General features: G+C 38.3%; 3 protein-coding genes and 2 long non-coding RNA genes across 6 annotated transcripts; 2 read left to right on the top strand and 3 right to left on the bottom strand.

The window, feature by feature from the left end:
* Nucleotides 1-35,232: 35,232 nt before the first annotated feature.
* Nucleotides 35,233-41,245, bottom strand: LOC149667665 (glutamate receptor U1-like). The gene is made up of 4 exons (XM_089840945.1): nucleotides 40,565-41,245; nucleotides 39,978-40,133; nucleotides 38,514-38,775; nucleotides 35,233-35,372 (listed from the first exon to the last, which is right to left on the bottom strand). Exons 1-4 carry the CDS (start codon nucleotides 40,763-40,765, stop codon nucleotides 35,365-35,367), a joined length of 627 nt encoding a protein of 208 aa, XP_089697071.1. The 5' UTR covers nucleotides 40,766-41,245; the 3' UTR covers nucleotides 35,233-35,364.
* Nucleotides 41,246-42,196: 951 nt separating this feature from the next.
* On the top strand, nucleotides 42,197-43,342 carry LOC149667664 (uncharacterized). The gene is made up of 2 exons (XR_016367920.1): nucleotides 42,197-42,545; nucleotides 42,618-43,342. It is a non-coding gene; the product is annotated as an uncharacterized LOC149667664 (long non-coding RNA).
* Nucleotides 42,564-44,196, bottom strand: LOC149667663 (uncharacterized). 2 transcript variants are annotated; one of them, XR_016367918.1, is made up of 3 exons: nucleotides 44,076-44,196; nucleotides 43,730-43,951; nucleotides 42,564-43,380 (listed from the first exon to the last, which is right to left on the bottom strand). It is a non-coding gene; the product is annotated as an uncharacterized LOC149667663 (long non-coding RNA). The 2 variants fall into 2 exon arrangements; XR_016367919.1 differs by lacking the exon at nucleotides 44,076-44,196 and having other exon boundaries at nucleotides 43,730-44,042.
* Nucleotides 44,197-44,723: 527 nt separating this feature from the next.
* On the bottom strand, nucleotides 44,724-46,799 carry LOC149667662 (steroid 17-alpha-hydroxylase/17,20 lyase-like). The gene is made up of 2 exons (XM_089840922.1): nucleotides 46,314-46,799; nucleotides 44,724-46,244 (listed from the first exon to the last, which is right to left on the bottom strand). Exon 1 carries the CDS (start codon nucleotides 46,797-46,799, stop codon nucleotides 46,389-46,391), a length of 411 nt encoding a protein of 136 aa, XP_089697048.1. The 3' UTR covers nucleotides 44,724-46,244; nucleotides 46,314-46,388.
* Nucleotides 46,800-63,601: 16,802 nt separating this feature from the next.
* LOC149667661 (uncharacterized) lies at nucleotides 63,602-65,295 on the top strand. The gene is made up of 2 exons (XM_089840921.1): nucleotides 63,602-64,093; nucleotides 65,141-65,295. The coding sequence occupies exons 1-2, from the start codon at nucleotides 63,823-63,825 to the stop codon at nucleotides 65,293-65,295; spliced, it is 426 nt and encodes a 141-aa protein (XP_089697047.1). The 5' UTR covers nucleotides 63,602-63,822.
* Nucleotides 65,296-72,089: the final 6,794 nt, after the last annotated feature.

Genomic DNA, 72,089 nt, shown 5'->3' with positions numbered 1-72,089 from the left:
TGTAACCGTCCACACCAAACTTCTCCTTCCCGCGTCGTCTGCTTTGCTCGTGTTCTATTTTTTATACTAATTTTTTGTATAATGCCAAATAGTATATAAAAACATTTTTCCGTTTGAGTAGAAAATAACTTAAGTTGATAGTGCAAACAAAGAAATTAGAAACATTACTTACCTTTGTAAAAATTCCAAAGTGCAAATACAGCCCTCGGGATATTTTGTATTTTTGATGTAATACGTTGCAAATGAAGAACTCATTGCCTGTATCATAAGAAAAAGATATCTCATGGACCTTTGAAGATGAGTCTATAGAGCTATTTATGAGTGTATGCTTAAAATATTTAGTTAAGTTACCTTTAATCCAGAAAAATTGCAGTTTAATTGAGTGGCTTTCTTGAGGATAGCAACTTTTATTCTCTTATGTGGCACTGTAATTCCGTTTCAGGACAATAAACCTACAATTCCAGGACACGACTGTGATACAATTAAAAATGAATTTAGTTGTGTAATATAATACAACACATATTAAAATATATAATATTATATTTATAAAGTAACGCAAATTGAAACTCGCCAACTATTTAGCTTGAAGGCATAATTATCTCTTCTCATCCAAATTTCAAATAATTTTACAAAGGCCGTTGCTAGCTGACGAATAACGGTAATGTGGTTTAGGGGAATACGAAGAAAACACGTCCGAAATGGTCTCAAGGTCAATATGTGAAAGGATACTGTCCCGTAAGACCGAATTCCATTCGTCCAAACGATAAAACAGCCTAAGTGCCGTTTCCCACAATACATTGCCTTCCCTCCATTCCCGTTGGGGTTTTGAGAGGGAACCTTGTTGGTTTACCTTAGGTTGATTTATACCTTAGCTAGGGCTCTCGAAGTTGGAGACGCAAGCTGGATGGCGCGCTTAATTTCCCCTTGCCTTGCTGCTCTGCCTTTCCTTTCGCTTGCGCGACCACCAGCTTGGGTCCTCAACAGTGCGTTGTATCACACCTCCTCGGTGGTGAGAGCTGGTCTACCACTGCGTTTTGTGGGCTGAGTTGATACGCGCTCTTCCCAAGCCAAGGTGTGCAGGTATCGTGCTGAGGGCTGTGTGGTACCGGGGAAGTTAATCTACGGTATCTCGAACGATCCCCTCGGGGCACCAGGCGAAACCCCGTTGTAATTAGCCTTCCACCCGGGTTGAGGACTACCGGGTGTTCACCTTTTACTTGCCTCATTACTCGTGGGATCTTTATGGATTCTTTAAAAACAAAAACTAAAAAGAAACCTGGGCATGGAGCCGGTTCTACCGGTACCCAGCCTTCTCTCAGGGAAGGAGGCAACTCCCAACCTGCTTCTGGGCGTGATGCTGCCTCCGGCAGCACCCACCCGCAATCGGCGGAAGGCCAAAGTCACCTCCTTCTCCTCAATCGGGTTCCACCAGGTTGAGTGAAGCTAATAGGAGGCGCAAGGCCAACCGCCGAAGAAAACAATACCAAAAAGGTGGCCTGAACTGCACTGGGTGCAAGAGATACGGGCCAAGATGGGACTCCTTTATCTTCGGGTGCTGGGAGTAACGTCCCGGGTACGGACTCTACGCCTGGTGCAAGAGAAGCTACCACCCTTTCTGGAAAGAGAGCTAGGGCGGAGGACCCTGATCCCTCGCCTAGCTTACAAGCTGCGTCGTCAAAGAAGACCAAGTCTTACTGCGACGTCGCCAGTATTGTCAAGATGGCCATCGTTAAAGATGGCTATCCAACTAATGCAGGCCGCTATACTTGACTCACTGGACGCTGAGCTTTCTTCGGGAAGCTCGCTGCCGCGTCCTTTCAATTTCCACATCATGGCTGGGGCCATGATCTATTCATGTGGGGATTTTGCGACCAGCGAATGGCTCGTGAAGGTGCTACACCATAATGAGCGTGCCATAGGGGGAACACGGCTTTCAGTGATGAAGGCCAGTGAACTCCCGAAGCCGTTCAAGGTGTCCTTCCGGACCAAGGACCGTCGCACCACTGATCCGGCGGCTCTTCTCCGGCGATTGAAGGCCTACAACGGTAGGTTTCTGACCGACTGTTGGCGGTGCCTGAAGTCGTTCGATGAGAAGAGCACCAGACGCTGGATCTTCCTAATTGATGGCTCCTCCATGGAGGCCATCAAGGAGGCCGGCTTCAAGGGTCTTACTGGTGTAGGTGTCGGGACATTTAAAGTCCTGACTGCGCCAAAGGACCCTCTCCAGAATGCCTCTGAGGCTTCTGAAGAAGAAGGCAATACTGCAGCCAGCGTGAGTGGGGAGCTGGCAGCAAATATTGCTGGCATTAATTTAGAGCCATCCTTTCCAGATAGCTCAGACATAGACCTCGGGACAGAGTCCGACTTTTTGAAGGACTCTGATACCGAGAGGACCTACGCTCCTGTTACTGGGAAGGAGTTGGGGGCCGAGGGTGCTGCTGGTGGAGGCGAAGGAGATACCGGTCCTAGATCGGGACTCCGCGCTACCGCCAAGCAGTAGCCAGGGCCGCCTCTCTTCCTAAGATATGAGCATGAAGGTGATCCAGATCAACCTGCATCACTCCAAAGTAGAGAGCTGCATGGAAACGGTTAATTTCCTTTTACCGTGGTAACCATGGAAAACCGTGGAAATGGATGGTTTTTCTACTAATATCACATATTCGGATCGGGAATGGATGGAAAACAACCAATATGGAATGGAAGTAGTTAATTTGATATACATTTCAGTTGGGAAATGGTTGGTAAATGGATAGAACCTATTTTCTATGGAAAACCCTAAAATTCCAAAGACAAACTTAAAAAGGGTTTGGCCACAGAGTAATGGCAGCTCTCTGCCTTTGACTGTATTGGACTATATATGACAATATAGCACAGGTGCCACTACTACTCATCTCACCTAGTTTCTTGTAGCCACTAGCCTCGCTAACAGTACCTTCTTCTAGCTCATCCTATTAGAACACGAAATTCACGGCTATTATAGCTGTCAATCTTTCCATTGTAAGTTTCCGCGTCGAATTCTCGGAATTTTGGGAAGTGTACTTGGCGTCGGGCGAGCAAGAGAGGTCACATTTTTCTACAGTTGTTCAGCCCCTTAGTTTTACTAAAATTCCCGATGAAGCCCCGGTATTGCAGTGGTAATTTTGGGCAGAGCCAAGACGCTCAAGGGTTATATTCTTTCGAACAATACTCCTCGATTTTACTGCCCTCCAGTTTCCAGAAACTGACAGATTCCCGATCCCTTTCAAGATTTTTCTTTATTTCACGGTCTCGAGTCCGGCTACTGGCGTTTAAGGCGTGTGCGCTTAGTGCGGTGCTTTGGAATTTGGATACCAAAATTACTATGAGCCCAAACGAAGAAAGTTCTCCAATTATTACAAAAGAAAAATTGAAACATTTACTTCAAAACAGGGATGAAACGTTTAGTTTTTTATGTCCGCCAAATGCGCGTTCAGATGTTTGGAAGCGGTTTAAACAAATTAAGGTTAATAATGTGCTGACCCAGTATGTTGTGTGTTTGGACACAAAATGCAACGCGATTCTCAATTTCAAATCCAAAGATGGGACGAGTGGCCTGAAAAACCATAAGTGCAACTCACAAAATATAGAAGCACAATCTAAGGTAAGAAAGAAATTCTTTCTAATTATGTGTAAGTGATAAAATAATGACTACTTCATAATAATAACCATGTGAAATGCTTTAAGATTACAAATTTTCTGAGTCATGGACAATCGTCAATAAGCTCAAGAACCAAAAAACGAGTACTATCTGACTGCTCCTAAATGGTTAAAATGGACATTCGAAACTTCAGATCAATCCAATTTGAAGGTTTTCGCATATTAGCAAATTCACTTATATCTGTTGGTGCTCAGCATGGAAATATCGACGCGTCGTTAGTACTTCCAAACCCAATTACCGTTAGCAGAAACGGCAAGGATCTCTACCGTGAAGTGAAGAAGAAACTAATTATGGATTTGGATTCAGTTAAATCTATAGCAGTCACAACAGACGGCTGGACTGACAGCTTCAGAATGGTGTCGTACATTTCTGTAACGGCTCATTTTTACCAGGAAGACTTTAGACTTCAGTTCAAAGTTATAAGTTAAAGGTACAAGAGAAATTGATAAAAAAGTCAGGCGATAATATCCGTGAGCTTGTTTTAGAGGTATTGAAAGAATTTGAATTAGAGAACAAGGATATTTATTTTGTTACCGACGGTGCTGCCAATATGGTGTCAGGTTTCAGAAAGTATCCATGGTTCTGGTGCGTCGCACACCAATTAAACCTGATTTTGGACCACGTTTTTACCGAAAAAAAAACAAGAGATAAGCCCGATTATGAAAACGAGCTTCCAGATTTAACTGAAATGTTTCATCAGTGTAAAACGCTAGTAACCTACTTCAAAAAGTCTGGATTGCAAAGAAAGTTGATGAAAACTCTGAAACAAGAAGTGTGTACTCGATGGAATTCGCGGTTGGAAATGATTGAGTCCGTGTACGGGGCGAAAGACCAAATTAGAAAATTATTGTCTGAACGAGGAGAGGAGAGACTTTTTTCCAAAAACACATGGAAATGTTAAAATCCACCATCAAGATACTGAAATGTTACAGATCTTGCAGTAATGATCTTTGTCAGGAAAAAAACTACTTTGCACCTTGTTATTCCATGGCTGGACAGACTCAAAAAACAATGATATTTCTGTGAAGATGATCATCCAGAAATTAAAAAGGTATCGTTCTTTTCCAAAAATTCGTGTTTTAAGAACTTCACGTACAGTAAAACGAAACACTCGTTATAATTGTATTTCGTAGTGCAAAGAGCTACTCCTTGCAGAGCTTCAAAAGTTCACGATAAACAAGTACCATAAAATGGCAGTTTAAACCCTAAAATGAAACTAATGAAAGCAATTCCTGGAGAGCAGCGACCTAGTGTGATCAGTTATATTCGTGATGAACAGGAGCAGGGTACTACACTTAATGAAGATGATGATGATGATTGCTCTAACTCGCAGCCACTTTCAAAAATTGCCAAAACTAACGTGGTTAGCTGATTTTTTAATGTATAAATTAATTTAAAAAATTATGTATTGCAAAAGCAACTCTAAATTCATTTAGGAAAAGGATGACATATTTTCAGACCTACTGGACGAGCCTAGTTGTAACGTAAATGAGGATGAAGTGTCGACTTGTCAGTCACTTGTGTCATTACCTACAACGTCAACTTCACTTGAAGATTGGTGGAAAGACCCAAATTTGCCAAAACTCAAGTCCTTGTTTAAGCGAATTATGTCAATTCCCGCTTCAAGTTCAACCAGAGAACGTTGTTTCAGCAAACAGGGTAGGATTTTAGAGGAAAGAAGAACGCAATTGAAGCCAAATAAAGTGGATATCATTCTTTTTTTTGCACGAAAACCTTAAAGATAACCACTAGTGTTTTTGTTAAAATTAAAACATTCGACAGGGTTCATACAACTTTTGGAAAACAAATTTCCCTGAGATTTACAGGTTTTTCCTCACATACTTCCCTGCATTTTCCAGAGTTACGAGCCTTTAAAGTTTAGGGTAACGCTATTCCTATGAAGGGGGTTGTTTGTTTATGTTTTACTAAATTACTCCGCCCCTGTTTACTCGAACCCCACGTTTTTAGTATGGTTTGATGGGGGACAAATTGGACTATAACATACTCAAAGGACATCCCCGTGTCTCTAGTAGAACTAGAGTTACGAGCCTCCAAATTTATCGTTAAAAAAGAAAAGTAACCTAATAACAATAAGTGAGACACTAACATAAGTTGACGAAGATATTGACGTAGCCTCAAGTTTAAAGTACCCTTGTATGGGGAGCGAAAAGGGCTATAACATATTCAAAGTAGATCCCCGTATCTCTAATAGAGCAGGAGTTATGAGCCTTCAAAGTGCAGTGTAAAAAATCATAAGTAACATAATAAAAATAAGTGAGACGATACCATAAGTTGAACGTTTTCCTTAATTACTTGGCTCCTGTTTGTCGTCGCCCTAAGTTTTTAGTATCATTGGGTGGGGAACAAATTGGACTATAACACACTCAACGGACATCCCTGTATCTCTAGAAGAACCTGAGTTATGGCATGTTTTTGAACATTTTGCTTAATTACTCGTCCCATGCTTGTCGTAGCCCTAAGTTTATAGTATGGTTGGATGGGCGGACAAATTGGACTATAACACACTCAAAGGACATCCCTGTATCTCTAGTAGAACCAGAGGGTAAACGAGTGAGAGGGTGGGTTAGCTAAACGAGTGCGACAGGGTGGGTTAGCTAAACGAGTGCGACAGGGTGGGTTAGCTAAACGAGTGCGACAGGGTGGGTTAGCTAATCGAGTGCGACAGGATGGGTTTGCTAAACGAGTGCGACAGGGTGGGTTAGCTAAACGATTGCGACAGGGTGGGTTAGCTAAACAAGTGCGGCAGGGTGGGTTAGCTAAACAAGTGCGGCAGGGTGGGTTAGCTAAACGAGTGCGGCAGGGTGGGTTAGCTAAACGAGTGCGGCAGGGTGGGTTAGCTAAACGAGTGCGGCAGGGTGGGGTTTTTTTTTATTTTTATAATAAATAGTCGTAACTGAGTGCCACAAAAGCAATACTGCTTGAGCGTGGCTGGGAGTTTACATTGATTGTCAAAAGGTGGTTACATATATACATTTGTCTATACTCGTTGTCATATTAGTTAATTTTGGTAGTTTCATTAGTTTTATTAATTACATTAATTGATAAATTTTATTGCATATTTAGTTGTCTATGTAATTATTAATTTCATTAAAACCTTTAGCTATTATTAGCCAAAATAAATAAATTGATAGTTTTACTTTCCTTAGTTGCTTTGTCGAGTTTATTATACAGTTTAGGACCTAAATAAGATGAATGTTTTTGGCCGATAGTTTTCAATACTGCGGTACTCTCTAAATTTCTATTTGCTATAAATCGTGTATTAAATGTTACATTCTGTGGGAGTAAGGTGTTTTTCACTTTAAAAGTATTAATTAATATGGTTTTTGCATATAATTGCCGTACAGAGAAGACTTTAAATTCGTTATAGAGTACAAATCTAGATTCTAAACGAGGTTTTTTTAAACAAATTCTGATTAAGTGCCTTTGTATTTTTTCCAATGGATCAATATATTTATAAAACGTTCCTCCCCAACCTATGATACCGTGTACAATTAACGGCTGTACTAAGGAAAGATAGGCAGTTTTTAACCACCTTATTGTCAGAAAATTTCGTAGCTCGTAGAATTTTGGTAAACAAAGACGCAGTTTCTGAACTATATTATTTGTATGATGTTTCCATTGTAGATGTTGATCGATAGTAACTCCTAAAAACTTGATTTTTTCCATTCTTTGTAATTTTTTGCAAGTGCGTCCGCAATTTGTACAGTGATCATTATCGTGTATAAATAACTCTAAATTATTTATATCTAGTGCTCTAGACGAAAAACATAACTAGTTGGTTTTCAGTATATTTAACGTTAAATGACTGTCATTTAGTTTGCTATATATCTGATTTAGACCGTTCTGCGCCTTTGTAAAAGTTTCATCCCACGAGCTACCCTCAAATATTAAAGTTGTATCATCAGCAAAAACAGTGACTTCTCCATTTATATCAAGATTACAAATATCATTAATGTAGATTAAAAATAATAATGGTCCCAAGACCGTTCCTTGGGGTACTCCGAACAATACTAGTTCAGGGTCACTCAATGTGTTGTGTATTTTCGTTAAGGTTTTACGATCTTTAAGGTAACTCTTAAACCAATTAAGGGGAACACCCCTGACACCCGCCTTTTCTAATTTAGTTATTAGTATCTTATGTGAGACCGTATCAAATGTTTTTTTTTAGGTCTAGAAATATTGCAATTGCTTTTTTACCTTTATCTAAAGAATTATATAATAGTTCAGTTACTCTTAGAATCGCATCATTTGTACTGTAGCCAGGTCGAAAACCAAATTGATTAGGAGAGAAGTAATTTTCCTTTTCCAAAAATTTGACCATTTGTTTTTTAACAATTTTTTCGATTATTTTAGAAATATTACTTAGTAATGATATTGGTCTATAGTTTTCAACATAATTTATTTTGGCGTTTAAGGAGTTCAGTCAGCAAGTTCTGGGGTTTAAGCGCTGTAAACTGGATTTATACTAGGATCATCAGGCCAGTGGTCTCCTATGGAGCTCTTGTCTGGTGGCCCAGGGTTCGCCTTAAGACAGCCCAAGATGAACTACGCAAGCTTCAAAGGCTGGCGTGCATCGGTATCACGGGGTCCATGAGGACAGCCTCCACAGCTTCTCTGGAAATCCTTCTCAATATGCTTCCCCTTCACCTCTTTATTCTATGAGAGCGGTAGCTCTCTTAGATAAGACTTCATACTGCTCTTAATGTATAAGGAGGGTTTTTTGTTTGGATGTAGTTTTTTTGTATTGTACTAATTGGTTCGAAAAAAATCCACTGAACTACAATTCGGACCCTTAATATGTGGTTAAAATTTCAAAGAGATCCATTAATTAGTTTATTTTATAAAAAAAATAAAGTTGCTAAGGGTGGTTTTCATTTCCATAAAATTAATCACAGATTTTGACGAAAAACTGGAAATTTCCCATAGAAATAACATGGGAAATTTTCCAAAGTTACAAATTTTGTCCATACCCTTACAAAAATAACTATACGTCAGATAGATTTGAAAACGGTCTTAAATGTAAGCCCCATATCCATAGTGGGCGCCTATTTTTTTTCATCAAGAAACATTAAGTTCAAGTACTGTTTTTCATAGTTTTAATTACATGCTCCGACTTACGTGGTTTACCCTGAAACTATGGAACCTGCGACTTTTAGCATGAGTTATGGAGTGTATGAAGCGAGTTTGGTCGTTTTACCGCGGTTATAGTCAAATTCTTAGAACAAATAGCTAGCTTAATGGACATTTTATCTTTTCTCTGCTTAGGTTAAAGCTATTTAAACTTGATTACCTTGTAGGTACTTGTGGGTACATGTGGGTGCTTGTGGGTGCTTGTCGGTACTTGTGGGTGCTTGTCAGTACTTGTGGGTGCTTGTCGGTACTTGTAGGTGCTTGTTGGTGCTTGTGGGTACTTGTAGGTGCTTGTGGGTACTTGTGGGTGCTTGTAGGTACTTGTGGGTACTTGTGGGTGCTTGTAGGTGCTTGCCCCGAGTACTTGTAGGTACTTGTGGGTGTTTGTAGGTGCTTGTGCGTGTTTGTAGGTACTTGTGGGTGTTTGTCGGTACTTGTGGGTGCTTGTAGGTACTTGTAGGTACTTGTGGGTTCATGTAGGTACTTGTGAGTGCTTGTAGGTACTTGTGAGTGCTTGTAGGTACTTGTGGGTGCTTGCCCCGGGTACTTGTGGGTGCTTGCTCCGGGTACTTGTGGGTGCTTGCTCCGGGTACTTGTGGGGGCTTGCTCCGGGTACTTGTGGGGGCTTGCTCCGGGTACTTGTGGGTGCTTGCTCCGGGTACTTCAGGGGGCTTGCCCCGGGTACTTGTGAGGGCTTGCCCCAGGTACTTGTGGGTGCTTGTAGGTACTTGTGGGTACTTGTGGGTGCTTGTAGGTATTGTGGGTACTTGTGGGTACTTATGGGTACTTGTGGGTGCTTGTAGGTATTGTGGGTATTTGTAGGTACTTGTAGGTATTTGTGGGTGCTTGTAGGGACTTGTGGGTCTTGTAGGTACTTGTGGGTGCTTGTAGGTACTTGTGGGTGCTTGTAGGTACTTGGGTACTAGTAGATACTTGTGGGTGCTTGTAGGTACTAGTAGGTACTTGTGGGTCTTGTAGGTACTTGTGGGTACTTGTGGGTGCTAGTAGGTACTTGTGGGTTCTTTAGGGTTCTTGTGGGTACTTGTGGGTGCTTGTAGGTACTTGTGGGTTCTTGTGGGTGCTTGTGGGTGTTTTTAGGTACTTGTGGGTGCTTGTAGGTACTTGTGGATGCTTGTAGGTAATTGTGGGTGCTTGTAGGTACTTGTGGGTACTTGTGGGTGCTTGTAGGTACTTGTGGGTACTTTTGGGTAGGTGCTTTGCCCTGGTGCTTGTAGGTGCTTGTGGGTAGGTGCTTTGCCCGGGTGCGTTTAGGTGCTTGTGGGTACTTGTGGGTTCTTGTGGGTACTTGTGGGTGCTTGTAGGTACTTGTGGGTTCTTGTGGGTGCTTGTGGGTGTGTTTAGGTACTTGTTGGTGCTTGTAGGTACTTGTGGATGCTTGTAGGTAATTGTGGGTGCTTGTAGGTACTTGTGGGTGCTTGCCCCGGGTACTTGTGGGTGCTTGCCCCGGGTACTTGTGGGCGCTTGACCCGGGTACTTGTGGGTGCTTGCCCCGGGTGCATCTGGGTCTTTGCCCCGGGTGCTTGTAGGTACTTGCCCCGGGTGCTCGTGGGTACTTGCCCCGGGTGCTTGTGGGTACTTGCCCCGGGTAATTGTGGGTGCTTGTAGGTACTTGTGGGTGCTTGTAGGTACTTGTGGGTGCTTGTAGGTACTTGTGGGTGCTTGTAGGTACTTGTGGGTGCTTGTAGGTACTTGTGGGTGCTTGTAGGTACTTGTGGGTGCTTGTAGGTACTTGTGGGTGCTTGTAGGTACTTGTGGGTGCTTGTAGGTACTTGTGGGTGCTTGTAGGTACTTGTGGGTGCTTGTAGGTACTTGTGGGTGCTTGTAGGTACTTGTGGGTGCTTGTAGGTACTTGTGGGTGCTTGTAGGTACTTGTGGGTGCTTGTAGGTACTTGTGGGTGCTTGTAGGTACTTGTGGGTGCTTGTAGGTACTTGTGGGTGCATGTAGGTACTTGTGGGTGCTTGTAGGTACTTGTGGGTTCATGTTGATACTTGTGGGTACTTGTTGGTACTTGTGGGTTCATGTTGGTACTTGTAGGTACTTGTGGGTTCATGTTGGTACTTGTGGGTACTTGTGAGTGCTTGTAGGTACTTGTGAGTGCTTGTAGGTACTTGTGAGTGCTTGTAGGTACTTGTAGGTACTTGTGAGTGCTTGTAGGTACTTATGGGTACTTGTGGGTGCTTGTAGGTATTAGGGTGCTTGTAGGTATTGTGGGTATTTGTAGGTATTTGTAGGTACTTGTGGGTGCTTGTAGGTACTTGTGGGTCTTGTGGGTACTAGTAGGTACTTGTGGGTACTAGTAAGTGCTTGTGGGTACTTGTGGGTGCTTGTAGGTACTTGTGGGTGCTTGTAGGTGCGTGTGGGTGCTTGTAGGTACTTGTGGGTACTAGTAGGTACTTGTGGGTACTAGTAGGTACTTGTGGGTACTAGTAAGTGCTTGTGGGTACTTGTGGGTGCTTGTAGGTACTTGTGGGTACTTGTGGGTGCTTGTAGGTACTTGTGGGTACTTTTGGGTAGATGCTTTGCCCGGGTGCTTGTAGGTTCTTGTAGGTGGAATTTTTAGGGGGGCGCCTCGCGTTTCAATAAATGATTGTAAAAAATGTATTATTCTAATTCCAATAAGAATGCACACTTTTAATGATTTACGTTTTATTTTTGAAGTATAATTATAAATAAATGTCTGATTGAGCTAAAGTTATGGTCCCCTTTATATATGTTTCTGCTTAGTGCAGATTTTGAAAATGTAAAACAGTTTCTTAACATTCTTAATTAAAATGAAGACTGAAGGAACAGATATTAATCAAAAATGTCTTGATTAGAATCAAGACCTAAAAAGTATCGATAAGACTGAGGTTATCACTTGTCTGAATGATCAGATATTAATTTTTCTTTTTAATTGAAACTTAAATGCATGCTTAAGAAAAAACAACGTTCCATTACCGTTTTCCGTTGAAATAAATTATTTTACTGGTAATCAATTTCAAAAATTTACTTATCTCGGCTTTTCGACCACAATTCCATTCCCCGAAAACATTTTATCATTACATTTATTACTTTTCGGAGATAACGTGTCAAAATAGCCTATAAAAGAAGAAAAAACTGTAATAGCGGTCTGTTTAGCCATGATAACAACCTTTTAAAAGTTGCAAGCACTATATAACCCTTTCGAGACTAACTGGACCTGAGCAAACTATAGCTTAACCTGCTACTAGTACGACCAGAGAGAAATGATGTAATCTGTAGTTGAAATTTCATCATGTGCGACCTGCGGCCCTGAAACTCTCCCATAGTCCCAGTGTGTGTAGAACATAATTTTTCCGCTGTTATCTGCCAAAATCAATCTTTCTAGATAGTGCCGCCTGCTCACTTGAATTTTTCATGATATAATAAGGTTTGAATGAACAAAATTCTAGATTACTATTTTCACTACTATGTCCTTCTGCTAACTTGAAGCAAACTTTCCTCTCTTTCTGCTGCTCATTACCGGTGCCATTCCCTTGACTTTCTGTTCGTTATAACTACTATCATGAATTTATTTATTTCAAACCAAAATATAAAAAAATGGATTCTTTTTCCTTTTGTGCTACTTAGAATTTTCAAATGTATATAATGTTGTGCCGTGCCATATCAAATAGTCTCTAACCATTGTTAGAAACTAGAGAGAGAAATTGGGCAGTAACACTGATCATGCCCTGAACTATGAGAAAGAACAATACGACGGTTCACTAAAGTACACTCGATATTACATCATTTTGCAAAACGGCGAGTAAAAATCTTACTGTCCCTATTGAATTCGGCGCCATTGGTTTTAGAATAATTAAAATGTTCCACTGCGAAGCGTGCCGGTCACAAATGGGGATGTAACGTCTTTAGGAGCCTTTTAAAACGCAAAACCATACACGTACTCTCCCAAAAGTAATTAATGTAATGATAAAATGTTTTCGGGGAATGGAATTGTGGTCGAAAAGCCGAGATAAGTAAATTTTTGAAATTGATTACCAGTAAAATAATTTATTTCAACGGAAAACGGTAATGGAACGTTGTTTTTTCTTAAGCATGCATTTAAGTTTCAATTAAAAAGAAAAATAAATATCTGATCATTCAGACAAGTGATAACCTCAGTCTTATCGATACTTTTTAGGTCTTGATTCTAATCAAGACATTTTTGATTAATTGTTGATAGGGATAATTCTAAAGAATATTATTGAGTTATAAACAAGCAAAGAAAGAAGTCATCTCTTCATCTGAACAATTATCTTTTTAATACAAATTTTTCGCGCAATTTTGCAATTTCGTAATCCCAAGAACTGTTGTTTTCCACTAAAATCATATTGCCTTCCCTGGTTAAACTTATATGCAATTTCAAGGTAATTTTTGGAGGTCAACTTCATAACTCGATGTATATTCCAGGATTTCAATGACCCGCGGCCATCTCTAATACGCGCACCATGAAACAACGGAGTCTTCGGCCTCTCTAACCTCCGACAAAGACATTTTCCAGGTAATTTCACGACGGAGACAATCTCAGTTCGGGCAAACCACGTCGAATCGAGTAATTGCGGATGTTGAAGGTTCCAACTCATTCAGTCATCTGTCTTACAGCGGACCATCTTTCCTCGATTTGAGAAAACAAGAATTAGAGGTCAATGGCGACATTTTCCCCTTAAAAACACCGACACGCAGGTCAAAGTTCCCACCTTGATGGCCCATTTCAATCCAAGTGAGTGCAGTTTAGAGCGCCATAGCTATCAATTGATCAATTTTAGACGAAATATTCTAGAGATCTTCAATGTTTGGTTTTGACGGAGTTTCTTTCCTTAATGTTTTCAGACTCGAAATGCGAACGCGCTGAAATGAAATGAGCGTCAACCGACAACAAGCAACAAAATGAAGCTCCCGAACACCAAACGAATCCGCGTTACTTCCCTGTCCCTGACGTCATTACCCATTAGTGTACATCCCCGTGTAAATACACGAATGTTTTGCGAGGAACAATGTCCCAAATTACACAGTCACCAATCAGACGCCCTTACAACTAAGGTCCACAATCGCCCTCTCGAAATAAAACAAGAACTTTCTTAGGAATTAAGATCTTGGAATCTGATGGAGTGGTTCAGGAACATATACGAAGCTTCGCGGAAAGGTGACGTAAAAAGAGTAAAGACATTATTGGCGAGAGGGGAAGACCCAGACAAGAAGGAGGGGTAAATGGTTTCACGGCGTTACACGTCGCTGCCCAAAATGGACATGTAGAAATCGTCACACTACTTCTTGGAAAAGGAGCTCGAATTGGGGCGATCGACAATGACGGCAGAACACCCTTATACTGGGCATCCAGGGAAGGCAAATTGGACGTCATCACTCACCTGATCCAAAACGGGGCCGAAGTCAACAAGGCCAATATTAATGCCGTCACACCCTTGTTCGCCGCTTCCCAGAATGGTCACTTGGACGTCGTCACTCATTTGATCAAAAATAGGGCGCAAGTCAATCAGGCCAGTAAAAGTGGCGTCACAGCCTTGTTTATCGCTTCTCAGAATGGCCACTTGGACGTCGTCACCCACTTGATCCAAAAGGAGGCGCAAGTCAATCAGACCAATAATAATTGCGTCACACCCTTGTACATCGCTTCCCAGAATAGTCACTTGAACGTCGTCCGTCTCTTGATCCAAAAGGAGGCGCAAGTCAATCAGGCCAATAATATTCGCTGGACACCCTTGTCCGCCGCTTCCCAGAATGGTCACTTGGACGTCGTCACTCATTTGATCCAAAAGGGAGCGTCACACCCTTGTACATCGCTTCCAAGAATGATCGATTGGAGGTCGTCACTCACTTGATCCAAAAAGGGTCGCAAGTCAATCAGGCCAAAAACAATGGCGTCACACCCTTAATCATCGCTTCCGCGAAGGGTCACTTGGACGTCATCAGATTTTTGCTGGAAAATGGTGCCAACATTCACTTGATTGACATTTTCGGCCGAACCGCTTTGTTTTGCGCGAAAGATTCCGTTAAAAATAAAATGTAAAAATTGTTTGATGAACACGAAAAAAGGAAGGCGGAAGAAAGAGAAATTTCGAGTGGAGTTAAGAGCGAGGCGGCGGAATCGAGATCCGGTCAGACAGAAAAGCCAACTGAGAGCGAACGGGAGCAACAGATTTGGAAACTTCGAGCGAGTGTATCGAACTTGAACGAACAAGTGACCAAACTGGAAGGCCAACTGTCAAGGATCCAGAGTGCGAAACAGGAGTTGGACAGAGTGAAGGCGACAGAGATTGACGAATTGAAGCGAGAAAGAGCGGAACTATCGAGCCGACTGAACAGAGCTCTGACGTCGGAAACCAATACCGCCGGCTCATCGAGCAACGACATCAACCTCCAAGAACAAGTTACGGTCGAACTGACAGAGTCCTTAAGTAAGAGGAATCAACGCATTGCGTCTCTCTTGGCCGAAAAAGACTGCTACGATCGGAAAAAGGAAGCCGAAATAAAGGAACTGAGAAATCGGCTGGAAACGAAACTCTCCGAGAGGGACGCCGAAATAGTTTGTCTGAAGGCCATCATTCGACAACTTGAGGACAAGGTCCAAGAACTGGTCGGATTAGTGGGCGATCGGGACAGGGAGATCGAAAGACTGAATCAGTTGATCGGGAAACTGCACCTGGAGACAAACTTTACCTACGTCTACTCGCCAGTGCAAGTGAACAACCACAACTACGCTGCCGACGCCGGACAAGCCACCATCAACATCGCTTCAAACAAGCGTTGAATTTCATCTAAATGGTGAGTTGAGGCGCGTTCAAACTATTCAATATTTCCTTTGGTTCAGTTCACACAACTAAAGTTTTAATCAAAATTAACAAATACTGAATGGTGTTTGCAATGCAACCAAATAATAAAATATATTTTAAGAATCGCCATAATAACGCGTTCATTCCTTTCTTTTTAGGAACAATGTCGCTGACGATATCAGTTGCGGAGAAGAAGGAACGTGTACGCGTACGCGGGGCACCATTCCAGACGTCAAACGCCACCAGTTTAAGGACTTCAAGTCATCGTCGCGTCAGACGTCCAGACGGATGAGGTCGAGATACCAATTACAAATGAAGGGAAATGAACCGTAAGAATTTGAGCGAGTGGAGGACCGAGGGAAAGAACTACGTTTTAAATTTTGATCCCCTATCCTAAGAGAAGCAAAGTGACCACCAACTCAGGAAGCCTGACCTCGGGGAAGGGGAAACTTCATTCAACCTTAATCCTAAACCAAACCAACTTTACCCCGCATCTAACCCAACCTCACAATAAACGTAAAACTAATATTTACCTTGACCTAAACCTATACCCCCTACTTCTATTGAGGAGACAGGCTCTGTTTGAGATTAAGGACATTGTGGTCAAGCACAACCTGTAAAGGTTGTTAAAGGGAAAATGAACAGACGACCATTATAAAATCTCTTTAGATTTAAGTGGACAGTTCACTATCCCTTTGAGTATCTTCTCGCTGTTATTTCTTGTGGTTCCTTTCACTTTCCCTTCATCTGGAATTGATGTGTTTCAATTCGACCACTGTCCCGACAACTGAACACCACCTTGGTCCCCCGACTAAACCGTGTCCGCGAAAGAGTGTTCCCTCTTCTATACTTTGACCACAAACGACCTTTGACCTTCCTCATCATTGGATTGCCTTCCAGTGTGTCACAAACTTCAGTTATTCATTTCCCCAGTTCGGGATTGAACAGGGCGCCATTTCCAATTTAGTCTTTATTTATTTATTTTGAACAATTTCAAGAATTAGTGACGAGATTCACAAACAATTAAAACCATTTAAGGATTTTAAAATATTTAAATGCATTTTCATATTCAACATTTTATTAATTGATGTCGCGAGTCTTGGTGAACCTTTTCTAGAACTTCCCTTCTATTTTCAAGTTTTCGCGATATTTCCGGACCTAATAATTGAAGTATTTCTTATTAACGTTTTCGCCAAATATTTCAACGTAGTTAATAATTCACTAACTTTCTTATTCGCGAGTCTCGCAAATGCAACGAAGACTTTGAATAAACTTAATGGGCATTTTCAAGAACTAAAGAATCAATTTATTTGCTAAATTTATTCACCTTTTTATCATGAATTTACGAGTTTTAATTATGAAAATTAAAATATATTTTTTGTTACGATTAAATTTAATTTAAAGAGATAGAAGAGCAAAAATCGATATTTAAATTGTTATTGTTGTTGAAATTGAGTGAAACTATCCCTTTGATTTCCTGGGATATTCCAAATTATTCCAGGACTTTTTGAATTATTGTGGAATTAATTTTTTACAATGTTATTTTTTAAGTTTCATTTTCGTTCAATTTTAATGGCATTTCTGTCAACTTCAAACCCAAGGTCCCTGTGCCTAACCTAACCAAAATCTAAACGAACCTAACCCGAACCAAACCTAATCAACAAGTAAATAAAAAAATTTTATTTGCAAACTGTGCGGAAATAGGTTATGGTAAAAAATGGTGAACTAAATTTTCAATGTAAAAACTGTGCGGAAATGGGCCATAAGAAGTGTGCAGAATTGGGCTATGATTCTCGAAAATTTTGCGAATCAATTAGCAAGCTGACAGCATTTGAGTTTATCTTCGCTGTAGCAAATTCTTAGGTTCATTTATAAAAAGTGCCTTTGAAAACAATGTGAAAAGAAAAAGATCAAAATTACTTATCAAACAGATATTGGTATAAAGTGACAGATATTTTAAAATTAAAATTAGTTTGAAATTTTATGGAGAATACTTGTGAAATTGTCTACAGCCTACTACACGTATTTGAAACTAAGGCCAAGAGGTCCGTGCACTCGATCTAAAAAACTTGTGGATATTTTAAATCTTGAAAATTTAAAGTTTTTTTCTCTTGTCAGCGCGCACAAAGCTAGGTTGCATAGAGACCTAGTTTTTCGCATGCTGACAATCGATGTTGTAACAAGGTATATACAGAATAAGCTGTCGTTCGAGATAGGGAGTTGCCTATCCTATATCGCGAGAGCAAATTTCCTTACACGCATTTTTATCCATGGTAAAACTATATCGCGGCGGTAATGCTTTGAAAGATCTATCAAATTTTCCAGTCTAACCCTCTCAGGTTATTTTTCACACTTCACTAACTACGGGCTCTTGATCGCTTTCGGGTGGATACCACCAAAGAGGATAGAAAGAGGGGGAGTAGAAGGCTTGGCTGGAGTGTTCTCGCTTTGAAAGTTTACCTCTAAGCTTCCGGTGTGCGCGCGCATCTTTCTCTCCCCTCTTATTGGTTGAAGTACAGTGAACCGGATATTAGGAGGGAAATATAACAAATAAATAAAGAAGAAAAGCGAGAACACCCAAAATGCCTTGCCAAAGCCGCTAGCTTCAACCCTCTTTGATACCACTTGTGGGACCAAGTACATTTTTGGATTTCAATACTATTTTTAACATAACGTTTTTAGCATGCACATGGTGTATTTTTAGAATAAAAAATTAAAATAACATTGTGCATTAATTAAGCAGAATGGATGTATTTTTAAATAGCTTACACCATATTGAGGGGATCTTGAAGCGGAGAGCCTTTTGGCACTTTGAAGATTGAAACAAAAGTATTACTTCATTATTAACCAATCACAGCTCTAAAAGGGAAGTGCTCATGTTTTTCACCATCAATTGACAGCAGGAATTGATCACTTCATTCAAGCATTTCCCAAGGAAATGTAAAACACGCGGAGTTCATATTCGAAACCATCAAACTCTAGTATCGATCAACTTTCTACCTAAAATTAGCTCGCCAGATACGGTTGTGTGGTCTGGAATTGTGTTAAAACAAGATGGTCTAGCCCATAATTAAGCCACATCGTTTACGTACTCTCGCTATCCCTACTACAATAAACATACTTCTAGTGAAATATCCCCTAATATACCGGTCAGAGGGAATAATTTTGCAATGGCTGCTTGGCAAAGAGAATCAAATATCGCCAACGCCCGTTACTAAATTACTAATACTACTACTACTACCACTACTACTCAGGTAAAACTGTTAGTCCCATCGATACCTTGTAGCTAAGAAGAAACTAAAAAATTTCTAAAACGCGCTTCTAGAATTCTCGCCCGCTCGGACTTTCTTTTAAAATTCTTCTCGATTTGAGGAGACCCTTATTGTCCACGGGTGACCGGAATTTTAAAGGGAGTATTAAACCTTCCATTTGAATTAAGGCAATACTAAAATCCTCTCTCTCTCTAGCTATATCGAGGAAACGTAAACCACAAAGCTTAAAGGGACTGTAAAGAGTTCGGCGGACCGTTGAATTTTTTTAAAAAAAAACTCACCCCCACCCATCCTCCCCTCTCTTGTGATTGGTTGAGTGCCGCTCTGCTTCGGCGTTTCCCCAGCTCTGACCCGCGATAGTCCGAGACCCCCGCTGCGTTTGCTAGAAGAAAGACTTTCGTTTTGCTCACTCCCGGGGATTGTGACGTCAATAACGACGTTTTCAAAAAAAAAATCCAACGGTCCGCCGACCTCTTTAGAGACCCTTAACCTTACCTGCACAATCATGGAAGCTTAGATAATAAACACAAGGATCGGAAGGTATGCCTTCCGTAGTGCATCTCTCTTTGCCGCGCTTGTGCAGGGGGGCCGCACGCCAAAACTTTTGCAGTTGACTTCCGCTTATGCGCAGGCGAGGTCTGTCTGCCCGTTTTTCGTGCCGCCCCGTGGCACCCGTGTGGGCCCTAAATCTAAACCGAGGCTTAGGATGTTTTTCAATGATTATTGAAAATACTTAAGTATAAATTAACCTGACCTACCTTCTTTTGTTTCCAGTAAGTAGTTTATAGTCAGTTAAAACCATAGTACCAAGATATGCTCGCATGATACTATAAGATGATAACCGCTAGGCCTAATGTTTATATAAAAACTTTAAAGAATGCACGTGGGGAAATTTGTTTTTCCACACGTGCATTATTTATCCATGATTCTACGCTGTACGCATGCGCTGGTTTCCGGAAGTAGAACCCACCCAGTTTGTACAAAGCGCGGCAAGCTCTGCCCCGACGTTCTGATCCTGGTGTTTATTATCTATGATGGAAGAAGAAGGATGTATGGAAGGGTCCTATAGTGTTAAAGAGAGCGCATTGAAAAATCGTAACTTCCCCCTTTTCATCACCTCCTTCCCGAGTTTATCACCAACGTTGAAAGCTTCTGCGCAGTAGTAGAGGCGGTACAGAGCGGATTTAAACAGTGTATCCCTCTCTCTGCTTGCGCGCCAATATTTCGCAGAGCAGTAATCGAGTTACAGCTAGTGCCGAGAGGAGAGGAGAGTTTCCCCACGTGACCCTACATTTCGCGTAGCCGTCTGCCTATTCACCTCACCATTCCATTACACCCTTCTTCTTCCATGGTACAATTAAATGCAATGCTTAAACATATTATTATAATTCCCATCCTTTTAAAATACACGAACGAAAAATATCACCTCACCACAATTCTTTCACATTCACTCTCCCTCCCTTCAATGACGAACGAAACATTTTATACTACCAAAGGCATAAAAAACCATTTCTTCGGTTCGATCTGACATAACCATTTCTTTGGGTAACTCTGACCACATTCCAAATCGCGAAAAACCACCACAGGCTCGCAGGACAAACTAATAGCCTCATCGTATATATACGATGTGGCTAAAAATAGAGACGATCCAAGAACTGTTACATTAGATCTTCCTAGATATTTTGACAATAAGGATATTGTTGGGGGGGATGGTGGGTGAGATTGGTCATGGCCCACTTGATCACGCACCCACGGACGCTAGCTTCTCGAGATATAGAAGCCCATTCAAAGAATTCTATTACCATGTATAAGAGCGAGTCTTACTTGATGTTAATTTCCTATTCCTTTGAATTCAAAGGTATCCAAAATTAACATCAAGTTTTGTGGGAGATTGTACGTTTTTGGGATAAATCCTCTGCCCTATAGATCAAAATGATCTTAGTCTTATACTTTCCAGGATAAGAGTGATCAACTCACGCGTATTGAGTGCTATCAGAAGTATGAGAATGAGACACCGTCGGAGCCCGGCGTTTTCAAATTTTCAGGCCGCCGAGCGGCAGATTTCCGTCGAGTGAGAATCAAGCTTAAGGGACTAGAAGTATCGAGTTAACCAAATTCTTCACTTGGCGAAAGTGAATATTCTTGATAACACACCAACGGTTGGCCCTCTGGTAGCGGTTTCTGAATTCTCCCCCCCCCCCCAACCCGTGAGACGCTCGTGGTGGTAGACGGCCAAACTAGAGTCAAGCACCCGCGTCCGTGTTCCGCGGCTTTAGGTTGAGGGGAAGGGGGTAGGAAATTTTTTCTGGATCTCGACCAATTTTTTTCTCTCTAATGGAGGCGCGATGGAAGCGGCATAAAATCCTCAAATTTGTGCCAGGATCTATTACCAATGTTAGAGCACTTTACTTCTAGTCGCTTATCTTACTTCTGGTTCTATACAAGGTACTATCGCCAATTTCATCTTTACATGACAGCTTCAATTTAACTACATCGTATTACCAGAAGGGGATAATAGAAGAAGAATGACACTCTGTTTTCTCTTAATACTTTAGTTAACGTCATTCTTCCCAGACTTACCCATTTTGTTTGCTCTACCGCTCATCAAACTTCAGATGGGCATCGCAACGCAAGGTGGATTCTATAACTGTTTGGCACTAAGCCCCAGCAAGCAATCAACCCACAAACCTTGATTGTCTTGACATGGGACAAAAATCCACAAGCGCATGCGTCTGACCAAATAGTTAAACGCTAATAGAGTAATTACGAGGGAACTATTTATCGCGTATGTGATTCGGTTTAGTAACCTTGCTCGAAGTGTTCCGATGTTGGGAAGAATGGCGTTACAATTACCCCGCTTTGTGGTACACTTCTCTCGAAGAGAAGAATTATATACTTCTGGTAATACTAGATCCCCGGGATAGACAATAATAATTTTCTGAAAATTGAAAGTGAAGTTACATGTTTGCTTACCAGCGTGTCCCAAAAAAGTGTTAAAGAGTTGGTCACTAAGAAAGTGAAAATTATGTTCTCCCAACCGAGCGACTGACCCTTGCATGTTCTCTCGGCCCCAACCGAAGGCATACTTTTCGTGCAAGACCTTCAAGACACCCGAAGGCACCGATGTCGCCCCGGAACTGATCGGGTCTCGTCTGACTCCGTCGCCCAAGTGACCCAAACGACCGGTACTGATCGCCTACAAGTATACGGAAAGCATTTTAAGCATGGCGTCGGCTGCTTTCAACAATTCGAAACGGATTCCAATTTTTTGATTCAAAGATGTTTTCAATTCTGGTTGTCACGTGACGTTTTTAATCGAACCGTCAACGAACCAAATGGCAAGGGAGTGCGTTATTTCTTACTGCATCCGTTTCATAATGGCGACTAAAGCATGGTTTTCACATGACCGAAAAAAACTACTTTGCAGCTGGACGTCAAACGTCAGATTGGCTTTTTACGTTGTCGCCCATCGTTATAGCGATTTCACTTAGCGTAGTTCTCGCAAATAATGGAACCAAGACTTACCAAATAAACTGAACATTGTACCAATTGCGGCCCATCTTTCTTTTTTGGTCTTTATAATCTTTGTGTCAAATATCATAAAGATATGGATGGCTCCGAACCTCTTCAATAAAACTTTCAGCATTCGACTTCGGCAATCTCAGGGATTTGTACTTGTAACTAAGTCGATTAGGAACTAAATAAATAAAGACATGGCGGACCACGGACGCCCTTTTCCGAACACGCGTGGTCGAAAATAACGTCACGACTCGAGCTTATTGCTGATTGGCTGGCGCAGAGTGGCCAAAAAATAGAAAACCAACATCGCCACATTTAACGTGATTTCTGTCCAGCGTAACTATGTTTTTTTTCGTTGTCGCTTGACGTCGGATGAATAGTCGTGATTTACGCCAAGTGAAAACCATGCTTTATGATTTCTGCAAGAGCTACAAAAACATTAGTTTGGAGAATAATTTGAAAAATATATATAAAAAAATGCTTTTTGAACCCGAGATTACGATGGAATCATTACTGCTGAGAATAAACCAAGGCTGCGTTCAGTAACACTCATCAGGAAAAACATCAATGTTTGGGAAAATTAAATCGGTGTTCTTTTGACGTCATGCATGATGACGTTGCAGTTGTTGAACGGCACAATTTTGTGTAATCGATGCTTTTTGATATATATGTTACTATAATAGTGTACTATAATATGGTCAAAAATATTCTGATAACGTTATGGTAGAGGCTATATCTACGATCTAAGCGACAAGGGGACAAATATATCAATTAAGAGTGCGAAATAGATGTTGTGGAAACCAGTCAATTCTATCACGTGACCCAAAAATATCTACCGCCAAACTCAAAATTCAGTCGTAGTGTGAACGGTCTACCGCCGGATTCCGGCGTAAGTTAAAATTTCTTCCGTCGGCTGCCTGATTTCCGCCCGGTTTTTTCGGTCAAGTGGGAATCTAGGTTCTCATTTGACCGAAAACACGACGGAATTGCCGTTCCGCTCGTTTCGGTCGGGCTTAAAACGTGTTCTAATTTTTCGGTCGTTCCCGGCGTAAATGGAGTACGTCAGCCAATGAAAATGTGCGTTGTAGTGACGTCACTATCTTATGTCCCGGGAAATTTCAACAAATTGTGCAATACGCTGCGGTGGATATTGCCGAGGACATAAAAGACTCGAAATGCCGTCCAAAAGAAGATTGTAAAAACACAGATTACATTCAAAGGTTTACTTAAAATGTTTCTAATCATCCCATCGTCACATTTCATTGACCAAATTTTCTTGGCATCCTTGTTGTTTCCACTTCTTAAAAATATCCCCAACCCAAAACGCCTACTAGCACTCTAGTGATAGCGTTTGTTCACAAAGTGCAAGCAATTTATATAAGTAAAAGTAAATAATGTATTTATAATTTCATTCGAAAACTCGGAATTACTGAGGTCTTCCATTTTGTAAGGCTCACTAAAGATTTCGAAACATAACCAGACTGGTTATAACCACACTTAGAAGACTATAGTTTTAGGTGATGTTAAAAATTGGCGCTTTGGTGATACCAAGAAGTGATATCTAGTTTACTAGGGAGAAGGTTCAAATTAGCCACATTTCCAGCTTTATTTCCAGTCCAAACGTGGGTCCGGAGTTAATACCCTCCTCTAAATTACAACCAGTATCTCCTTGGTTCTTGACACTCGCGTCAGCGCGACGCGAATGACAAAAATTACGTATTTTCCGACTGAGGAGAGGCGAAATCGCGGGCGAAATAGCCCGACCTCCTTTTACGTCCCCCCTTGTATTTTGAAAGAGGGACTGGGACTATGGCGCGCTAATACTTAGGCTTCTTGTACCTTCTCCCTAGATATCACTTCTTAGTGATACCAAAATTATGCGACGCACGAGAAAAAGAATTCAACTATATCAAGACAATTCTAAACTTCAAATAAATTTTGAAAGCTAGAACTTAAATAAGAGGGGTTAACACATGATTTTTTTAGTGTACCACAGTCACTGAAAATATAAATGATCTAGTCAAAGGTAGGAGCGCTGTATTCCTCTAAGCTAAATGTGGTCACAAAAACAACTTTTATCCTTCTACACACAAAAAAAATTGAGTGTTTCTTTGGAGTGAAAATGGTGTACTTTTTAAAAACACCTATATAACACCTAACATTTTCACATGAATAACAACAAGATGACCCAGTCATTTAGTTTTTACCGCCTTCTAGTGACAAGAATTAGTATTACTATATGCATTATAAGATGACCCCAGCTAATTTAGCATTTCGGGTTTTTTTTTCATTGTTTGTAAAATAGCATTCCTATTATGAATAAAATCAATCTAGTAATAAACTACAGTAACTTACTTATTAGGTTCATTTTAAACTCAACCTACAGAACTTTATCTTAATTAAATTACAGAATTATATTTTTTAAACTAGGGTCGGTACTGGTAAATGTGAACGATTCTATTTTTTCTTTAACATTTTGTAGCTAATTTTTGGGCGGCTTAAATTCCTTTTAAAGGGCTCTATTTGTAGATTGAATATTGAGGATTACGATAAAAATGGTATGAACATTGTAGGAATACGTGGATGAAAGATACGAACCTATATACACACCAACTCGGACTAATCAACTTAAGTTGATGCCAATTTTAGGTGTTGCTTAATACAATACCATCGGGGAATAAGCTCTAGGAAGAGTTAAAATAATCCCACGATAACAAACCTTTAATCGTTAGATAGATCACGTTTTTCACTATAAAATTGATATTAATATCTGTGGTTTCGATTCGGAATTCGATTTTAGAGTTGGAAAAAACCAGGTGAAAATTCAATTGTTTCAAGGTTAATTAGAATCCTTTTTAAGCTATTTTACTAAAAAATAAAAGTAAAAGTTATAATATTAACTTTAAAATACATCATTGACCCAAAAAAGACTCAAATTTCGCGCCATTAGTAAGTTTATCAATTTAGCGGTAAGAGGGCGGTAGCTACGACTACTTATTGGGCGGGAAAGCGAGAAAACGAGACAGCTGTTATGCGAGGTATCGAAATAAATAGGACTTCTCAACAAATTATTGAACATTTTGACTCGGGTATTGATTTAACTATATTATCCTATTATCAATTATCACATCTGCGTAAACTTTAATCTAGGTGCATGGACTTAGGCCCTACGTAATGGTAGCTCCTTCAGGGTTGCCACGGAATTTTCAGAACCAAATTCCCTGACTTTTCCAGGTTTTCCCTGACCTTTTTCTCAGATTTTCCCTGACCTTTTAGGCCGAAAAAGTGAATGTTTACTGCACGTTTTAAGTGGTTATAATTAAATAAACTCTCAACATTAAATTTTCCCATGTATTTGTTGCACCAATACAAATAAGAAACATTTTAACTATAAATAACAGTCTAAAAGAGCATTTACTTTACAAAAACAATTCTAGACATTTTTAAGGATTAATCTAGAGTTTTCTTTGTTGAGAGAGCATGAGGAGAAACTTTCATTACTCTTTCAATAAAGACTTATTCCCAGAAGTTTTACCCACTAAATCAAATTCCCTGACTTTTCCCTGACCTTTTCGGCCCATTTTTAAATTCCCTGACTTTTCCAGATTTTCCAGGATTTCCAGGTACTGTGGCAACCCTGTCCTTTCCTAGGGCCTTTTTTATTCCTCCCATTTGATTATCATTGTTGTTCACATTTGGGTCCAGTGTTCAGTCACTACCTCCTTCAGTATTTAGGGTCAGGGTGTTTACATTTACCAGTGATTGTTCACAATTGGGGTCCTCCGAGGGGATTGGGAAATAGGATATTGTGCAAAATTTAAGAGAGTTATAAAGCTGAAAACATAGCGAATTGTGTATAAAGAATCATATTTCATATCCTGAAAGTTTCTGGTGTCTAACGTTAGCTCCACGGAAGTTATTCAAATATTTGCTAAAAGTGTCCATAATTACCAGTACCAACCCTATAGTAACTTCCTCAATCGGTTAGTTTTAAACTTAACTAAACTACATCATTATTTGTAAAGTTATCATAAACTATAGTATCATGATAATATTAATTAAATTAAAGTATAATATTAATTAAATTAAAGTATAATATTAATTAAATTAAAGTATAATATTAATTAAATTAAAGTATAATATTAATTAAATTAAAGTATAATATTAATTAAATTAAAGTATAATATTAATTAAATTAAAGTATAATATTAATTAAATTAAAGTATAATATTAATTAAATTAAAGTATAATATTAATTAAATTAAAGTATAATATTAATTAAATTAAAGTAAATTCCTCAATTAACTTACTTGAAACATCATTATTTATAATTATCATTAATCTCACTCGTGAATTTATATTTATTTTAATCTTAATTAAATTACAGAATAATATATATTGAACTATTGTAACTTCCTCAATTTTAATTAAATTAAAGTATAATATTAATTAAATTAAAGTATAATATTAATTAATCTACAGTGAATTCCTCAATTAACTTACTTGAAACATCATTATCTATAATTATCATTAATCTCACTCGTGAATATATATTTATTTTAATCTTAATTAAATTACAGAATAATATATATTGAACTATTGTAACTTCCTCAATCGGTTAATTTTAAACTTAATTAAACTACATCATTATTTATAAAGTTATCATTAATCTCACTTGTAAACGTGGACTGCTCGCTTAACTAAGTAGAGTAGCAGACGAGTTTTCAAGAGACGATATCATTGGTTAACTCATGGTGAACTTTGCCTGCTAATTCGTTTCTCTCTACATTCAAGACTGATAAGGTTTTAGGAAAAGAACTCTAAGCTTCAGACGTGACTTTGAGGCCGACTTAACGTCATATTAACGTGGTAGTGGGCGATTATTTAATTTCTCTCTCTTAGCGCGAAACGCCGCAAACGCGCCTAGACTCGAGATGGATTTCTATCCCAGCTTATATCTCATGAAAGCAAAGGTTTATATAAGCATTCTGTGGCTCAGTGCTAGCGTACCGGGTTTCCGAACTGTAGCGTTAACGTTGGTACGTTCGAATCCCGTCGGGGATTTGGAAATTTGCGAAATAAAATAACATGAAGGTTAGCTACCCTAGGTCCATCTGTTAGCGTTTTAGAGCATTATTTATGAATTATGAATAAATTTGAATAAATTAACGCGAAAAGGGGGGGTTAAGACGCCCAACCAGCCGTAACATAGGATATAATGGGGGAAAAAGGGGGTAATATAGGGGGGAAAGGCACTAAAAAAAGGGGGAAATGGGGGGAAAAGAGGGGGGAAAGGGGGGGGAAAGGGGGAAAAAGTGGGGGGGAAAGGGGGAAAAAGTGGGGGTGAAAGGGGTAAAAGTGGGGGTAGTAAATCTTCGGTATAAATGCATTAGTTTTTAGCCCATCAATAGATGGCGCTAAAAACTAAAAACGGTGTTATATTGGTATTTTAAAGGTGACCATTATCTACGAAAAAAAACTTAGTTAATAAAGGTGTAAAATGTATCTGGAATTACTCCTTTTTCTTCGGAAAGGGTGTTATAAGGGTAGATCTCAGACTTTAAATTTTATAAACTGGTATTTTTTAGCACAATTCTGTAAATTTTTAATTGCTATAGTTAAACTGTCTCATACAGTACCATACAATAATGCGAGAGCGGCGAGAGAACAATTTCGCATTTTTTCATTGACTTATGATTATGAAATAGTTTTGTGGATAATTAATATTTAGCGAAATGGAAGTTTCAAAAGAGTGTAATTTAAGAAAACAAATGTTTTGCAAATTAAAAACACCCAAAATAGAGTTTCATCACCTTGAGTTTTTCCAGATAATTTGGTGTAAATTCGGTAATAAAAACCTTTAAAACACCGTTTGAAATTAAACATGGAAATTAAATAATAATACTGCGGGATTGAAAATCAATAACTTGTTTTTTATATGAGGTCTTCCGTTTCTATATATCTTTTAATTTTGAAGTCAATCCAAAGATTATAAATGCAAGGAAAAAGACGTAATTGTTCGTATTAAAGTAAATATAACAGCATTTTTTAAAGATGATATTTTCTTAAGAAAATATTTTTATCCCTGAGTAAAAAGTAGCTAAGGAAAAGGAATTGGTGATCAGGTGGTATTAGCTTTATAAAACCTACTAAATGTGTTATGTGACACTTTTAAAACCATTACGCGACACTCTTAAAAGCGTCACGCGACACTCTTAAAAGAGTCACGCGACACTCTTAAGAGCGTCAAGCGACACTCTTAAAAGCGTCACGCGACACTCTTAAAAGCGTCACGCGACACTCTTTAAGGCGTCACGCGACACTCTTTAAGGCGTCACGCGACACTCTTTAAGGCGTCACGCGACACTCTTTAAGGCGTCACGCGACACTCTTTAAGGCGTTACGCGACACTCTTAAAAGCGTCACGCGACACTCTTAAAAGAGTCACGCGACACTCTTAAAAGAGTCACGCGACACTCTTAAGAGCGTCAAGCGACACTCTTAAAAGCGTCACGCGACACTCTTTAAGGCGTCACGCGACACTCTTTAAGGCGTCACGCGACACTCTTTAAGGCGTCACGCGACACTCTTTAAGGCGTTAGGCGACACTCTTTAAGGCGTTAGGCGACACTCTTTAAGGCGTTAGGCGACACTCTTTAAGGCGTTACGCGACACTCTTAAAGTTGTTATGCGACACGCTTAAAAGTGTTATTTTAAGCTCGCCAAGGTGCTGAGACACATCCTGTAAGGAATTGCACAACACACATAAAAGAGTAACAATTATCTTTTAGTACGAAAGACGAGTTGAAAAGGTGTTAAACTGCACCTCTGTTGAACAATTTCCATTCTTATTTTCGACACCCATTGTTCAAATAAGTGTGTTTAAATCCTTTCAGCTTAATATCTAATGAAGAGTATCGAAGTCCACCTTATTTGACATTACCCATAATTAAAGTTCTATAATCATTAATTGTTTTGACGCATTGCGTCCCGGGTTTAACATTTTTAATTCAATCAAACAAGGCTAATTTATCGTTAAGTGCTCACAACGCCCACACTCTGCGTATTGGTTATCGGTTGAATTAATAGTTTAGAAAACCCATATAATAACAAAGCTTCTTCTGCACTAAAATTTCGTGATTCTGCGGATGTAAATTTAAACTACAGACAAACCTTTCATTAAAAATCCATAAATATCTCAACAATTTACTGGAACATGTTTATTTACCATAATTTAAATATAAATTTTTCTTTTTAAACATCATGTTACAATAATAACAACGGATATGTTATGGATTATGGCTTATTTCACCTTTCTCTTATATTTAGATAAGACTTCAAATCGTTAGATAATGTGGCACGTTGCAACTCTGTTATTAACAGAGAAATTTTAGCCATGAACACTTTCGTTAAGTGAGGTCTTTTGAGACTATTTACCACTTTCCGAAACCGCCTAAATTGCAGGAGTGTTTTCGAATGAGAACTCCCAATTTTGGTTTCTGTCTGTGTGACATGTGAACCCATAACAAGTTGGGAAAGCCAAAATATTACCTCTCCGAGTGGTGATGACTATCACTACCCCTTAAACAACCTAAATATATGCATCTATCGCTTTTTTTAATTCTTTGCAGGTGCAGGAATTCAATTTTAAAATAGTCAATTGTTCAAGCCTTTTCAATATCTCTCAATTGCTGTGGAAACTCTACTCTCTCGCTATACCTCAACCGTATTCTTAGTCTACCAGTATGATTTGTAACATTTGTCCATATCAAAGCTGAATCATACCTCGCCACACAAAAAGCAAATGTCCCCAAAACATGGAAGCCACAACCCAATCACACATAAGCTAGGCTCGTACTTGTTCATCGCTTTCGATTATTACACTAATATTAGCATTAACATTTTGTACATTATTGGGTTCCTTATTAATAGATATGCCTACGCCTACAGTACTTTCAATAGAACATTTATTTAATGCATTATCTTTCGTACGATCATGGCCAACTGGCCTCGTGGTAGGACCAACATTTTGCGTGCTAGAACCTGTTCCAGAAACAGCCTTTTTTTCCGCGGCTAACGCTCTTCTCCTTTCATTTTCGCGTTTCCTAAATTCGGGATCTGACCTTTTTGCCCTCATTCTTTGCCTTGCCTTTCGTTTTCTGATTTCCTCTTTACTTAAATTATTATCTTCCTCCATTTTATTATTCAGTTAAATACTCACAAAGGATGGCAAAATCAATCTCCTTAAATACTCACACAGGTTGGCAAAATCAATCTCCTTCAGTAATACGTAAGGCTTAATTATATTATTTGCCGAACAAAATTAGTCGAGCAAATCTAACACTTAACTTCTTCCTTCGAAATTCTATCAAAGAATGAATCAACTGTTTAAAAAAAAGGTTTTTTTAGCAAATAGGGCGCTATCATACCAACAGCAATTCCGTCATATTTAAAAAATATACATTGCCAACACTTTTTTCAAATAAAGAATGATACAAGTGCGTAAAAAAGGTCTTTCACAAATAGGCCTAGGGGGCGTATAAACTAAACAGCAACAACGCTCTACAGCTACACTAATCTTACACAAACAAGGAGTACTATAAACCCACTACTGGAAGCGGTATTTTTATTCAAACGTAAAACGGTAAAAATGTCTCTATCACTCCTAGGTAACTGTATGCACAGGATTTTACGACATTATAACTCAAATTCATCTGATTATGTTTTAACAAGGTTAAATCTAACTGGGAGTAAGATGAAAGGAGTAGAAGCTTATCTGTCTTAGGAAATATGAAATTTTATCTTAACAGTTCGTTAAATCATAAGTTTATAACGAAAAAACGCGGAAGGGGAAAACGAGCAGACAACAGCGATTTTTGGGGGTAGAAGGTTAAGAGCGCCATCTGTCGTCCGTGCCAAAGTTGAACTTCCACTCGAAACGCAATGAGAAAGTGGATAAAATAATGCCATCAGCTATTTAACTGCGTCGATATATTTAACGACTTGACCCATGACATGCCCATAACACTGGCTTCTATGAATCCTATTTATTCTTGGATGCTAGGAAACTTGGTAGACGTAACAGTCTGTACCAAGTACCCAAGCATCCTTCAATAAACGCCTGGCAACATTGTGGTACGCATGGTACAACTAAAAAATAGGATGTGTATCTATCTTTCCAGTCACTCCAAGTCGTTAAGCCCTCATTACAGAGGATTTGAAACACTATCGTAATTCCAAGTGTCTCGAATCTCTACGTTCCTGTCCATTATGAACAGTGCTGAGAGAATGATACATCAGAAAGAGCCATTCAAATCGAATTGCCGAAAATATTATCCATATTTTCATTTCATATAACAGAGAAAACAAATTATTATGGTTCTGAGAGGAGCTTCCCATTTTGGTTGTTGTTCTCAAAAATATATCGCAATGCACGGGCCTAGATAGATACAGGAGGCAATGTAGGAAATATAACGCAATGCACGGGCCTAAAAAGATATAAGAGACAATGTACGAAATATAACGCAATGCACGGGCCTTGATAGATATAGGAGGCAATGATTTAACGACTTCGGTACTTGGGTTTATCTTTAATATTTATATAAATATAATTATTTTTAATTATTTTAATCGCCAGTAAATAACTTTAAAAATAGTTAAATCGTTTAAAATAAAGTTGTTCCTATTATCTTTCGAAACTTTGCTAATATTGACGTTTAAAGTGAAGGGTACCCCTCTTGCCCGCTTTTTTCAAATTTTGGGGTATATATACGTTTCGATTCCATTATAATAATAGATAAAAACGCATTCGCGTGAACCTTTGGTGGAAGCCCTGCCATTGGGAGGCTAGACGTTTCTCGTAACCCTAGCCGATCGCCGCGTATATCTTAAAACCAAACGATGACGGATGAAAAGAAGCCAGAATGTACTGGCGTCCATGTGGAATGGACAAAAGACCTGAAGATGGTGGTGCATTGAAGCTGGTGTCAATGTGGAATTGACGAAGAACAGAAGATGGTGGTGCATAGAAGCTGGTGTCAATGTGGAATTGACGAAGAACAGAAGATGGTGGTGCATAGAAGCTGATGTCAATGTGGAATTGACGAAGAACAGAAGATGGTAGTGTATAGAAGCTGGTGTCAATGTGGAATTGACGAAGAACAGAAGTTGATGGTGCTTGGAAGCAAGCACGTACAGACTAGTGTCCATGTGGAGTGGACGAAAACCAAAGCTGGTGGTGTTGGAACTCAAATAGAATAGCCAGAGGAGACAAACCCAAATTTCCGTGAACTGTCAATGCAGTCCGGAAATTGGGAACACGTTTGCTCCGATACGCAAACTGCGAACGCGGTCACGTGGGGTCTGACAGACAGACACACAGACACACAGACACACACACACACACAGACAGACACGGCCGGTGTAATACCTCTCACGTGACATACGTCACTCGGAGAGGTAAAAACTAATTTTATAGGTGGTAAAAACACTAAAATATTGTGTGTGTACAGTGAAAAGTATATAAAGCACCTTTATTGAGAGTAGCACGATGTGGTAACGGTGTCAAACTGTATTAAAATCACGTTGTGTAATACAGCCTTCCTTACAATATTACACGCCTTTTCTGCATTATTTCCCACTTCGGTAGTTCAAATTCACGCCATTTGAAGAATTTTGGAAGAACATACAAAGTACAAGCACTTAAAGAACAATTTTTAAAAATATTGTTTTAAAAGGTGTAAGAAATATCTCAATGAGGTGTAATAAATGTGTCAGTGGGAAATATTTTTAAGATGCAGTGCTAAAAATGGTCCATTTAACGCTTTGGTCCCATTGAACCGAATTCCCATTCGACAGAACGCCTTTTTTGTGGTGTCCCATTCGACCGAACGTAGCCAAAAGGTGCGATTTTATTATAGTCCCATTGGACCGAAATTCTATTGAACTGGAAGAAGACATACTGTGTGGCTTTGCATTAAATATATTTTTAATTAATAGGTAAATCTTTTCGAAAAGGTGGCAGCTAATTAATAGGAGAATATTTTAGAAAAGGTGGTAGCTAATTAAAAGGAGAATATTTTGGAAAATGTGGCAGCTAATTAATAGGATAATGTTTTGGAAAAGGTTGCAGCTAATTAATACGAGAATGTTTTGGAAAAGGTGGTAGCTATTTAAAGGGAGAATATTTTGGAAAAGGTGGTAGCTAACTAAAAGGAGAATATTTTGGAAAAGGTGGTAGCTAACTAAAAGGAGCATATTTTGGAAAAGGTGTCAACGAATTATTGGAACCAAACCAAACCTGACCTAACCTAACCTAACCTAACCTAACCTGACCTAACCTAACCTGACCTAACCTAACCTAACCTGACCTACTGACCTGACCTAACCTAACCCAACCTAACCTAACCTAACCCAACCTAACTTAACCTAACCTAAACTAACATAGCCTAACCAAACCTAACCAAACCTAACCTAACCTAACCTAACCTAACCTAACCTAACCTAACCCAACCTAACCTAACCTAACCTAACCCACCCGAAACCAAAATATTAAAATTTTAATTTAAAACTTAAAGACATTGATGAAACTACCGTTAAGACTGTACTTCATTTTAAGCACAATTTCTTTATTAATTCTATATATCTCTTGCCTTGAAAGGAAAAAAGTGAGCGATTTAATTAGTATCACGAAACATTCACTTTTAATATTATTAACATACCTTTCGGAGATTCGAACCAACAACCTATCGCTTCGCAGTCCAACATCGTATCCACTACACCAGCGAATCGCTGACGTCTTCAGTGTTTCAAGTTATATTCATGTATTTTTTAGGGGCATATTCGGACGATTGGGATTTCGGTCCATCGGGAATATAGCCATTGGGCTGGAAATCTAAAATCATTGCGGGATATTCGGTCGAATGGGATTTCGGTCCATTGGGAATTCTGTTGAAAGGAACGATACCCATTTAACACTTTCAGAGGTGTTGTTTAACAACTTTAAATTAAGACGAAAGGTGCTAAATCACACCTTTTCTGCACTATTTCTCACTTCAAGAAAAAATTTACGCCTTTTGAAGAATATTAGAAGAACATACAGACACTTTAAGAAGATATTTTAAAAATATGGTAATTAAAAGGTGTAAGATTAAGCTTTAAAAGGTGTAATAAATGTGTCGGGGGAAATATTTTTAAGACGCAAAGTGTTGAAAATAGGCCATTTAAAGCTTTCAGAGGCGTTATTTAACCACATTAATGGTGCTGTTTTTGGACCCGTCAAAATTAAGACAAAAGGTGCTAAATCACACCTTTGATTTTAAGAGGGCACTGGATTCTTCGTGAATTACGATGAATTCAGTAATTATTTCTATCTGAACTGGTTACGAATTTTATTTTGGAATTACCGAATTCCTCGATTGATTATGCGAGATTAGTTCACGAAATGTGTGATTTCCGAGGAGACTACGAAAGATTGTAAGTAAATCATGTGATTATTTCCGATTTTCTTATGATTTCACGTGATTTCCAGTGATTATCGGAGATTTCTGATTACCTTTGATTACCCACAAGAATGATTTTGATTACTGATGATTTTCTAAGAATTCTAGAAATCAAGTTATCGATTTCTGCGGTTTTGTACACCTGATTATTCAAGTAACTAACCCCTCGCTTCTAAAGCCTGGTTTTCACTGGCCCAAAACGCAGGAAAAACCGGTAACTTGTCGCAAAATTTCGCGTTTTTTGGGCGGCAAGCACGGAATTGGTTTTCTATTTTTCCTCAAATTTTTACTTACTTACCTAATAAACTTTTGCTTAAAGGAAAGCGGTGTCCAATAGAAATCGACGAATGCGGGACGTCATAGGCTTGGTTTTGATCACCTCGCGAGAGGTTTATTTTCGACGTCATTTTTTTTAATTGAAGGCGTTTGTGTGGTCGAGTTAAATTTCTAAAAATGTATAGTTAACGATTTGTTAAAGGACTTTGGCTTAATCCTTATTTATATGATACAAATTAACGTTTTTACAAAGACAATAAATTCTAAAAAAAATCGATAGGTTGCTATTGGTGTGTTTTCAACATAACTGGTAAGACTTGGTCTCCACGAGCTTGCCCACTTTCATGATATTACCATAACAACCATAATTACCCCTGATAAGTACAACACGCCCATAGGACCAATGTAACGGGCATTTTCACCCAAAAAACGATGGAGGCGGCCTCTTGTAGTCATTTGAAACTGTAAATCGTCCGCGGAGGCTCATATTCAGACCTCCCCTACAGATATCTTGTAGGCCACGGACCAGTGTTGGAGTAATGGCGACCTTTAAGCGCGCGAGTATAGGTTTAGGGTTGTAACTTAAAACATTTTTGTTGCGACATATATTAAACAATGATGGATAACGGTACTAATTCATCAATTACACTTACGATATTTGTAGCTTGGGCTTCTGTGGCCTGTGTCCATACGTGTAGCAGACGAAACCTTAATGTTTACTTACTCAGAATTCTGACCCAGAATCTATGAATGAGCACTATCCATTTACCGAGATTCTAAGTCAGACTTCTGGGAAGTTAGAGCACCCTTAGAAACGTTTCCCATTGGCTAAAAAGTTGGGACAAAAAAGGCCGCACGGCGTCGCTTATACTTAACTTGTATAGGGTTCAGATGAACATGCTGGTTACATTAGACCAACGGGCGTGTTTTACTTATCAGGGGTAATTATGGTACTTATGATATTGCAAGTTTTAGTGAAAACGTTTTGCCGCCTTTTTTTAAGGAATTTTCCGCAAAATTTTGCCGATTATTTTTTTATGTTACGTTAAATATTCGGCAGTGAAAACCAGGCTTGAGACAACGATTTATTTTCGAACATCTAGGGTTAACTCGTCCATGAAAATCGCGAGTACGAATGCAAACCGAATTACATCTACAAATTAATATAGCGATATACAGTGTGGAAGAGATCAGAGCAACACCTACCTTTGTGGAAAACCCCCAAAACCCCTGACGGACTACTTCACTGCAGTACATTTTCGAGCTCGTATACAGGGTGTGACATGTGTCATTGTATGCAAATGAGAACGTGCAACAAGTATCATAGTGAATATCGTTTAATGATACGCACTTTGAAACGTTAAAGACCTACGATTAAGCTTAGGAACTAAGGCATCACACTACAAATTAAAGGGCTGTTTGGTAAACCCATCAGCGTAAATGTTCGATGTGCCTACCGTCGTGGTGTAGGCACTCTTCAAGACGATTGTCCATGCCTTGTATTACGTTTTCTAGCATTTGAGGAGTGATTCATTCAATTGCGCTTCGAATTCTGGCCGTCAAGTCGTCTACATTTAAAGGTTCTGTTGCAAACACCTTCCCCTTAACATATCCCCATAAGAAGAAGTCAAGTGGGGTTAGGTCAGGGGATCTTGCTGGCCACGGAATTGGTCCACTTCTACCGATCCAACGGTTTGGAAAGTGCTCAGTTAGCCATTGGCGAACATTGACCGCCCAATGTGGTAGCGCTCCATCCTGCTGGAACCACAGGTCCCGCATCACTGCTAATGGTAATGCGTCTATCGCATCACTAAACTCGTGGCTTTGGCCTACTTAGATAAGGAATCCATACGAGGTTACGAAGGTCAGAATTTTCCGCGGCACTGAGAATTCGGCACATTATTCAATCAAACGTACGCGTCGTTACTAGCAGCTTAGTTCGTATAAACGTTGTTAAGTCCTGTGTCGTAGACGAATGGTAGCCTACTCCAACCGAGAAAAATTGGACATGACGTTTATTTTGGGTGAATGTCGCGGTAACGTTCAACAAGCGGCATTGCTTTATGCCGAACGCTTCCCAAACCGACGAAGGCCGGTTCGAAGAACCTTCACGAATATTAGAGACAACCTACGAGATTTCGGGAGCTTCATCGTGCAAGACCGTCAACGTAGAAGAGACCGTATAATTGGTAATCATGATAGGGAAGTCGACATTCTAGCACGTTTTGAAGCCAATCCTCATACTAGTAGTAGAGCGGTCGGAGAAGAGGTTGGTCTAAGCCATTCAACCGTTCTTGCCATTTTACATCGGCATCACTACCGGCCCTATCATATCCACCTCCATCAAGCCTTAACGGACGATGACTACCTAAGACGTCAAGACTTCTGTCTTACCATGCGCGAGCTAATTGAAGCCGATCCATTGTTCTTAAGAAAGGTTATTTTTTCTGATGAGGCGACATTTCACAGGGATGGTACGGTAAACCGACATAACTTACATTACTGGACCCAACGAAATCCATACTGGTTACGGCAACATTACCATCAAATTCGATGGAAGATAAATGTTTGGTGTGGCATTCTGGGGAACAGAATCATCGGACCTTTCTTCTTCGAGGACAACATTACTGGTGACAGGTATTTGCACTTCCTGCGCCACGAGTTTAATGATGCGATAGACGCATTACCATTAGCAGTGATGCGGGACCTGTGGTTCCAGCAGGATGGTGCGCCACCACATTGGGCGGTCAATGTTCGCCAATGGCTAACTGAGCACTTTCCAAACCGTTGGATCGGTAGAGGTGGACCAATTCCGTGGCCAGCAAGATCCCCTGACCTAACCCCACTTGATTTCTTCTTATGGGGAAGGTGTTTGCAACAAACCTTTAAATGTAGACGACTTGACGGCCAGAATTCGAAGCGCAATTGAACGAATCACTCTTCAAATGCTAGAAAACGTAATACAAGGCATGGAAATCGTCTTGAAGAGTGCCTACACCACGACGGTAGGCACATCGAACATTTACGCTGATGGGTTTACCAAACAGCCCTTTAATTTGTAGTGTGATGCCTTAGTTCCTAAGCTTAATCGTAGGTCTTTAACGTTTCAAAGTGCATATCATTAAACGATATTCACTATGATACTTGTTGCACGTTCTCATTTGCATACAATGACACATGTAACACCCTGTATACGAGCTCGAAAATGTACTGCAGTGAAGTAGTCCGTCAGGGGTTTTGGGGGTTTTCCACAAAGGTAGGTGTTGCTCTGATCTCTTCCACACTGTATATGAGAGACATTTTGCTTCTTACTTAATTGACCCGAAAAGGAAGCGTAGGCGATCATGGAAAAGATGAGCCAACCAATCAAGCCGACTTTCATGGAACTGCGCTCCAATCGCCTGGGTGGTTCGGCTCCGGTGTCAAGGAGGGCGCCGAATTCGTACCAAAGAGCGTCACCGAACGACCAAAAAAACCTGTTATTCGAGGCCTTCAAATCGACAAAAAATCGCACCGCCAGCAACTTCAAGAAAATGGCCATAGCGGGAAACAGGCACAGAATGCAAATCCATACCTAGCAAAGTTACAATAAAGAAATTTGTTTAGTCTTGATCTTTTAAACGCTATAGGGATAGGAGAACCAAAGATGATGGGGGTTGGATGCGAAATCTTAGAGAAGGAGGTGCGCTAACTGTGGAACGGCTAACATTGGGTGGAACGCCAAAAATGGGGGAGGAATAGTCGGACTCAATTGTAATTGGTTCTTCTGTAGCCCTTCTGAGCCAATTACAATTGAGTCCGACGATTCCTCCTGCATTTTTGGCGTCCCACCCAAACTGAGTCGTGCCACACTTAGTGCACTTACATTTATCTCAGATTTCGGATCATCCCCCTCCCCCCATCATCCTTGGGAAAACTAGACGCGGTGGCGGCAAGGAAATCACGGCACGAGCAACAGGAGATTAGTAATTTAATACATCTTGGAACGTTCGAATTTCTTAGTACTGTTTAATGCATTTTGTGTAAGAGGTAAATAAGGATCAGTTCATTTTCTGGTACAACAAAGTTACTAAAAATTTTCAAATTACTGTTTAAAGATGGACTTGGGTAAATGAGATCTCAGACCACTTAACCCATGGACAGGCAACTGAATTGGGGCTAGGTTTGCTTAGAGCAAAGACTGACACTAGCGCTGTGGCGGCGGATGTTGGAAGTTTCTCGCCAAACCATAGTAAAATTCGCGCCATTTTGTTTTTTGAGGAGTAGAGATCTCCAGTCACCGATATGGGGAGAAAATCTGACTAAATTATAAAAGTTAGTTGAATTTCATTATTTATTTATTTTAGCCTCTCTCTCATTAAAGATTCATAAACGATCTATCAAGTTAGTTTTTGTAAATATCACTCTGGTATTGTTTATAAAGTCTGTTTAACATTAAGCCTTGACTAAAATATATCCCGAACCATTAGAGACAAATTTTTCTTTACGGGACATTTGGCAACAAATTGCGGTCGGCAGACGCGTGAGGGCGCGTGCTACGCATTGCCATTTGTTAACGTGGGTTTAACATGGTTTTGCCTGTCCATGGGTTAAGTGGTCTGAGATGAGATGTACTCTTTTAAGTTCACCTTTAATTTTCCAGTGGAAAAAGTAACTCTTTATTAGGTCTCTTTAGGACTAAATTATCTTTTGGATCACTAAAGCTTACCACGCACTAGTCCCTTTTTGCCAGCGTCCGTCCTATGATATTTCGAGCGCCTTTACTGGTGTACTTACTTCCAAGCTAAATGGTTTAATTAGTGCCAAGGCTCTTGGCAATTCAAGCGGAGCGCGCAAAACGAAGGTGGCTTTGTCGTTGACATCTGGCTGGACAAAATCCACCACCAGACTTCTTGGGAAGCTGTTCTGAAGCGTCATGCTGAAGTTAACTTCCTAAATTATGGAGGTAGAGGGTAATTTTCTCTTTAAATTAAGACAAATTTCGTTAATATCCGATAAGATTTCACCAGGGGTTACGTTTAGGCCTATCAGGTCTGAGCTCGTCTCTTTTATGATGACACAAAGGCACGAAATATAGCAATGGTTAAAATGTGTTGTCAACCCAAAGCCACTTTTAATTAACAATAAAGATTCTTAATTTGTCAAGTTTTTAAAACTATTTTTCTTTGAAATAAATGCCCTAAAATAACCTTTGAGAATTTGGAAAAACTATACAGGAAGGTTAAATAATTTTAAGAATTTTATTTTTTTGTGAAATATAACTTTCCATAAATAATGTAATATGTGAGCGACAGTGACAAGTTTGTACATAATAAATTAAAGGTTTGGGGTTTGTGTGTGAGATGTATAAAATTCATCTTTACTTTTCTTTGAAGCATTCCTACGACTCCAAACCATTTGCCGCGTTTCTTGAATCCGAAACTTCGTTCTTTCGACAATACCAGCTCGTAACTGTATCCATTAAAAAGACTAGTAAGAAACGCATAGCTCTTTAAAGGGAGGGTGAAGAGGAAAATCAAGTGATTTTTATCGATTCTTCTACTAATTAAAAGACCATTCTGCATACTGAAACATCCAGGAAATATAGTCTCCGAATGATTTTAAAATTCAAATTAGGTACAGATTTTATGGATAATTTGAAATAAGGACCTCTGACCAATCGCGTAACGCCCTGCCTTTCTCTTAACAAAATTTCTTTTGCACACTCTACATCTCGCGCCATGATTGTCACATCGCGAGTATAACTTTAATCCAATCTCGCGCTTTTTTTATTCGGCATGGAGCGTGCCACGAGAATTTTATTAACAAAAAGGCAGGGCGTTACGCGATTGGTCGGAGGTCCTTATCTCAAATTATCCATAAAATCTGAGCCTAATTTGAATTTTAAAATCATTCTGAGATATTTTCTGTATGTTTCACTATGCAGAATGGTCTTATAATTGGTGGAAGAATCGATAAAAACTCACTTGATTTTCCACTTCACTCTTCCCTTAACAGGATTATTATTTAAGGCAAACAGAATTAACAATAAAGTGAAACACTAATAAGAGTGAACACTAATAAGAGTGAACACTAATATTTTCGATTAACTTTCTGTCGTATACATGCGCGATTTATAGGGCAAATCGAATTATATTCAACAGGTTTTCACTATGAAATCTGCCATCTCTATAAGGCAAAAATAATATATTCTACTCTTGCCTTCGTTTCTGTAATCCTATTTAGCAGAATTCTCATTGGATGGAAATCCCATTCAGCCGAACTCCCATTGAATGGAAATCCCATTCTGCCGAAATGTGCCAAAGTATTTTTGAAATTTGAGGAGTGACGGATTTCAAATCAATGGGATTTATGTACTATAATCCCTTCGATATGATAAGAATTTTAACGCTGTTCACCGGATTATGACATTTTGTATGTTCTGCCCTTTGAACGTTATCAATGTTTAGGGTGAGACCAGGAATGGAAGCAATCGAAATAATGATGTTCGAAAGGTAACTTATTCCATATTTGAGTTGGGTTAGAGTGGAGCCTCCGAGATGAACTAGGCCCATGCGTGTCGCGTAGCGAGAATATTTTTTAAACCAATTTAGTTCGCCGTGGTTATACGCTTGGGGGCACTTATATTACCGTAAAATAAACAAAGTTCAACCCCGTGACCCTGTCGACTGCTTAGGTATTTGAGCCAAGGTCGCGGATTGTAAGTCTACGTTTTTGTTAGAATATAGCCTAAACTTTAACATAGGTCAAAGGGTCACTACCCATAGGGGGAGCTTTATACGTCAAAATTAATGACGTCACATTGTCATGCCTGTATTTTATCTCACCCAGTCTCACTCGCGTGTGTACCGGAAACCCTAACGGTGATGTACAATACAGTCTTTCTTAACAGTATTATTGTTGTTCCTAATAAACGTTTTTGCATTAATTTAATTAACTAAGCCATTGTTTTATTGCGTTAACTCGATCATCCAACAATGTAGTAGCAGAGCGTGGTTACCAATGTACGACTTTAAAAACGCAATAACGTTGGAAGGCAAAGGCTTAAGGTACGGTCAACATTAGTGTGTAGTAAACAAAAACAAAGATGGCGGACGGCAGTAGCACCTCACTCATGGGACAGATTACGAAACTAAAGTCAACCAATTGTGTCAATTGGCGGTTTGAAATGGAGATGGTCTTGAGGGATCGAGGTCTTTGGGATATTGTAAACAAGACAGAAACAGCACCTGACCCATCAGCGTCTGCAGATATTCGACAAAAGTATAAACTATGGGTAGAGAAAGCTTTTTCATCTCTCGCTCTTGGCTTGTCTGAAGACATACTGTAGTGTTCAAATCCGGGGTAAATAATTAGTCGGGATAATTATACACTTAAGATTTATTCTACATTTAATGAAGGTTGGTTATTACATAGTACAGGATGGGAGCAACGCGTTTACGTTACCGTCCAGAGCCGAGGAGAGAGCGAGAGTGTTTTCCCGTCGGGAGGTAGGCTCTAGCCTTTGATTAGTGAGACTAGCGCCATCTACATCTTGTATGGAATAGTTTACATGTGAATATGACAATACTCTCCCGTTAGATTTTAAGTTCGAGGTACATAAGTTAAACGCGAGAATTTAAAAGTTCAAAATAATACTCATAAAAGCCTTTAAGAATTTAGTTTTACATTTTTAAAAGGGACTGTGGTTGTGCACTTAATGTAATAATGTTGTTAAACAAATTGTAAAGTTATTTTTAAAAGGGCATCAACTATTTTGAATTTGTACTACTCTAAGGAATCAAAATTTGATTGTCTCAGAGTCAGGTTATCACTTGATTGTTAAATTTAGGCAATGACGTTTAAAGGTTTAGCCGTGTAGGAACTCGTCTGTTCCGGATAGGACGATTGGAGGTCTGGCTTGGTGTCTCGACTTCTTTTGCTATGGATGGAGGTTCTGCTGAGGACTGTCTTTCTGATGATGGGATTGGTACTTGTTGTACTATTGGTTCCGTCCCGCTGCTGGCAGTTAGAGATGGTGGTACCAAGGACAGAGGTGTCCCCAAGACTTAAACTTAAGACTTCCTTAAAACTTGTAAAAATTAAAATAAATAAGTTTAAAACTTGTAAAAATTAAAATTTTCAACTCTTCCCTTAACGCATTCTCCTTTTCCTTGAACACTTCTTTGTGAGGGTCATTCTATAATGAATTTAACCCAACATGACTCCGTTAGAAGTTCTAGGTCCTATTAGCTTTAGGCCTAATATAAAGCCATTTAAAACTAAAATGTAGATTGGTTTGAGATAGAAGCTTTAAAACCAATGTTTCAACGAATAAAAGAACTACATAGCCTTATTATTTCATACATATTCAATAATTCTAAAGTAATAACAGCTTCAAAATAAACAAACAAACAATAGGAAAATGGAAACTAGCATCTTCCGTAATAGGGCAATGAACGTAAACAAAGTATACATTTCTATTGCTATTAAATTAAATCCAGCTGTGGCCTGTCAATAAGTAAGGGATATTATAAAGAAAAGCTTACCTTCTTTTTGTGTTTCTGAGCCACTTGTTCAAGCTGATCCAGTAGTTGGCGTTGTATCTGTTCATTACAACGCCAACTACTGGATCAGCTTGAACAAGATCCAGTTGTAATCGTTTCTGTTGATTAGTTTTAATCAACTTTTCTTCTAATGTGTTTATCATCTGCAAAGCTGGTCCAGGTAGGCTTTGCTTCCACTCTAAGGCAGACCAATCCATCTTAAGCCTATTTTAAAAATTAATTGGTATAATTAAAACATTAAATCATAATTAAAACTCATTACTTCAAATAGTTACTTTAGGGTGGCTAAAATTTAGGTCTAATTATAACATTAAGTAAATATATTTACCTCTGCGCAACAAATCTTAAACAATTTTAAGTAGTTATCATAAATCTCAAAGCTTTAATTATTAACAAATCAATTTAATCGCGATTAAACGTTCGGAACCTTGTCGAGGAATAGAATACTTTCCTCCCAGCGCGCAACGAGGCCAACGACACGAGGAGCCGTTTGATTTTTGTAGTTTAAAAAACAAAGATCACGTGGGTTTGAACTAGCCAATAAGAGCTCACTTAAGGAAAAAAAAAACCTTTAGAGCTGGAAACCATCAGAAACGGATATAAGCCGTTTTCTTTTTTATTCAAAATTAAGACCCTCATCAATTACCGCATTCGACGTACAAAATTGACGATGGAGAAAGCACCTCTTGGTCTCTTCCGCTGCTGGTAATAGAGTACGGTAAAGTTGGTAGGCTCTCTACATGGTCACGACGGACCTCTTGAGTTCTTCCACTACTGGTTCATTATTTCGGACACTAGGGGGTCACTGGTCCCAAGGAGTAGTTTAAAAAATATTCTTATTTCCCAGACCTCGTTGTTACTACCAATAAGTCCCAATTTCGACGCAAACTGTCTGATTATTTTAAGTCTCTACCTTAGCTAAGTTTTTAAATCGTTTTGTTCACCCTGCTTTTCTCTCCCCCCACACTGGGCCCCCTACATCCAATTTTTACTTAATTGTTTTCTTTAAAAAAGTCTGTTATCTCTCATAGAAAACGCCTAATATTATCGCTGCTCATGCTTAAACCACTCAGATGGCTCTTTGGGCAATTGTATTGACTAGACATGGCTGAAAATAAACTATAATAATACACCGCGAATAATCTAAATTTAGAGTATTTATCTTTTTTTTTATAAAAAAGATTTTAAGCCTAAATTAGTAGTATTTAATGAGGAAAATTCACAATCGCGGCCAGATCTTAGCCGATTCATCTTAACAATGGGTAACTTTTAAGTCTTCAAAGGAATTACTTGAGGCAGATACTAATTAAAGTTTGCCTCACAAATTGGCTTAGCAATAATTGTTCTAAAAACGGTGTTTATGTTAGTATCTCCGCCACGAAACAAGGAAGATAGAGATGAGGTGCATAGACTATTCCACTCTTTCCTGCAGAGAAGTAAGCGCAGAAGCAGTGTAGTGATAGATGTTTTACACAGATGACTGCTTAAAATTAAGTAAGAAACTGACAGACAATGCTAAATTAGGGGTCATCCGTAAAACACTCCAATTATAACTCGTAAACGGTATCCCATGAGGCAAAATGCCCTAGAACAATGGAACACACTGTATAAGATGAAATTCTCTTTAGATACGTGTGGTTACGTAATAGAATCGGAAGAGAGTTTTCTAAAATTATGATTAATTTTCTAGAAAACAAAAGATAATTTGCTATCCTAATTAATGTTTCAAACATTATATTGTAAATTAAAACTCTCCAGACCAGAGTTTCTAAATTGATTAACTAAAATTATACTAAATTATAGAAATATGTAGAATTCAGGGCTAAATATTTCTTATATTTTTTTCTTTATGATAATAACACAACGATTATACACTAAAAACTACAGCGGTAGGCTAAGTGTTGAAAAGCGTAGCTCAAATGAGATCCGAAAAGAACCTTCTTAAAGTAGGGATGGGGACCGTCTCTAAATGTTTATGCGTCATTCTGTGTATGCGTTAGTCCAGTTACACGTTATTCCGTTTATGCATTAATCCTGTTATACACTAATACAATTAAGCGTTAATCCGGTTATGCGTTATTCCGTTTAGGCGTTATTCCATTTATGCGTTATTCCATTTATGCCTTATTGCCAGTATACGTTATTCCGAATATACGTTATTCCGCGTATGCGTTATTCCCTCGCTCAGTATCGGGACGTACACGCGGGTTGATTGATACATTGCCGTCTTTGCGCACTCTCATGATACAAAAAGACCACAGTGCAGGCGCCAAAAGCGAGATGGAAGGCAAAGTTTTACCCGCGTGTCTTTCCCTTTTAGTTACATCGAAATGGTATATTACAGACCAGAAGTTTGTAATACTTCACTTCGAGAGAAGTGTTACAGTGTACCGCAGAGTGTGACTGATATAAGCGGTACAGTTTGTTCAGATTCGGTAATGAATCGTTACTGCGCATAAGGAACAAATACACAAACAAACCACTTGATTGAAGTAAACTAAAAACATTGCCAAGATCATATTTACTTGAAGGGAGAGAATGATATTAAATTTTTTCTCACCCTTACTTTGATTTGATACAATGCTACTATAACCATAACCAAAGTACCAAAACATAGTAATTTTTCCAAAAATGTATTTTATTAACTCCTGGGTACTACTTTGATTTCATAGTCGGCCGCTAAACTAACAAGAGGATTGTTTTCCATTACCATTTCGCCTCTGTTTCGCGGACCATGATAGACGATCCGCGCCTTTTGCATGACATTAGCAATAACGAGAAACAAGTCGTTGCGAGCCATTTTCTCGCCAATACACATTCTCTTTCCTTCGCCGAATGGAACGTAACCTGAAAATTTCTTTGTCGAATAATTGCCGGACGAATCCAGAAATCTTTCGGGTTTCAATTTACGCGGTTCTTCCCACAAATTCGGGTCAAAATGGGTAGCGTTGATGTCAAAGATGACCATGGTTCCTTTCGGAATTTTTCGCCCACCGAGTGAAGTGTCGACGTTAGCAGCGTGAGGAAGTAGCATCGGAACTGGCGGTGGCATCCTCAAGATCTCGGAGATAAAAGCCCACACTCTTAAAATCAAAGGTGTGATTTAGCACCTTTTGTCTTAATTTTGACGGGTCCAAAAACAGCACCATTAATGTGGTTAAATAACGCCTCTGAAAGCTTTAAATGGCCCATTTTCAACACTTTGCGTTTTAATAATATTTCCCCCGACACATTTATTACACCTTTTAAAGCTTAATCTTACACCTTTTAATTACCATATTTTTAAAATATCTTCTTAAAGTGTCTATATGTTCTTCTAATATTCTTCAAAAGGCGTAAATTTTTTCTTGAAGTGAGAAATAGTGCAGAAAAGGTGTGATTTAGCACCTTTCGTCTTAATTTAAAGTTGTTAAACAACACCTCTGAAAGTGTTAAATGGACCATTTTTAGCACTGCATCTTAAAAATATTTCCCACTGACACATTTATTACACCTCATTGAGATATTTCTTACACCTTTTAAAACAATATTTTTAAAAATTGTTCTTTGAGTGCTTGTACTTTGTATGTTCTTCCAAAATTCTTCAAATGGCGTGAATTTGAACTACCGAAGTGGGAAATAATGCAGAAAAGGCGTGTAATATTGTAAGGAAGGCTGTATTACACAACGTGATTTTAATACAGTTTGACACCGTTACCACATCGTGCTACTCTCAATAAAGGTGCTTTATATACACAATATTTTAGTGTTTTTACCACCTATAAAATTAGTTTTTATGGGTTCACATGTCACACAGACAGAAACCAAAATTGGGAGTTCTCATTCGAAAACACTCCCGCAATTTAGGCGGTTTCGGAAAGTGGTAAATAGTCTCAAAAGACCTCACTTAACGAAAGTGTTCATGGCTAAAATTTCTCTGTTAATAACAGATTTGCAACGTGCCACATTATCTAACGATTTGAAGTCTTATCTAAATATAAGAGAAAGGTGAAATAAGCCATAATCCATAACATATCCGTTGTTATTATTGTAACATGATGTTTAAAAAGAAAAATTTATATTTAAATTATGGTAAATAAACATGTTCCAGTAAATTGTTGAGATATTTATGGATTTTTAATGAAAGGTTTGTCTGTAGTTTAAATTTACATCCGCAGAATCACGAAATTTTAGTGCAGAAGAAACTTTGTTATTATATGGGTTTTCTAAACTATTAATTCAACCGATAACCAATACGCAGAGTGTGGGCGTTGTGAGCACTTAACGATAAATTAGCCTTGTTTGATTGAATTAAAAATGTTAAACCCGGGACGCAATGCGTCAAAACAATTAATGATTATAGAACTTTAATTATGGGTAATGTCAAATAAGGTGGACTTCGAAACTCTTCATTAGATATTAAGCTGAAAGGATTTAAACACACTTATTTGAACAATGGGTGTCGAAAATAAGAATGGAAATTGTTCAACAGAGGTGCAGTTTAACACCTTTTCAACTCGTCTTTCGTACTAAAAGATAATTGTTACTCTTTTATGTGTGTTGTGCAATTCCTTACAGGATGTGTCTCAGCACCTTGGCGAGCTTAAAATAACACTTTTAAGCGTGTCGCATAACAACTTTAAGAGTGTCGCGTAACGCCTTAAAGAGTGTCGCGTAACGCCTTAAAGAGTGTCGCGTGACGCCTTAAAGAGTGTCGCGTGACGCCTTAAAGAGTGTCGCGTGACGCCTTAAAGAGTGTCGCGTGACGCCTTAAAGAGTGTCGCGTGACGCCTTAAAGAGTGTCGCGTGACGCTCTTAAGAGTGTCGCGTGACTCTTTTAAGAGTGTCGCGTGACGCTTTTAAGAGTGTCGCGTGACGCTTTTAAGAGTGTCGCGTAATGCTTTTAAAAGTGTCACATAACACATTTAGCAGGTTTTTTGAAGCTAATACCACCTGATCACCAATTCCTTTTCCTTAGCTACTTTTTACTCAGGGATAAAAATATTTTCTTAAGAAAATATCATCTTTAAAAAATTCTGTTATATTTACATTAATACGAACAATTACGTCTTTTTCCTTGCATTTATAATCTTTGGATTGACTTCAAAATTAAAAGATATATAGAAACGGAAGACCTCATATAAAAAACAAGTTATTGATTTTCAATCCCGCAGTATTATTATTTAATTTCCATGTTTAATTTCAAACGGCGTTTTAAAGGTTTTTATTACCGAATTTACACCAAATTATCTGGAAAAACTCAAGGTGATGAAACTCTATTTTGGGTGTTTTTAATTTGCAAAAAATTTGTTTTCTTAAATTACACTCTTTTGAAACTTCCATTTCGCTAAATATTAATTATCCACAAAACTATTTCATAATCATAAGTCAATGAAAAAATGCGAAATTGTTCTCTCGCCGCTCTCGCGTTATTGTATGGTACTGTATGAGACAGTTTAACTATAGCAATTAAAAATTTACAGAATTGTGCTAAAAAATACCAGTTTATAAAATTTAAAGTCTGAGATCTACCCTTATAACACCCTTTCCGAAGAAAAAGGAGTAATTCCAGATAGATTTTACACCTTTATTAACTAAGCTTTTTTCCGTAGATAATGGTCACCTTTAAAATACCAATATAACACCGTTTTTGTTATTCATGTGAAAATGTTAGGTGTTATATATAGGTGTTTTTAAAAAGTACACCATTTTCACTCCAAAGAAACATTCAATTTTTTTTTGTGTGTAAGTTCAATGGACGGAAGCGCTCTTCCATGTAAGATTCTCGGTGACAAATGCTACTGGGTTGAACGCGACGTTGCAACTTGGCTAATGGCGGATCAAGAATGTGTACGACAAAACCCCCACGCGCAATTAGCCGTAGTCCATAACCGGGAAACACGAAATCATCTGATCGACCTTGCTGAAACAATGTTCGTCGGATTAATACGATTCTCGAAGTCAGATAACTCGCGGGACAGATGGAAGAACATCGACGGGAGTGGGTTCCACGAAAGCCTTTGGGCACAAATGAACCTAATGGAGGTGGTAAAGATAACTGCGGGACCATTTCTCAAAATTACCAAACGGGTTACGGGATAGCGGATTTCGATTGTCACAAGGAACACTCGTTCGCGAGTATCCAAAGATAATTACGTTCAATAGCACACACCGCCGGAAGAAATTTGCAAAAAGAGAAAGGGTGTGATAGTGAAAGGCAAATGTTACTGGCTCGAAGGTGATAGAACGAGTTGGGTCAAAGCCGAAGGCAAATGCAACAGATGGAATCCCAACGCTCACTTGGCTAAAGTTAACACGAAGGAGATTAAAGACAAACTCCAGGTTCTACTTGGAGATACAAGTCACGCCCATGTTTATATCGCGTCAAGCGATATAAATAAAGAAGGCGACTGGCGATACTTGGACGGAACTAGGGTTACTAAAGAGCAATTCCAAGAAATGTGGTATAGAAATACGGTAGGAGAATTCGACCAAGATATAACGAATTTCAAGATTTCGGTGCGATGCGTGGTGACGAAAATAAAAATTGGAACGATTGGGACAACCATGACCCTAATTCGCACGACTTGACTGATACGCAGTGCCACAGAATTCTTCGATTTTTTTGCGAAATATCGATGAAAGAGGGTTCGAAAGAGCCCAAGCGTGCAACCTTCAAAGAATGTGAACTCTGAGCACAACCCTGCTGAAGTTAGTAAGCAGAATTTGGGGAATATGCTTTGAAGTCATACTAAGAAACAAATTGTTGATGTAATAAAAATAAAGTCTTAAGCAATCAATATCTCTTGATTTGAAAATCATATTCCTCAGGTTGCGTTCGTTAAGTTATATGAACGAGATAACACTCAGGGTTCAGAGAAACAGTTCCTATGTAGGCCATCTTTCTTACCAAAATTGCCAGCTTTATTCTAAAAATCACACACTTGTTTCGATCAGGGATATATTTAATTTTAAAAGTAGGAATGGGGAACGGTTAGTATTTACTTCAGTCCGATTCATAGCCCAGTAAAAAGCCCCTTCCTTCCAACACGTAACCAAAACTTTAAATTATCTTATTGGTTCACTTAAACTACGTTTTGAAGACGTTGCTGACGGGGACGGCGAAAAATACGTAATTCTTTTGGGCACTTTAGAGACCCTTTAAGTCAAACATTTGGGAAGCTGTTTTCCCACGCTTTGTGAAACCAGATATAAACAAAAAAGTTATGTTCATAATTTCTGTGCTTTTAAATTTAAAATTGAAACTGGCGAATTTTTGAATTTGTACCCTCGAAACTACAATGTGCTTATGAAAATTGAACTTTAATGTTCTAGCGGCGCTCCCAGATCAAAATAATAAACGTGAATCAACCACCGATATATTTATTAATTAAAATTGGCTTTTAGTATCGCTTTAGGGTTCTCTGGTAAAACAACTATGGTTAAAGACAGGTTTATTGATTCAGTTGAAACAACATTATTAGTTCAGAATTGTGTGCATTTAAAATGCCCGAGCCAAGTTTGACCTACTTAACTCGGAAAAATAAGAAATACGTCTTTAATCAATATTTTTAATGAACCTACCATATGAAATGCAATGTTAAGTTTCTATTTCATGCGTGATATTCTATAGAATCGTTCATACGGAAAACGAGGCACGAAACCAATCCAAGTATTACTACTTTGACTTATTTTGCCATCGCGTTTTTCTGTAAAAAACGCAATCAACCCAATAGTAATTATACTCAGCTAATCAGGCTTTACCATGAATACTAAAAGTAATCAGTCAGTTTGGGAACCGAGGACTTTGAACTGTTCTTATTCATTGTACGATGAATGCTCGCTGCCTTTAGCCGTTATATTGGAAGAAATTCACCATTTGAAAGCAGTAAGGAATGAATTTTAAAATCTAGAGCAAACTTTAATATCAAATTTTTACTCGGTCATGTTTTGGTGCTTACATTAATTGAAAGAAATATTAACAGACCTTTTTGCTACTAAATTGAGATTATGGTGAAGCTAAAATCATTGTGAAAGTATACGTTTAAACCGGGTTCAAAGCACAACATAAACAAGTCGGGAAAACCAAAATATTACCTCTCCGTGTCGAGAAGATTATATAACCTTAAGTATCCAATGAAAACGTCGACCTTTTGCCCTCATCCTTTCCCGCGCTTTGCGCTTCCGCATTTCATCTTTACTCTCAACATTATCTTCCTCCATTTTACATATAAAAATCAAATACTCACAAAAAGAAGTGGCAAAAACCTGCTGGCTCTTTACAACCACTTAATTTGACTTAATATCCAATTTCCAACAACAATAATATACCGGTAGTTTAATTGACAACCTACTAGCATCGAAATTCTCATAAGGAATGGCTCCCGCGGATAAAAAACGGCAATTTTCAACTAGGTGGGCGTTATCTCATAAGATTTGAAAAATATCATTTGTCTTTTTTACCAATGCCTAACCGTTTGGATTTTTTAAAGCAGTCTTAGCACCAAAAAATATTTTTGAATGAGGATAAAAAAGGTCTGTCCTCTCGTAATTTTTTAAGCTTTTATCATGATTACTCTATACAACAGTAACAAGGAGTATAAACGCATTAGTGGAAGCAGTATTTTTTTCCCAAAACAATCTCGCTTATGTTTATGCAATGAATGAAATATATCACAATGCACGGGCCTTGATAGATATAGGAGGCAATGAAGGAAATATATCGCATGCACGGGCCTTGGTAGATATAGGAGGCAATGATAATCTCTCTCTTTGCACGAGAGGTTTATCTTTAATATTTAAATAAATATAATTATTTTTAATTATTTTAATCTTCAATAATTAACATTAATAATAGTTAAATCGTTTAAAATAAAGTTATACTTATTATCTTCTCAAACTTTGCTAATATTGACGTTTAAAGTGAAGGGTACCCCTCTTCCCGCTTTCTTCAAATTTTGGGGTATATATACGATTCGTTTCCATTATAATAGTAAGGAAAAACCGCAAATGCGAAAACCTTTGGTAGCGATCCTACCTTAGGGAGGCTAGACGTTTCTCGTAACCCTAGCTGATCGCCGCGTATATCCTAAAACCAAACGATGATAATGGAGTAGAAGCCAATGATACAGATTGGTGTCTATGTGGAATAGACGGAAGACCAGTGGATGGTGGTGTTAGAAGGCAGTGTAAGTGCAGACGGGTGTCAATGTGGGATTGACAAAGAACAGAAGATGGTGGTGATTAGAAGCCAGTATGTACAGACTGGTGTCCACGTGGAATGGACGAAGACCAGAAGATGGTGGTGATTAGCAGCCAGTAAGAACAGACTAGTGTCCGTGTGGTATGGACAAAGACCAGAAGATTGGTGGTGTGAGAACTCAAGTAGAGGAGCCATTTCCGTGACTGTGAAAGCAGTTCGGAAATGGCGAACACGTTTGCTCCGATACGCAAACTGCGAACGCGGTCACGTGGGTGTAACAACGGACAGACAGACAGACACACACACAGACAGACAGACACACAGACAGACACGGCCGTTACAGAACCTCTCCTGGACTACGTCACACGGAGAGGTAAAAACTAAATATTTATTAACTAATTAAAATAACTGGGCATCAGCGTGTTACTCGTTCGTTTTTAAATAACCACACGGAGTAAAGATCCACTATAAAAGTCATCAGAGGTAAGTAAATTTCGTAACAACGCAATTTTTACCATAGTTATATAGTCATGTATTACCATCGTTTTCCAATCGTCCATGTCGCAGTTTTTTGTAATTTCGGTGCTCAAAACTTTTGCGAATGCTTTAAGATGAAGACACATTTTTAATTTTACTTATCCTTAAATTTGAATGTTAATTTTTTGATTAAAACACTTTTTTAATGAGAATAAATATTTACCCGATTGTACCAAGGCAACAATTTTCCCTCATTAAAGGCCGACTTCCAGCGAGAAGGGTTCTATCGAACTGAAAACCGAGCATGGAGTCTAACAATGGAGCGACCATGCCGATTTTCGAAGCCCCGCTGGGTCAAAAGTTGGAAGGGTTCTCGCTAACTGAAAGCCGTGCAATGTGGTTCTAACGAACTGAAGATGAACAATAGAAATCCTTTTAAATTTATTTCCTCTCGAATTTTTCTTTCCCCTGAAGGAAATTCTCTATTGTTCATCTTCAGTTCGCTAGAACCACATTGCACGGCTTTCAGTTAGCGAGAACTTTTGACCCAGCGGGGATTCGAAAATCAGCTCGGTCGCTCCATTGTTAGTCTCGATGCTCGGTTTTCAGTTCGCTAGAACTCTTTTCGATGGAAGTCGGCCTTTAAATATAATCAAGAAGGGATTTCCTATAAGAAGGCATAAACCGCGAGATTTTACGCTACTACTCTTACGCCGGTGTTAGTGGACAAGTAAGCCCTACCCCTTTCATGTCCGTCATTGCTCTGCGCTTTCCCATTGGATCCCGTGGAGATAGGTCATACAGACGCGAATGACGTATTCCGAATAGAGAAAAATAATAACTCCAGCAAGGTAAACAGAAAATGGATTCTGAAACGGTACGACGGTTGTTTTTAATTGCCATTAACAAGTTAGTTAAAGGTTTTGAACCAAACTAGATGGATTTTGAATATGTGTTACTATACGTGAAAATCATTTTATAATTATTTCTAAATCGAATCAAGTGTACTAATGATTTCGTGAGTTCTAAAAACCTAACCAAAGCTTAATGAAAAGGTAAAAGAGATAGATGATGGAAAACAGAGTAAGATAAAATATTAAGTCCCGCCTCGGTTTCCACCCCTCCCCCACCCATGAAGGGGGTATTGTCGACTATCACGCGAGCACCTGACACTAATTTATGCCTTACTCCTTCTTGGTGTAACTAAGTAGGTGAGAAAAATCTGATTTGTCCTCAAAACACTTGGAGAATGGAAAGTCTGAGCCGACATTGGAAAAAAGCAACATTCATTGGATTACATTTAGGCACAAGTACTTCGGCAAAACTTGAAATTTAAGTTTTTCTTTAACAATATTACAATTTCAACAGAAAGGAAAAACCATGTTTTTCGGTTATCTTCACTTTAGTTGTTTAGTAGGTTGATATTTTTTTTTAAAAAAGAAGTAGCCCATGCTCTTCTTCAGTGTTAAAGCTACATGTAAGACAAATTTCATCCAACTCTGTTTCGTAACAGACAGAAAGAATGACTGAGTTTTTGTTGAATTTCTAATATTTGTATGAATTGAGATATTTACATTATGATCCTGAACCGAAATCCCTGTTTTTAAAATGTTGTTGGACGAGCATAAATTATTTTGTGAATCATTACACCATATGAAATAGTCGTGGTAAAATAGTGTTTTGTGTTTAGTCACCTTGTTGTCTTAAGACAAGGTTTTTCTTAAATAAATATAATTTATATTAATTATTGTAATGGTCATTAATTTAACCTAGTTATAGTAGTTAAATCGCTTTATGAAACTTTATTCCAAAAATCATTTTTAAACATAGCTATTGTTCCTCGTTTGAATTCAAGCGTATGCCTGGTTAACAATTATTGGAAATTTGGGGTATATAAAGGGATTGATTCTCCATAAATTATGAGAATTTAGCAAATGCGAACGCGGTGACAGACACACGCACACAGACACCTCCAGTATAATACATACATTTTCCTCTCCGAGTGACGTTGACGACAAGGAGAGCCTTGTCGTCAACGTCACTCGGAGAGGAAAATGTTTCCAGTCCTTATTGTTTAAAGCCCCATTTAACGTCTTTGAGTCCACATACCGGATATGTACCGCTTAGTACACGATAAGGCAGCATGGTCTATAAACCTATTAAAATGGCATAGCACGTTTACTAACTCAAATACAGCAAAATGCAATTGATTTCGTTCCTTAGACGCTTTAGCCCATGTTTTAGGTTTCCCCCAATGTTATCAATATATATTTTTGTTTTTGTTTTCAGGAAAAGATTCCTTGAGGAGTCAATTAAAATTTTCCTGCAAAAGATAATGGAAGAATTATATAATCCGAAAAATCCCTACAACTTGACTTTTGCATTTCCACATGAGGTAAAAACAAGTAGGGAAACCAATTTAAACCTCTCCGAGTCGAGGCGCAATTAAGAGATTTTTCTTAAATAATTAAATAAATATAATCATTTTAATCGTCAGTTATTTAGCTTAAATCTGTTTAAATCGTTTTAAGAAACTTTATTCCTTTCACCAAAAGTGAATAGGCTACTACGTACAGAAAGTGAAGAACTTCCGCGTTGTTATGAAACGTGTTATTTCTCTCGCTCTCTTAAACGTCCCCGCCTTAGCGGAAAACCACAGTAACGCGGTGGCGAATCACTTGTACCTTTGTATCCCTACCTCTTGAAGTTATAGTTCCTGGTACACGTGACTATTAGACCGAGTGGGGAAAGGTATAGCCCCTCCCATTGACATGCGCGGTAACCACTGGATGTTTTACTTCCAACAGCAACACGTAGATGGCGGGAAAAATCTATCCTATGGCGCGAAATTGAAATTGCTTCGTTTTAGAACATTGGTCTTGCTACAGATAATGTTAGTTCGAATCTTAATAAAAAGATGAATATTCGTGGTATTATATAGATTTTAAAATATATTTCTCGCCATGTTTTAAACAACATACACATGGTTTATTACAAAACAATATAAGTTAATATTTTTAAGTCCATGAGTTTTTATTATTATTGTATAGTTATGGGAATAAGTTGTCTTTAGGATTTAAATTTATTATTTCTTAAATAAATATGAGTTGTAAATGTCCAATCCCGAGTTTCGGAAGCACAGAAATGGATGTATATTTCCCAAATAATCCCAACGTTAGGAAACAATGTTTAAATTTATCGGTGGACCAAGCAATGATGCCTTAAAAGGATAATACCAGCACTTCCGTCTTTTGCAAGATAATGTCTTGTTCTATCAAAGAAAGACTAATAGTTTACTAATAGCCACTTCGTTTGCATTATCATTTTTCTCTGAATTGCTTTGGTAGAAATAATAAAGAGACTCCCACATGCAGTTCCTTCAATTGAAGCCCCAAAACCAACTGATGCATTCACAATATCTATGTCTGAGATGAATAAAAGAATGAACAGAGGAAATGCACAACAAGTTTGGATTTAATAACATCTCTTGCTCTTTTGCAATCAGGATTGTTTTTGTTATTTATTGAGGTTAATTCCATGATGAGGAGAGACGTTTTTGTAAAGTGCTACGCTTGAAGTTAATTGAATTGGCCAAAAAAGTAAGTAATCGCAATTATGAAATAGAATGAATGTTTGTTAAACTTACTTTGCTTGGGCAAAATGAATGCAAAGTTAAGACCATAACAAAACAAGTCATTATCGTCATTATTTACATTTGTGGGAGCTAAATTGACTCCAAGAGCCGCTCTTTACAAAGACTACTCTCCTCATCCTGCAATTAACTGCAAACGTTCACAGAAAAATGATCCTTCAAACAAATTAGCTATTAGAAAACTGTTAGTCTTTTATTGAAAAAAAAAAGACATTAAATTGCAAAAACGCAAGGGCAGGTATTTTCCAAGCAATTCATCATCGCTCGGTCTACCAATAATTTAAACCATTTTTCGTAACGTCAGGATTAATAATAATAAATGTAAATCCTTTATTGTTTAGTAATAAATAATGTGTACGTGGTAGGAAATATACATATAACACAAATATTCACCTTTTCATTATGATTTGAACTAACGTTACCTATAGCAACACCAATGATCTATAACTAAGCATTTTAAATTTCGCGCCAAAAAGTAGATTTTTTCGCCATCTACGGGTTGCTGTTGGAAGTAAAACATCCAGTGGTTATCGCGCATGTCAATGGGCGGGGCTTTACATTTCCTCACTCGAACTACTTTCGGTGATGTAATTGCTTTGAAGCACGATTGGCTGCTCTAAACGAAGGGAAGTTCGAATACAACCAATCTGGTTTGACTTCATCTTTTACGCGTCGTCTGCTCAAGAGTTTTCTTTAAAACCACAGGAAAAGGCGCTACAGAATTCGATTTCTACACTTTCTGTACGTAGTAGCCTATTCACTTTTGCTTTCACCAACTGCGAACGCGGTGACAGACACACAGAACGTTCAGTGTAATACCTCTCCGTGACGTCATAGTCACTCGGAGAGGTAATAATTACTCACATCAAATGTGGATGAGAGTATGACAATGGCCATAGAGCCTGTGTTAAAAAACGCGGACATCAAAGTTTCGCCAATAACTATTTAGTTTACTAGTGCCTGATGGACTTGCAAACTCGCGACTGAAAGTAGTTCCGACATTTATGCTCCTTGGTTTAACCATAGCCCACTCGATCACGCGCATCACGACGCAAGCTGCTCGCGCTATAGCTAAATTACCGAGATTTGTTTTAAACGTATCTAGTTTTATGTGCTCTTCTGTTGCTTCGATAACCTTACTTAAATCCATATTATACCTTCAAATACCTTTTAAAACACTACCAGCTACTCTGCCCTGACTACAAACACAAATCGAGGAAGTTCTAGCATGCACAATAGCAGACGACGGTAACCGCGTAACCGCGAATTAACACAAGACCTATTTTAAGGGAGTGAACAGGCCCAGTATAGCTCATAGATATATATACGGGTCTAGATACACTTCCCCTCTGTTAGGCCCTTTAAAAAATGCGGAGGTGAGAACTAGCAGTCGACGCTTTACGGCGGGGGAATTAGATCCAAACGCCATCTATTGAGAGTTTCAAGAAACAAAAAAACGAAAAATTCGAATATGGAAAGCGCGGGAAATTCAAATTAGGCTTAACTTTTCAAATAGCTTTACGTATTTCTGATCTCCTTTATACGTGTAATTATGTTCTTAAGTGAAATAAATAGTTTTTATGTAAAAGAAGTAGTGTTTTTAATGAAATGTTAGTGAAATAAGGCATTAAAGATGGTTAACAGTTGTTCTTATTTACAAAATGATTTGCTTACGAACAGAATAAGAGGACCTCCCCTTCAGATTAGGAAATAGTTTTACTTTGAACAAACATTCGCTTAAATCTCTTTAAATATCAGCTGTTATTGCAAAGCATCAGCACGCCCGCTGGCAAAAGTTATTTATCGAATTTTTTAGCTTTCAAAATTCAGCGATAGATGGCGCACTAGGTATCTTCCCCCGGGAAAATCGCGTCGACTGCTAGCTGTCATCTCCGTATTTTCCCCGATTCAGTAGGGTATCTAGACCCGTATATATATCTATGGTATAGCTACGCCAATAAAACGGTCAACTACGGCGAAACTCTGATGACTCGCCACTTTTGGCCATTTTCATACTTTTCCCCTCATCCACTTTTGCTCACATTGATTGAAATGTAGTTGTGTAGCTTCTAGTATGGAATTTAGCTTTCCCGGTTTTCAAACGTGCTTTGAACTTTAATATTCTCAGAATTTCCCAGGTTTTTCATGACCTATGACAACCCTGCTGACCTTTTCTTAGTAAGAGTAAGGTGAGGCGGGCCTACAGATAGTTCAAAAATCGTGGCACGAGTACGGTTTTGAAGTTCAGTATAAAGCTCGGGTTCTAAAAGGAGTTGTGAAACGTATCTTATAAGAGTTTGAGGAAGTGTAGAATCATTTTTAAACTCGTCCTAGAAATGAAGAATTTGGCATTGTTTGCTAGTCCCGTATAAGTTTATATTGTCCCTGGCCACTCAGGTTTTTGACTTCAGAACCAGTTTTTGTATACATATACATGTACTAGCTGTTACCCGCGGCGTCGCTCGCGTGTAATAAGTACTTCCATCAAAATGATGTAAAGAATGGGTAGATTTTACTGATGACTAATATTTTTGTAGCACCCTTGGAGCGAAGGCACTCGGCGTTGCCCGTCAACCCGTCGGGACATATTTTATTATATTTCACACGGACATTATTCCATAAAGAAGGGTTTTTATATTTCTGGCCGTCATTTAAAAAGATGGCAACAAATCGAACCCGAAAGACCATTCAGCCCGTCTATACGTTAAAGGAAGCCAGTGTACAAAATATTTGTGAAATCGGTTGAAACGCGCGTACTTTGTTGTATAGAGTAGATTTTTTACATTTCTGGGCGCCATTAATTAAGATGGCGGCGGATTGGAAAAATCATTCTTAGCACGCGCCTACTAATTACGAGTAACGTTCCTGTATATTTTCAGCCCTCTAGGGCAAGCGGTTTGGACTGGGCGTTGATTATCAGTCAGTCTGTCAGTCAGTCAGGACTTTGATTTATATAGATATAGATAGATAAACAGTCTTGCCTCACTGCGAGAAGATTAGACAGGGTGGGGTTGGCTTCGAACTTTCTAAGATATCGGGAACACCTTCAATTGACCAGTATGTTGATGGATTTAGTGTTTTGGCAAACGAAATTGTGCAATTAGTTAATGCAAGGGTTTTTTTCTGATTGTGAAGATTTTCTACGATTTACGGAAAGAGAAAAAAAATGTATGAAATGGCACCTTATGTATTGTCATGGTTACTGTATTTCGCGTATATTGAATTGGGCAAGCATTTCTCAATTTTATGCGGGCTTGCTGCACTCTTCGTAACTTTATAGCATATGCTTATGTTTATAGTGTATGCCAGCCACTGTTTAGCCTTAGATCATTGTTGGGTGCTGTACAACCTTAGCACATTGTAAACCACGTGGAGTAATTTAAAATTATTTTGGCCCCTGTTTTAATTTGAACTGATAAGGCAGGAGATTTTAATGTTAGTGAATGTATTTTTCAGTGGCTGGATCCTAAAGTGAATTTCTTCATGACGACGCCTTATAATCCGTTTCACGAAATGGGGTTTTCGTTCGCTCGTTATGTGCTTTTCAGTCTTAAAAATGTGAAGTAGGACTGACCTTTTTTATTTTTCTCCAGAAAACATAATTGCAACCTGTGTAACATTTTGCATTTATATTGCAGACTTGTATTTATGAGCAATAAATACATCGAATTTCGTTTGAAGGAGATCAATGTCACGCAGTGGACATCAAGTCACTTAAAACATAGCTTAGCCATCTCAAACGGTGTAAATATGCAGCGTATTCTTCGAGGGGTCGGTCATTCACGAAATTCCGCACATTACCCGCGAAATCCAAATTAAGAAATCCGAAATCAATAACAAAATCAGAAATCCCGAAAGAAATCTAACGTATTTTTGCTCATTTCGAAATCCCATAAAAAATCAGAAATCAGTAACAAAATCACGAAATCAGTAAAGAAATCACAAAATCAATAAATAAGTCACAAAATCAGTGAAGAAATCACAAAATCAGTAAATAAATCTCAAAATCGGTGAAGAAATCACAAATTCAGTAAAGAAAGCACAAATTCAGTAAAGAAAGCACAAATTCAGCAAAGAAATCATAAAATCAGTGAAGAAATCACAAAATCAATAAAAAAATCACAACATCAATAAAGAAATCACAAAATCAATAAAGAAATCACAAAATCAGAAGCGAAATCGCAAAATCAGAAACGAAGTCAGTACAGAAATGGCGAAATCCATTACAAAATTTACGAAATACAAAATCAAAAAAAATCACAAATCAGATGAAATCACGGGAAAAATTTCAAAATCATAGGAAATCACGGGAAATACCTCAAAATCCAACGAAATTAATTGAATTTTCGCAAAGTTCGTCGAAATCACGAGATTGGATTTCGAAATCCCGTACACTTTTTACAAAACGTCCGACCCCTCGGTCGATATTCTCTCATTACCATAATGCACAGCTAACATATTAACAGGAAATTAACCTTTCTTTTTTCGAAATGTTAATGAAGATTTTGATCATTTTTCGAAATCTAGATTAGATTACGAATTTTAGAGACATAGCTAGTCTTAAAGGAGTTGTACCCTTAAGTAGAATCCCATTAAAGGGAGGATGAAGGGGAAAATCAAGTGATTTTTTATCGATTCTTCCACTAATTATAAGACCAGTCTGCATAGTGAAACATTCAGGAAATACAGTCTTCGAAGGATTTTAAAATTCAAATTAGGTTCAGATTTTAAGAATAATTTGAAATAAGGACTTCTGACCAATCGCGTAACGCCCTGCCTGATTGTCAACAAAATTCTCGTGGCACGCTCCATGCCAATATTTATCGTGAGATTTGAATTAAATTTGCGCGCGTGAGATGTACAGCGTGCAACTGGATTTTTTTATTTGATTAAAAAAATTGTCTTGTTTTACGTGTACATTTTGGAGCGAATTTAACGGTTCAAAGTGAGCCTAAGTTTTTACATACACATTAAAATAAATATATTTAGGTTGATTTAAATTATACAATGTGATGACGCGGTTTTTGAAGGTCTGATAGTAATCGTTTTCAGCGTCGAAGTTTCCATATTTTTGAGCACATTCTGATTTAGTGATGAACCGATACCGATATGGTATCGGTACCATTTCATCACTACTATTAAAACAAGAAGCGATATCTAGTTTACTAGGGAGAAGGTGTAAATTAGCCACATTTCTAGCTTTATCTCCAGTCCAAACGTAGGTCCGGAGTTAATCCCCGCCTCTAAACTACAACCAGCATCTCATTGGTTCTTGAAAACTCACGTCAGCGCGACGCGAATGACGAAAATTACGTATTTTCTGACTGAGGAGAGGCGAAATAGCCCGGCTTCCTTTTACGTCCCCCCCCATTGTATTTTGAGAGGGACTATGGTGCGCGAATACTAAGGCATCTTATAAGTTCTCCCTAGTAAACTGGATATCCCTTCTTGATTAAACCAAGGATAGTGGAGCTAAGAATTTCTTTGAAATATAACGAGATTGTAGTGTTTACACGCAACCTATTTGTAAATAATAATTCATTAATTTAGACTTCAGCAGTTGCTTGTCAATCAAGAGCCAAAATTGCATATTTACGTAAACAAGTTTGTAGGTAGTCCTCCTCTCGACTCGGAGAGTTATTTTTTTGGTCTCCCAACATGTTATGGTTTCTAATCTACAAAAGAATCCGTAGGGACTAAATAATGACTAGCGGAATCTGAATACGAACTCTCGGGGTTTGAATAAGAAGTCGTAGGGTTTAGCGGGGTTTTTAAACGTGGAAATTTCGAAGTGCCTCGAAAGGGTTTTAAGAAAAACCGTTTTTTTCACAGTGTTACACTAAAGCCTGGTTTTCACTGGAAAAATTTCACGGAACCGTTAAAATTCCGCATAATTTTGCGGATAATTCCTCGTAAAAACGGAGGCAAAGTCACTGAAACTTGTAAAGTTGTAATATGAAAGAGAGCCAGCTCGCGGAGACCAAGGCTTACCAATAGCAACCTATCGATTTTCTTAGACTTTAATGTCTTTGTAAAAATGTTCATTTTTTTTAAATAAATAACGATTAAGCCAAACTTCTTTAACAATTCGTTAACTATACGTTTTTAGAAATTTAAGTCGACTACACAAACACCTTCAAAAAAATAGCAAAAAATGGCGTCGAAAAAAACCTCGCGAACTGACCAAAACCAAGCCTATGACGTCACGCATTCGTCGTTTCCTATTGGCTACCACTTTCCTTTCCGTAAAAATTTGCGGGAAAATAGAAAACCAATTCCGTGCTTGCCGCCCATAAAACGCGGCAAGTTATCTCTGCGATTTGGGCCAGTGAAAACCAGGCTTAACAACCCTGAAATAGCAAGTTTCTGCTTACAGAGTACCACCATAAGAATATTTTCATACAAAAACATTTGAGCTCCCCTTTTTCCAAAACCCGCATTTATACCCGTTTTGTGTAAAATCCAAATTTCTCATATCGTTTAATTTTCATTTCAAATTGCAATACCTACATTAACTTGAAAATTTGGCCTTTTGTGGGTTTGAAAAAGCGTCCTTGTTTTGCCAAGGATTGTGTATAAATGCAATTTTTTATAATACTTGTTTTTGTATAATATATTTATAATCTTTGAAACTGATGCATTCAACAAAACAATAGCCAAACCTTAAATCCAAAATTTCATATTTAGGCTTCATAAATTTTAGTTCACAATATATATTTTTTAAAGATTCTAGACACTGTTGTACTGCAATATTACGCGGGTGAAATGGACACGATGTTACATCATGTATCTCCGATTAGTTACTTTGATTCATTCTCCATATTTTCAAGCATGCCCATTAAGAACGAGCGTTCACAAAAGAATCTCACCATCAAAGGACACGATAACACAGTTTGGACGTTGAACGCTTTCTCCCTGATATTAGTGTCGCTAGTGACACTTCTAGCTACCTGTAAACAAATTAAATTATGGAAAAAGAATTGCTGGACTTTTTCAAAGTGCATCTGGATATACTTTGCTGATTTATTGCAAAATCGTAAGTCAATTAGACCGATTTAATTAAAACCATAGCAAGAAGGAATATACAATAAGGATAATTCGCTAGATTTTGCGCCGATATCAGTTGACAAATAAGCCCCACCCTTTTCATGTCCGTCATTGCTCTGCGTTTTCCTATTGGATCCCGTGGGGATAGGTCATACAGACGCGAATGACGTATTCCGACTAGAAAAAACAAAACTAGAACAAATTAAACAGAAAATGGTGGCTGCCCGCGGTGCTGAATAGGTACGACAGTTGTTTTCAATTGCCATTAACTAGCTAGTTAAAGGTTTTGAACGTAAATTGATGGAGTTGAATATGCAACACTAAGTGAAAATCGTTCTACAATTATTTCTAAATCGAATCAAGTGTACTAATAATTTCGTGAGTTCCAAAAACCAAACCAAGGCTTAACGCAAAGGTAAAAGAGATAGATAGTGAAAAACATGAAGTAAGATAAAATATTAAGCCCCACCTCCGTTTACCACCCCCCCCCCACCCATGAAGGGGAATTGTCGACTATCACGCGAGCACCGGACGCCTTTTTGTGCCTTCAAATATAAATCACTTCTTGGTTTAACCAAGGAGCGATATCAAGTTTATTAGCGCCATAGTCTCAGTCCCTCTTCTAAAATACAAAGGGGGACGTAAAAGGAGGCCGAAGTATTTCGCCTCTCCTTAGTCGGAGAATACGTAATTTTCGTTTTTCGCGTCGTGCTAACGTCAGTTTTCAAGAACCAATGAGATGCTGGTTGTAATTTAGAGGCGGAGATTAACTGCGGACCTACGTTTGAACTGAAGATAAAGCGGCGAATTTACACCTTCTCCCTAATAAACTAGATATCACTTCTTGGTTTAACTAAAGAAAAAAAAATTGAAACTTAGGAATTCTTGATGTTGCTAAAATTACGTTTAGGAAATAATTTGAGGGACGAAGTTACAAAATGTGTAGCTACACAATTGCGCGTTAAGAATTTTCGTTTGAAATATCAGTAATTTGTTTTTCAGAAACCATTTAATGATGTATATTTAATGCTTTTAGCTGTAGCATCATTGGAGGAACGTGGAGTGAGGAAATGGTTGCGCGCTATTTGGATTTTCGGAACTTTGGTGCTGGCGTATGCGTGGTCGGGAAATTTAACTGGCACACTTATGACTGGCAATGCCCCCCCCGGGGAAGGGGGTCGTGGACTTTGACGTGCGCCCAATACACCCTGCTCTCTATTCCTGCTTCTAAAATTATATGAATCCCTGGTAACAGTAAATAAATCTAAGTCGACAAAAACACTTGTCTCGGGGCTAATTCGTGATACAGTTGCACGCGTTAATTTTTCAGCAAAACGAAATTGCGTATCCCGGTTTGAGGAAAAAAGGAGGGAGACTATTTCATTTCCTCAATGATCCAAATGTAACGGACCAATTGGCGAATGGCAAATCGGTTATCATTGATCAAACGCAAATGTTTTGGGATCCTGGTCGCGGACATTTGTTTAACCTGTGGAATCAATTGGATGAGAAGAAAAGACGGATTTATGTCGGAAAGAAAACTTACGAGCCCATATTCGCTCATATGTTTTTCAACAAAAGAATTCATCGAGAAATCCTTGAGAATGTCAACTATCTGTAAGTATTTTGGACGAAAATTAGAGATGACCGATACCCGGCTTAACCCGATACCGATCGGTGCCGGTGCAAACAGGAACCGATACCGATATTTACTCACTATGATCCAAAAACTCGATTCTTAGACCGAAGCCGATATTTTTAGTAAGACAGTGCCATTTACAGATGTAACAGATCGAGGAAATAATTTAATTTAAAGTGTAATTTCATGAATTATACTTCTAAGTACACTGTTTAGAGGCATTCTCAAAATAATATTATTAGTTATTAGATAAACTAAATTCAGGAAAATAAATGAGAAATCATCACGATTGACATTCATAGAAATGAAATATTATCAATACATTACTGAAAGACCTAAAAATGTCACGTAGCGCCATTTAAAGTATTTTAAACGAGTATCGGTTTAGTATCATATTAAACCAACCGATCCGATACTATCGGGAAACCCTGAGTATCGGTGTCTAATTTTAAAATCATTCAGAAGTATTTCCTGGATGTTTCACTATGCAGACTGGTCTTATAATAACTAGAAGAATCGATAAAAATCACTTGATTTTCCACTTCACCCTCCCTTCAAGGAAATTGAAATGTTCATTTTCGCGCGCTTGGAATTTTAAAATATTAGATTTTGCGCGCGTTTCGTTCCAGCTCGCAATGCCATCTCGCGGTAAAATAGAGGGAAAATAAGAAGTGGCGTTTCTTAAAAGTCGCGTCCTTCGAAACTACCGCGCACAGGCCTTGATTAACGTAGGCAACGGTATAACTCAGTTCCTGGATAATTCTCGAGGCTTTACGTTAAATTACAGTCGATGTGTTATTCTATAATTAATTTTATTATTATTTTTTTACACAGTTGCCAACGAATATTTGAAACTAGTCTACTGTCTACCCACAGATTTTCTACAAACTTTTACGCTCAAAAATACCTAGTGGAGTCTGGGGCTTTGATATTGGGAGAGCCAATGAACTTGATCTTTCTCACTTCCGTTTTTCGAGTCTGGATTGTAGGAAACATTATGGCTGCATTCATTTTCGTCTTTGAAGTGATACTGTCGTTAGTGATACTTTCTTAGGGGATCATAAATTATTTTTCCGTATCAAATTTCAATAGAAATTCTATACATAATTGGCACATCAATTTGAAACATACTCCGAAATTACTATTTTTATAAGATCAACTCAGACTCACGATATTTACCTCATTTCACCCCAACAGGTTTTAAATTAAATAGTTTTTTAATAGAATTGTAATGAAATACAGCAAAATGCTAAAATATTATACAGTTTCATGAATAAATAATATGTTAGCTCCCTATAAGTTACTCAGGCATTTCATTTTTACAATCCCGCGTTTTCTCCCGCGCCGCTGGCTTCCCAATTATATGCGACGCTCTGCGGCCGCCACGTGAACGAAAATCTTATTTACTCTTCTTTCCGGTTTTTCCCCGGAAGCGCGTGTAGTGGAAGCTAGCCAATGATATCGGAGCTATCTAAGCTGCCGAATATTTCGCTCAGTAGCCTCGGTCACCCTCGGTTAAGAAAACGTAAACAGTTCAGAGATCAGTGGATTGGCGATTGGATTTAGCATTTCGTGATGGGATCGTTCTCAAATTTGTTTGACACATGTATCGTAAACGAAATACATTTAAACTCAGAAGGAAGCATTTATAGTAACAGAACGGCGTTATTCAAAGAAATTAGATCTAAACAGATAGAACATATTCAGGTAGAAAAACTTCTACAAATCTTCAATAATGAAACAAAAGAGCTGTTGAAAGTGCTTAAAGATCGGCCTAATCCTTTTGAAAAAAACCTGAACTAAAAGCAAGATTTTATAAGAAAAACGGTACTGAATCTCAAGAAGTTAAGAAAAAGAAACAACCTAAACCGTTAATTCCATTTGGGACTATAGTATCCTTCCGATTAAAATATTCAGAAGAGGCTAATAAATTGAAAGAAAAATTTTACGAAACGCTAATCCAGTTTGGTATAAGTTTTTCGGCCGATGACGCTGAAAAAATATTTAACTTCCTCACTCGTGTTGTCTATGATTTTGGCTTGTCAAAGCTTAGAAAAGATCATAGTTCCAATGATTTTGGGCTTCAGAGTCAATCAAACGAGAACACCAGCCACGAAGAAACAGATTTAATTACCCAAGAATTTGAGACCTCTGAGACTAATTTGGATAATGATTTACTACAACAGTTATAAAATAATGCTTTAAAAGAGTGCTCGACTGACGAAATAAATAAGAGATTGTTCTAGTTTGACCAGTTTTTTGGATTGGATGATAAACTTATGGCACCTGAACCAGATCATGTTTTATATAAAATAGCTGGTGGGTCCATTGGACAAATTAAAAATGTTTCAAAAGTTTTAAAGGAAAAGTATGGTTATTCATTGAGTAAAAAGATTAGGCAACGTAATATTTATAAGATGGTGCCAAAGATTTGTCAGTCCAAAAAAGAAAAGGCCAAAAATTTACCAATCTGCCTTAAAATTCAAGATAACGGAAAGAAAGGTGGTTTGATGGTTCCCAAAAAGGAATTTTTGCCCTTTATCAGGCTAGTATTAAATGTAACGAGAAAATTTGCATCAAAAGAAGGCATGGAAAAGAGCCGAGAAAATATGATTAAGGTATTTATTTGTAAATTATTTTACCTAAACTATACTTTTGATGATACTAATGGTCCTATCAATTTATCTTAGGTGTGCAAAGAAGCCATTAACAAACACCTCACCACATTTTGGCTATTGTTTTGTCAGGGTCTTCCCAATGGCTGTATTTCGGTGGATTCGGGTGTAAAAGACGTTTTTGATGTTTGGCTAAGGAAAATGGTAAACGCAAGAATTCTAGAGTTTTTTGATGGTCACAAGGATAATGTGGCGAGGGAAAGCTTAAATATTGGAGGCCAAACTTTGAGAGATAAGTTGTATGCTGCAGTTACAAGAAACAAAAACTTATCGCAAAAAGTAAAAAACCTCGCCAAAAGATCTAAAAAGACCATCGATAAAGAAGATGTGGATGACACTCTCCAAAAATTTGAAATCCAAGAAGCCTTACCTCCTGCTCCAACTCAAAAAACATCAAGAAAAAGAAAATCCTCAAGTACAGCCAGGAGCAGATGACAAAGGAGTCTCGGACGCTAGCTTCCATAATGTAGAGGGCAATGGGATCCGCGAACGTCACGGTTATTAACCAAAATCATTACGCCAGTGCCACCTCTCGTAGGAAATTTGAGCTCTATTTTCCAACCAATAGAAAGGCTGCAAAGGCTCGAAAGGAGATCTGGGAAATCGCGTCTGGAGCCTCTCTTTAAAAATACGTATCGTCTGCTTATAATTAGCCTAGGCTTAACGAGTATTAGAGTTAAAAAATGGATTTCAACGACTTTTTAATCTTTTTTTAGACTAAAATTGATAATGAAAAGCCCAGTGAGTAACGTATGTACACTATTAAAAAACTTAAATGTGTTTCAGTGCCAAATTTTTCTAAATTTCTTCTTGAATTAAATGATAGCTACAACAGGTTGGGAAAAGAAATCACTCACGATCTTACCCAAAAAGTAAGAGACAGTGATTTCGTTTCCAACCTCTTGTAGCAGTCAATTAATTCCTACCTTTAAGGTCACAAAATGTAGTCTTATCTTTTATCTTAATACCCACGATTACGGCTGTTTGAATAAAGTAATAAAATTGTGTATATTAATGTCGCGATCGGGTAAGACGAACCTCAGTAGCCACCGTTAGTCCGTTATTACAAAAAAAAATTCCCAGCAGACTTTGGTGCCAGATATAATCCACCAAAAGCATCGTCTGCTATAATGTCTGATAGAGCCTCTATGGCAAACGATACCGCTACAGCTGTGACGTACGCGGTTCCCATTGCCCTCTATATTGTGGAAGCTAGCGTCCGAGACTCCTTTGTCATCTGCTCCTGGTACAGCCAGTGATAATCAAACACCACCAACCGTGAAATCAAGAATTCCTAAAAGTACCAACTGTGATGAACAATTGCCAGACAAATCAAATAAAAAACCAACTCAAGGAGCAAAGAAATCAGATGTTCAACAACAGCCAAAGGCCTTAAGAAAAAGAAATACCATGAGCAAGAACTGTGATAAACAATCCCAAGAAAAGTTAGATAATGAACCGCTTACAAAGAGGTCAAGGACAAGAAATGCCAAAAAAAATGTGATAATCAACCACCTCCAGGTACAAAAAAAAACAGAAAATAAACAGCAACCAAAAAAGTCAAGAACAAGAATTGCGAAAAATGACAATTGTGATAATCAACCACCTTCTGGGACAAAAAAACAGCAACCAAAGAAGTCAAGAACTAATCAGCGACCAAAGAAGTCAAGAACTAATCAGCGACCAAAGAAGTCAAAAACTACAAATACCAAGGATTCCAACTGTGATAATAAAGCAGCTTTAGGTACAGAAAATCAAGAGCAAGGAGAGAAGTCAATGTGTGATAACCAGCCACCTAAGTCATTAAATATTTCTAACTACAAGGACGAAAGTTCAACGCCCATAAAACCAATTTTTGACGAAGAATCCCCAGGAAGAAACTTTTTTAGGATACGTGTATTTTTTTATTATTAGTCAAATAATTCAAACAGAAAAACACATTCTCCTGAAATATTAAATAAAAAGAAAGCTCAATAAAATATTTCGGAATTTAAACAAAGTGGCAATTTACATATTTTTTTTTACAATTAAATTCATATTTAAACACCAATTACCGATATTTAAAAAACTACATCTCTAATGTAAAGATGAGTGTCTCTGATATCCCTATTGCTTGAATTGTGTCCATGAATATTTCCTTTGCATAGTACAGTTTTTACACCAGATTCATAACTGACCCCTGAGGTTTTACCAGCTGTCACGTATTTCACCTGGCTGAAGAAACTTTAAACTGAACTGCCATTAACTCTAAGAGGGGATATAAAGTAGTCGGGATACTGGGCAAGAAAATCTTCGCATAAATCTAACATGCCAAAAACGCAGATTCTCACTAAATCCCATGTTTGCCAGCTCAAAAATTTTGATACTAATGGCGACAAAATTTTCACATCTGGATCCCTCAAAACCTCTCTAACCCAATCAGAAAAATACTAAAATCCTAAATTTATCGACTCAATACAACTTTGATCTTGCACAGTAATCCTCTCCTTCGATATTAAACCTCTCTCAAATAACTGATTACACGATCTTAAATAGTCATATGCTAATTGCGCACTTTTTCTTGCTTCAGGTTTTCCACTGTTTCCATGTGCAAAATCATATAATTCCGATCGCTTCTTGCTGCATGATTTTACTTGGTGTAACGTTCAATCGAGTCCATGAATCTCGAATAATATAGCTTGTCAGTAGTCTTGGGACAAATCTTGCTTCCTTCCTTTCTGCCCTAGCTTTTTCTCTGCGTTATAAAGCTTGAATATCACGCCATCCAAATTCGACGCCACCTCTCGAAAATTGTTTAGAACCATTTGGTTTTGAAGAAAAAAGAGCTTGGATCATGCTCTTCAGTTGATGAGAAGGGCATATTACCCAGTGAATCTTTTTTCCTTTGGCAAATGAGTTCTCAAAACTGGGGTGGAATCTCAAATTATCCGGGTCAGTTTTAAATGCCGCCTTTTCGCCCAGAGTTCCCTTAATTAAAGCCAAATTTTCACTGGCACCGTCACATACTAGAGCCATAGTGCCAAATCCATAAGCATTAAAAGCTTCCAAAGTCTTGAAAAGCGCGTCAGCAACAAAGTGTTGATGGAACGTTGATGTTGACGTGAAATATGGACCTATTAGATGATAATCTGAAGTAAGGTCTCTCCAAAGGAATTGCAAAATATTTTGTGTAGGCGATGGTGCTTCAGAATATTTGGGCTCAAATATATCATTTAGGTCATTAAAGGCTTCTCTGGGCATGGCATAACCTTTAAATTCATTCGATTTGGAGTTCCAAATAACTTTATCAATGACTTTCACTTCATCAAAAATTGTCACCCCTTGGCCTTGCGGTGTTCTTTCACATTTTCTTTCTTTTTCTGCCTGAAATGATAAGTATTTCTCCTGCTCTTCCGCTAAATATTTTTGGTTGACTCCAGGCTTCATAGAATACTTCTTTGACTTTCTCTTTAAAGTGCTTTCACTTGGCAGATTTAGAATTTTAAAATTTCTTATGGCTTTAAAAGCTGCAGGACTCCGACAATATACAGCCAACGCAATTCTTAGAGTTATGGCACTCCAACGGTTAGTTTTTTTCCCAGTTTCACAATTATTTTGGTCCTTGAGAAATTGGTCTTGATCCTTTATTTGTTTCAATCTAGAGTCGTTTTCCCAGGCTTTTCTAAGGAATT

This window comes from Phalangium opilio, unplaced genomic scaffold (assembly GCF_054372755.1).
Source record: "Phalangium opilio isolate 3A_F unplaced genomic scaffold, DU_Popi_V2 ptg000056l_1, whole genome shotgun sequence".
NCBI lineage: Eukaryota > Metazoa > Arthropoda > Arachnida > Opiliones > Phalangiidae > Phalangium > Phalangium opilio.
The sequence above is the reverse complement of the archived record's forward strand: the minus strand, read 5'-3'. Positions and strand labels throughout refer to the sequence as shown.

Excerpts from the sequence above, each read along its gene's own strand:
- LOC149667665 (XM_089840945.1), bottom strand. The coding sequence starts at position 40,765 with ATGCAGAATGGTCTTTTAATTAGTAGAAGAATCGATAAAAATCACTTG. Across the intron at positions 40,134-40,564 it reads TAGGAATGCTTCAAAGAAAA|GAAGTTAACTTCAGCATGAC; the intron begins GTAAAGATGAAT and ends TCCATAATTTAG. Across the intron at positions 38,776-39,977 it reads TTAAACCATTTAGCTTGGAA|GTATGGATTTGCATTCTGTG; the intron begins GTAAGTACACCA and ends TAACTTTGCTAG.
- LOC149667661 (XM_089840921.1), top strand. The coding sequence starts at position 63,823 with ATGGACACGATGTTACATCATGTATCTCCGATTAGTTACTTTGATTCA. Across the intron at positions 64,094-65,140 it reads TGCTGATTTATTGCAAAATC|CTGTAGCATCATTGGAGGAA; the intron begins GTAAGTCAATTA and ends TAATGCTTTTAG.
- LOC149667662 (XM_089840922.1), bottom strand. The coding sequence starts at position 46,799 with ATGCCACCGCCAGTTCCGATGCTACTTCCTCACGCTGCTAACGTCGAC.